The sequence below is a fragment of the Nuphar pumila genome, chromosome 1 (assembly GCF_984573655.1).
Source record: "Nuphar pumila chromosome 1, dmNupPumi1.hap1.1, whole genome shotgun sequence".
NCBI classification, from domain to species: Eukaryota; Viridiplantae; Streptophyta; class Magnoliopsida; order Nymphaeales; family Nymphaeaceae; genus Nuphar; species Nuphar pumila.
This window is the reverse complement of record NC_143249.1, coordinates 129,102,763-129,174,851: the sequence shown is the minus strand read 5'-3', so window position 1 is coordinate 129,174,851 and position 72,089 is coordinate 129,102,763. Positions and strand designations below refer to the sequence as shown.

The 72,089-nt window shown below is 34.7% G+C and overlaps 1 protein-coding gene across 1 annotated transcript; it reads right to left on the bottom strand.

The window, feature by feature from the left end:
* Positions 1–34,793: 34,793 nt before the first annotated feature.
* Positions 34,794–36,854, bottom strand: LOC149849157 (Transmembrane amino acid transporter family protein). The gene has a single exon (XM_090013463.1). The coding sequence runs from the start codon at positions 36,822–36,824 to the stop codon at positions 35,355–35,357; it is 1,470 nt and encodes a 489-aa protein (XP_089869589.1). The 5' UTR covers positions 36,825–36,854; the 3' UTR covers positions 34,794–35,354.
* Positions 36,855–72,089: the final 35,235 nt, after the last annotated feature.

Here is a 72,089-nt window from a genome sequence, read left to right as displayed (position 1 = left end):
ATATCAAAACTTTATTGCACAAAGAATTACCTCAAATTACCTTTAGTATTCCCTCTAAAAGGACAAGACTTTTGTGAATAAAAAAGAAAGTTCAAGCTTTGTCTGTTGGTCAACCAAAAGGATGAAGACAAATTCTCGATATGATCAACAAAGAAAAAATTCAATGATGTTGAAAAACCATAAGTGAATCAATATTGATCATAGCTATGACACATGTTTAAAGGCTATTCTTCTGATAATAAGGCAGTGAAAATATCCTGGGCGATATAAAAGAATTCACTCAATCTCAATTTCAATATCTCCAATCAATCAAGCTATAATCAACTATCTGCAAAAGTGATCTCTCAATCATCGTCAAGTTGAAGACTAATGGATGAGTTAGATCCCCGGGGCCAAAGAAGACTCATATCATCTCTAAGTTGAAGATGTGATGTGTCCTTGGGAAAGTTTAAATCATTGTCAAGTTGAAGGCTGATGCGATAAATCTCTCGACAATCCCTGAAAGATATTTGATCACTGTTATCATAAAGAGATTTTCAATCCAATGAGACAATTCTATCAATATAATTTTTGGGACTAAGGAAGATGTGAATCATCTCCAAGTTGAAGGAGCATGTGACGTATCCTTCCAGGGAAAATCAGAACATCGTCAAGTTGAAGGTTGATGTGATGAAACTCTCGCCAAATCTCAAGAAAGTTCAATCTCTATGTCTTCAAAAGGTGCAAAAAGATCATCATGGATAAACTCCAGATATCAAACTGCCAAACTACCAAGAATTATCTTTATTTATGTGAAATCCTTTTATCAATATACTTTTATCAATTGCTTTTATGATACTGAGAACAAATTTCTTTCTTTTCATATCAAAGAAATAAATAACTTTCTTGAAGAAACTCAACAACAATAAATTTGATTTTGATTCAGGATTCTACGGGGTTAGCCCAGTTGAAGGTAATACTCTAGGTAGAAGAGGAAATATATTTCAAACAAATGTGCTTATTTTCAACTATCTTGAATCAACTACAATTTTCATCTTATTGACAATCTTTTTAAGTTATCCCGACATGAAGTGAGAACTTGATGTCCATTTTGGGATATCCTGGCATTGTTTTTATCCTCTTTAGGACTTGATAACGAGAGTTTTCAAGATCCTTCCCTTCTTGTTTTGATCTGAGCGTCTAGGCTCTCAGATTCACACACTTCCCTGTGTTCTCCACTCTCCCACCATAGACAGTTCCCGTTCAGGGTAAGGGTTAAACCTAAATTGTTTTTGCAAAAAGGTCATTTGTTTTAAAAGCCATTTAGTCTCAGCAATGAGATGTCCAGGATCAATCTATTTTTAAGCTTTAGGGATCCTCCTTTCTTCCTTTTGCAAACCCCTCTTGGATTTATTGTGCAAAATTCGAAGGACCAATCATGGTTTCTTCTTTTAAAGATTTCGTCGCCCCCTTCAGGTTAAGGGCTAAGCCTGAACCTCATTTTTCTATGAGGTATCGTCTTCTTCAGGTTAAGGGTTAAACCTGAACCTCATTTTTTCATGAGGTATCGTCCCTTTCAGGTTAAGGGTTAAGCCTGAACCTCATTTTTTTATGAGACATTTTTCGTTTCCTTCAGGTTAAGGGTTAAGCCTGAGCCTCATTCTTCCATGAGGTATTTTTTGACCCATCCAGGTTAAGGGCTAAGCCTGAGCCTCATTTCGATGAGGTGAATTTTCTTCCTTTATTCTCCATTCTATACCTATCATGATCACTAGAGCTAATTCTTTTATACCCAGTTAGATTCTTCTAACTAGGGCATTTTTATAGTCCAAATTTGGTGTGTTTTTCTTTGCCACTAAGCTTAGCTTTCAACCGGCTTAATAGCAAAGAGGGACATCTGTAAACACCCAAAATTTTCACCCTCATTAACAAACACCCGCCTTCTGCCACTGGGACCCACTCTCTGCAGTCTTCAGGAAGCCAGCTGGTCGAAATCTGAGTCAGGGCTGTTCACAACCCAAATTTTACAAAAATTTTGAGTACTCAATCGTACAATCAAGATTCAATCCTTATTTTGGCCCAATTTCAATTAACAGTTCTCATCCTCAGATGAGAATCTCCAAATTCTTTGTCTCTACCAAAGGTCTAGGATTCCAAATCTTTCACCCAGAGTTTACATTTCATGTGTCATTACATGTCATTGCGTGCATTTGGCATATCATTTTATGTCATTACATCTCATTATTGAGATCCAACACTTCTGTTTTCAATTATTGAATCCAGATTCGAGTTTTAAAGCTTTTCTTTCGAAATCAAAGACAAAATCTAGGTTTTAAATCAACATTTTGCCATTTGCCAACCCTCAGGATCTTACATTTCAAAATGTTTTCTCAGAAAATGATCTGGATTCATTTTAAACTCAATTTTAATTGATTTCAATTCACAGATGAAACCCATCTGGGTGGTGTCGCTTCTAGATTTCTTCATTTATCAAATTTCTCAAAAATTTCAAAGTCTTAGTTGAATCAGGACTCTGTCTTGTCATCTTTTTAAACCTTTTCAAAACTCCATTTTGATTTTAAACCAGATGTAGTCATATCCCTTGCCCATTCTTTTCATTTTGTCCAAAATCTCAGAGTCCTAGTTGGATCAGGACTCTACCTTTTACTATCATTTTTACCTGTTTTTGAGAAAAACCTTTCATTTTAGCCAAAATTCTAGAGTTCTAGCTGGATCAGGACTCTTCTTCAGAGTTGCAGTCGGACTAGGAATTTGTCTTGATTTCATCCTTTACTTTTGTCCTTCACTTGTTTTTGAAAACCTTCTCATTTGATTTTCAAAAGAGCCAAAATCATAGAGTTTTAGTTGGATTAGGACTCTATCACGAAGTTTCGGTCAGACTAGGACTCTGCTTTTTATCTTTATTTTCACTTATTTTTAACAAAATTGATCAAAGTCCTTCATTTTGGCCCAAAATTTCAGAGTTTGAGTCAGATTAGGACTCTATCTTTCATTGATATTTTATTTATTTTCAACCAAATCTTTTAAAATCTTTCGAAAAGAGTAAAACACTTAAAGTTTTAGTTGAACCAGGACTCTATTCAAAGAGTCCTAGTTGGATTAGAACTCTGACCCTGATTTCAATTTTGAGAGAATCTTTCAAAAATCTCTTCATTTATCTCTTCAGAAACCAAAATTGTTACACTTCTATCACATAGTTTCAAAATTCTAGGACTCTATCTCAGAGTCCTGATCGAATCAGGACTCTATTCTGAGTTCATTTTCACTTGTTTTCAAAAGCTCTTTTTAAGATCTCATCATTTGCTTTCTAGATTACCAAAAATTTTCAGAGTTCTAGTCGAATTAGGACTCTTCTTTAGAGTCCTAGTCAGATCAGGACTCTGAACCAGACTTCATTTTTTTTATCTCATTTCACATGTTTTCCAAAATTCTCTCGTTTATTTTATCAGAAAATCCAAAATTTTAAGTCCTAGTCAAATTAGGACTCTATCCCCAGAGTCCCACTTGGGTCAGAACTCTGTTTGGATTTCACTGTTTGTTGTTATTTTCACAGGTTTTCAAAAATTCTTTCATCTGTTTTTCAGAAAATACCAAAAATCTAGAGTTTCATCTATCCCAGAGTCCTAATCCAGTTAAGACTCTATTCTGAATCTTGTTTTTACTTTCATTTTCATTTTCTCCACTTGTTTTTTCAAAATCAATCTATTTTGTAGAGTTCTGGTTGATTCAGGACTCTATTTCAGAGTTTCGGTTGATTTAAGACTCTAACCCTGATTGCATTTTTCAACTAATTTTCATCGGTTTTGAGAAAATTCTTCAAAAACCTCTTCGTTTGTCTTTCAAAAACCTAAAACTCAGAGTTTTAGTTGGTTCGGGACTCCGGTCCAGAATTTCAATTCGCTTAGAACTCTATTTTTAAAACCTCTGAATTTCATCTGGTGATTTTAACCTCATTTTAAAACCATTTTTAGTCTTTATTTCAACTTTTTTAAAACTCTAATGTGGGGCCCACTTAGTTGGCGCCATATCTGGAGGAGTTTTGATCTAAACTTTCAATTCTCATTTTAACTTTCAATTCTCATTTTAATTTCAAACCTCTTTTGAAATCTCTCATTTTCAAGTTTTAAAATCATTTTTGAAAAAAATCAAATGGGGCCCACTCTGGGTGGCGCCATATTTGAGAGAGTCAGGGTTAGCTTAGGGTTAGTCCATGTCCTAGTTAGATTAGGGGTTTAGAAGAGTCAAAACCAATTTTGAAAATTCATTTTATTTAGGTTTTTAACCATTGGTTTTTAAAAGTTTTAAATTGGAGTTTTAAAAATCCAATGTGGGCCCACACTAGGTGGCGCAACATTTGGACCTTTTAGGGTTTTATAGGACTCATATTAAGTAGTTAGGGCTAGGGGTAGTTTAGTAATCATTCCAAAAAACCGCCCCCTAAACAAATCCAATTAGGAAAAAGAGTTTGGATTTTTTCAAACTCTTTAAACCTAAAAAAAATTCTATAAAAGGAGGCCCAAGGGGAGTCAACGCCTATTCCTTTTTCTCTCACTTTCTTGGAGCTTCTCTCTCCTCCCAGCATCATCCCCTTCTTCCCTTGCAGCTGCAGCCATCCAAGGTAAAATCCTAACCCTTCTTTCATAATTTATTACTTCTTTTGTGATTTTAACATGGATTCCACTATGGGCACCACTTTGTTCACGAGCTTTAAGCATGGTTCATCCTCAAAAACCCTAAAATGAAATCAAGAATATGATCTTAGGCTGTTTTGTAGCTTATTTTTTGTTTTTGATCCGTTAGAATGCTTTAGAATATGGTTTTTTATGTTCTTGCCCAATAAAAGAGGAGATTCACCCGTTAAATGGGTCAAATCTCTCTTTTCAAAGAGAAAATCAAATCCAACCGTGGATTCCCTGGAATTTTTTTATTTTCTTATCATATTAGTATTTATTTAACATGTTCCAGCATCAAATCAAATTTCATTATACTATTTACATATTTTTTCATTATTTTTCATATTTAAATCATAGTTTTTTAGTGTTTTAATGGATATTCATGTGTTTTGATCTTAGAGCCGTAAAGATCATGTTATTTCATGCTTAAATATTCGTTGGAAAATTCTAATTTTTTAGGGTAGGTTCACGGATCTGTTTATAATTCCCTGTAAAAAATTCAGATGGTTTTGAGTTCGGGAACCCTGTCAAAAAATAGAAAACTAAATCGTGATTCATGTTCCTTAAAATTGCTATTGAGATTCATGTATAACTTTCATATGCGATATTTCTGTCATCCAATATCTGATTCATGATTCGTAAACTGAAGTAGCTTTGTATTGGTGTCTATTATTTTTTGTAATTTTTTCATATTTTTATGTATTTGTCTGTTATTTTTTCTTTATCATAAAGTAGGACCAATTTTTCGAAACTCGTTATGCTTCATTTAAACCTTAAGTCAGCTTGTGTCAATTGTATCTCCCTAACCGAAGATCCGATTGACAATCTGTAAAAGGAATTTTTTTTATCTGTATATCTGCTATTTACTGCTAAAATTTTAGAATTTTTGAATGAAGTTTGCTATTTTTCTTTGTACCCAAAACTAGAAGCATCTGTTTTAATATATTTTATATTCGTTAAATTAAAGCATAGATTGCCGGAACGATATCTCCCTAACCGGAGATGATTTTTTCAATCTGTAAAAGAGAAAATCTTTACTTTATGTATAGTATTCCTATGTAAAATTTTATGAATTTCTATGGTGATTTGATTCCTGATTCGGGTCTAACACTATAATAGGTACGTGCTTGCAGGTAAAAATCACATATTTTAGGGTTTTGTGCAATTTTTGTATTGAAATAATGTTAAAAATAGATTTTTATGATTCCAATTTAATTTTAGGGTTATTAGAAGTACATGTGTTGATTTTTATTAATTTTGAAATTTGTTTGATGCTTAGATTGATTAAATTGCAAAATAGGGTGCCCGCAGAGTCTCGAAACACTGGCAAAATCATGCTTTTTGTGATATTTTTGATTTTTTATGAAAGTTTATGTTTTTAGGGTTTTTTCATGTTTAGAATCATGCTAGGAAACTTCATATTCAATTTGGTTTTGATTTGAGTCTTTTTAAGCCCTAAATCTAAAGTTTTACTAAATGATTTTCTGAAAACCCTGATTTCAAGGCTATAGTCTTGTTTTCAGAGGTATTTTTGTCAATTTTCTCTAAATTCTGAATTTCAAAGTTATTTATTTTTATTATTTTTTTTCAATTTTATATTATTTTTTATTATATTTATATAAGTAAAAGCATGAAAAAAGGCTTATATCTGGATGCATTCAGTAATTTCCAGATATTACTGGATAAATCTAGAAAAACCAACATATCTTCACTAATAAGTTTTCTAGTTTTGCAGGAACATTCAAGGCTATATTTTTCCTTTTATTTATCTTTATTTAAATTCAATTAGTGATGTAAATTGTAAATAAATTTGGAATAAGAGTTTAAATTCCTGCTTAGAATTAGGGTTTGCATTACATATAATTTAAACTTTGATATATAACTGTTATGTTTGTCATTCATGTACATATTTCAATTTCACCATGATCTACACGAATGGCACGTGCACTAGCCTCTAGGGAGTTGGTAAACTCAATTGAGTTCGTATTTATGGCTATAGTCAGAATATGAACGAAATCCAAATTTATCATCTTCTTTTAAGCCACAATCAACCTATACTCTTAGGCTATCTTCAAAAACCATTGCATATTTTAATTTTTTATAAATGCTTTTATTCTTTTAGAATCAAATGGATTATATTCAATCCATATATGTGGCCATAGTCAAGGATATGTAGAGAATTTGATTCATGGAAATTCTATAAGGCAAAAAAATTTCTTTTCAAATAAGTTTTTCAAGATTTTTCAGAAAAGTATTTTCTCAGAATCATATTCATGCATCATCTAGGTTTAGAAAGCATCATGAACATATTGCATAGGGCCACACACCCTTTCGTTAGATTTATTTCTCAGTTTTATTTCAGAAAATCGATTTTCTTCAAATTTGTCCTAATTTTCCTCAAAATCGATTCTCTTAAAACCTTTGGTTCTTTCAAGGATTTCTCAAGTATTTTCCAAGCTCAATTCACAATTTTTCAAGTTATATTCTCATTTTTAAAGTTCAAATTCAGAGAAATCAATTTTCTCTAAGTCATTTTGAGTTTTATCAGAAATCAATTTCCTCAAAACTTCAAGGTTTCTTCAAAAATTGATTTTTCTTTTCTTCAGAAACGTTCTCTCAACAAGGCTCATAATTTTCAAAGTATCATCTTTTTCAAGTATTTCAAATCTCTAAAGCATTCAACATGTTTTCAAATCTGCATTTTCTGAAATTTATAATACATGCCTGATTCTTTATGTATTTAGGAATAAAACATCGATTTAGACAAGTTGAGCAAAACAAAGCATATGGTTGACCCTTGGTTCAATTATCCCTGGTAAAGGTGCCAGGAACAGTTGAACCTAGTACCGACAGATGAGTCCTATTCTTCGGAATTATCCTGCATTTTAAAACGGAGACGAGTTATTTTCAAAAACTTTTTCAAAGGTCAGTTTTACTTGCAAAAGTAAAATTTTGCAATGATAACAGGTGAGCCCTCATTGGGTGTATGGGGCGACAACCCCATGATACATTTTAAATTTTTTTAGACCTTTCAAATTCTAAGATAACGAGTGGTGGAGTTGAGCCATGCATGGTTATTACAAGCTTGCCATGACATGGAGGGTTGTGAAGCAACCCTAGTCCTCCATCTTTCCAAGGTTAAATCTGAGCCACCCATTGATTTAACACTAGCATATTTAAACCTTCAAGAAAGAGAGAGAGAGAGCCACTAGTTGGAGTTTTTTTCTCTCTCTCTCTCTCATTCTGCTTCTTCTTTTCTTCTTCTCCCAAAACCGTGTAAGGGTGTGAGTGTTTAGGGGTGTTGTGTACCCCATTCGTGAAAACTCTTAGGCATTACAACTGAATCTTCTCCTCCATCTCCATCCGAAAACCCAAGGTGAAGCCTTCAACTTCGTATTTGTGTTTTTCTTGAGAAAATTGTGTGTAGTGTGAAGGATGAAGCCAAGAGTGCCAGTTGCATCTATGGTATGCATGGCTCTTGGCGGATTAGAAGTTATTTTTGGTGTTTTGAGCATGCTTGAGCATCTCTCTATTTTGGTACATGAAAAAAAAGAGGGGACTCTAAGCAACTGAATTCTCATTTGGTTTTTCCCATGTTCGTTTTGTTTCATGTTAGTTCTTAATCAAAATCCTTGATGCTCTTGCATTTCCTTTGTAGATTTTTCCTTCAGCCAATGTATGCATACTAGTCTTTATTTTTTCTTATGTGCTTGCATGTAACCAAAAATGTAATTTTGGTTTTTCATTAGCCTTGCATGTGTAAGCCTTTGTAGATTTCTGCTCGCTGGGTTGTTCGGTTGGTCTGTACCCATCTGGGTCAGATCCAGCCAGGAGCACCCTGGTCCGAGCTGGGGCTCGACCAGGCGCTCTCTGCTAGCCCCTTTGGCGCGACAACATTGCCGCCGGGTGCTAGCCGCACCCAGATAGCCCTGCCGGCCTGGGTGCCTTGCTGTGGCCTGCTACTTTCTAGCTGCACCTAGTCTGAACTCTGGGTTCAGACCAGGGTCAGTTCTAGCCTGTGGTCTGATCCGAATAACCAGACCCCATACCCTCCTTTTAGTTTTGCTTTGGTGCGGCAATAGGCATCGGGTGATAGTGCACCCGGGTGGCCTAGCCGGCCATGTTTTTAACCTGGACCGGGCTGCACACCGGGTGCATCACCTGGTCTGAACCCCAGGGTCTTGTGTGACCCATGTGGTCTGGTCTGACGGACCAGGCCCTGTGGTCTGGTCGGTTACTTTACTGGAACGCCGAACGCTTCGAGTCCAGTGCAGTTCCAGCAAGGTTTTTCCCTTGGTAGGACTACCTGGTTTGAACCACCTCGGTTCAGATCAGAAGGCGGGTGAGCCCACCTGGGCCTGGTTCCATCTAGGCTAGGCCAGGGTGAGCTCCCCTAGGTGTTCAGCCACTTGGCCCGCTTTGCCTCTTCCCTTGCCGCAACCTGTACTTCCCTTGCTTGGTTCCTAATTCTAGTTCTAGCCATTGGGGAGTACTCTCTCGCTCATGAACCTGTTAAGAAATAAAAAGAGAAAAGAGTTAGAAAAAAAGAAAAAAGAAAAGAAGAAGAAATTTTTTCATAAGAGCATAGAACTAGTGATCTAGATGTTCGTGTTCGCCGTCCAGCAGACCTAGTTTGGACACTTGGCACAGACGGTGCATTGTCCAGACCCATGGCCGGTAGCCTTCCGGGTCACAGTTTGTGTTTTGGGTTTGTCGGCACTTCATGCCTTGTGCCTATCACGTTCGGTTGGCCGAATGCATGGGCAGACCAGAGCATACTCGTGGCCCCTTGCTGTGCCGTCATGGCAGCAAGGCAGTGAGCGAAGTGGTGAGCAGTACGCTGCCACTTCGTATGTTTCATTCCACCATTATAGATTCGTGACCACTTTCATCAAAAAACCATAATTTTTGCATAATTACTTCCCGCAAGTGCGGTGACTCACCTTGGAAATGCTAATGTAATTCCCATAAGTATGAGAATATTCTAATTTGCCTACCTCGATACTTGTGTGTGTTTTCGTCATGAGTTATTTATGCAAATGATCGTGCTACACAAAATTTGCCTAGGTACGACATTTTGAATACGTTTACTTAGAAAATTGTTATTATGGCTCGCGCTTAATTTATTCGATAACGGTCGTGTCTTGACATACATGCAATCATGTCTAAGTTACACATGTGTGATTATTGTATCACTTATGAATGTCAAATGATACACTCACTTGCACATTGTTCACATGCTGTAAGTGTTTACATAAACATGTGTAGTGCCATCACTGTTGTTTTCGAGACTTGTGCAAAAAGAATGAAATTCTGTGTAATATAGCTTCGCACGTACGCATTGGCACAACTTGACACCTGTACTGTTTAGTACGTACCTTGAGTGATACACATTAGTCTCATGCTCGAGACATCGAAAAGTGCACCACATGCATATTACACAGTTGATATATTGAATGATTAAGACTTGAACACCATAGGGTATTTGCACAAACCCCTTTTGAGGTTGTGCGACTCTACTTGAGTCTTTAAGCAGTGGTCTCATGTTTGTGAATGAGCTCACATATTGTGAAACCCTAGAAATGAAAATGACACATGGTGTTATGATTGCCTTCACAAGCAATGTGCTTTTTGTTGACCGTGTGAGGCCGAGCACGTGAATGGGCAGGCTAAGACCTCATTTGCGTACCCCGCGGTGACCACAAGGCATATACACCTCGGAAGGAGGTATGATGTCAAACCAAGCCTAAGAAAGATAAACCGTTGCGCCCCATTCACAAAATGGTTCACCTTACAGAGGGTGGATGGTACAACCCTGAGTGACTAGTCGTTACTACGACACGTGTTTTTATAGGAGCTGAGACGTCCTTTGACCTCCAGTCACTCGGAGTTAGGGAGGTCGAGGTTACCTGTTAAGATACCTCCGCTACTGTAGTAGTGTGGATTGCAATTCATTACCTATGCAAGGGTTTCTCTCAGCTGCGTGCTACTCGCATGAGGTTACTCGATATGTAGCATCTCTGGTTACTACATTAGAATTTGAATAACAGACACCAGGTGTATGGCTCACAGAATGCGAGGTTCCTTCGCGTACCTGAAGGAGTAATCAGAAGAACCTAATTACTAACCAATCACAACTAACTTACGGTGTTAGTTACTTTACTTGTTTGTGTTAGTATTGTTCCCGTACTTGTCTTGCTTGTGTTCCTTAGATACTTGTTGTTTAGTAGTTACGTAGTTTTCCTTGTTTTGTTGTTATAGTTTGTTGCACTTGTTACTTCGTTGTTGCTTAGACTTGTAGCACGTGCACTTACCTGACACACACACACATACTTGTTAATATACCAGTCAGCATGCTATACGTTTTTTCTTGAAAAATGGTAATATTTTGTTGTTTTCTTCACCAACTCGCAAGAATTCTAACCCCGTTTTATGGGGATGCAGGTGATGAATAGGTTCAGCGGCGATGCGACGATATACAACTGGAGGCTTGGGACCCACACTTAGACTGCAGATCCTGGCTTTTCCTTTTGGGGTTTTGAGGAGATTTTTCCCTCCTTTTGAGAGACTGTTGAGATGTTGTATATTGTCTCATTTTGTATTTTGAAACTATCTGGCATTGTCTATATTTTGAACTTGATTTTGATATGTATCACTTACTGTGGACCGCTCAGACTTGCAGCCATGCTTACCCCTTTCCTTTTGTATTTTCATTGTTCACTTTAAAACTATCAATTTTTTTTTCTTAAAAACCAAAGTTTTTCCAAGGTCAGGGTTTGGGGCGCCACACGGTAGTTGTGTCTTGGCCAAGATACTGGTATCGTGATGGTACAATACGTGAAACGTTAACTTGGGTTACCTTGACAATGAAAATACAAGGCAGTGTGGCATGTTGTAATGATGTAAAAATTGATTTACATCATTAGATAGAATGAACCCTTATAGATTTATTTTATCTTGAATTGAGATAAATTCTACTCACCTTTATGATCTGAATTCAAATTGAGACTATCTTGGAGTTAGCAGAATCAAAGTGGCGTAGTGAAAGTGTGATTATTGTTCTGAAAATTTTTGGCACCATGATGAGAATTTGAGGTCTCCTCTAATTATAAGATCTCCTCTGATTATAAGAATTCTAAATTTGTATTTTTCTCAAAAAGAATTAAAATTGAGACAAAAAAGGATAGTGATAATTTTTGCAGGATTATGACACTAGTGATACAGGAAAAATACCCCTATCTATGTAGTTACGTATATAGTTAAATTTTGAAGACGAAATTTTCTTTAAGGAGAGTAGAATGAAACTTTAAAAAAAATTTAACTTTTAATAAATTTTGAAAATCAAGTTTTGATGAATTTTGAACCAATTTGGATGTTATTTAAAGTTTAAAAATTCCGATTTAGATGATTATTAGATCCAAACACTGATCTGAACTCATATTTGGACTTTAAACAGATCCAGAATGTAATATGTGAAAATTTCAAAAGATTCACATTTTTTATTCTAATCTATTCTAGATATAAGTTATAGCCTTAAAACATAGTTTTTTAGGTAATTATTGATCAAAATGAAGACTTGAACTTATATTTAAAATATTGATAAAATCAAGTAGAGAATTGCACAAAATCTAGAATTCAAAGACATTTTTGTAATTAATTAAGTTGTCATAAAAAAATAGTAATTTGTCAATCCAGTGGCATCCTTCATTAAAATCCCCAATTATATAGGGGTAAAATGATAATTTTTCTTTTGGGGACATTTTTAAGGAATTAATAAATTTGTTAGGGGAAAAATGATAATTTATCACCCCCAATGGTAGGCCCAACAATTTTCTGAACTGCAGAAAGGTAATAGGGTAACTTCCAAATTCTCATATGGTATTTCTGAAAGATAGGATTTGATTAGGGGTAGAACATGTATAAAAAATAGAGATTAAACTATAATATAATATAATATAAAAATTAATATTTTATTCAAAGACCATGGTTTTGGAAAACCACAAGCCCAAAACCATGGGCAGCCATGGTTTCACAAAACCATGGGCTGCCATGTGTCACCTCACAGTGAGGAGGAGACACCCAGCCCCCTTCCTTTTCTGACAAATGTCAAAAGAAAATAATATTTTAATTAAAAAGTGACAAGTGTCAAAGAAATTCATTTTTTTATTCAGAATAGTGGGGCACACAAGAGGGGGGGGGGGGGGACCTCCTCTCCCTCTATAAATAGCCCTCAGCCCCTCTCTCTCTCTCTCCAATTTTGAATCCTCTTTTTCTCTATAAGCTCTCTCTCTCTCTAGATTTTAAGCCTAAACCTCGATTAAACCTTAATTTTTTTTTATAAACCCCTTTTAGTCCCTTCCATCTCTTCCTAGGTGAGATTTGTTTTCTTGTGGAAGCTCCGACGAGTTTGAATTAGCCTCGAGAGTGCTGCCTACAAGAGTTCTATAAAATTTAGCAAAAAAATCAAATTTGGGTCGCAGAAGCACTGCCCAAAATTTTTTAATCAGAATAAATCGAGGCACCAGTGATTTATTCTATTCTACCTTAAAATTTAAGGTAAGCTATTATGACAAAAACTTATGATTTAAAATGTTAAATATATTATGGATACTTGTATTAGAATTATGTCAACATTTGCATACTCTGATCCATGTTATGCTTTGAATTATGTTCATATACATTAAATCCTATTTGCATGCATGATTTGAATGCTTGTTATAAAGATTTTATTTTCAATAACGAGATTAGGGTTTAATGAAACCTTGCATGCTTTGAATTAAAATGCCTGAAGTTATTGTTTATGAAATGAATTATTCTGGCCAAGCTATGGCCAAGGTTCGAATAACATTTGCTGCTATGAAACATGTTGATGAAAGTATGACATGTGATTATTATTGAAAAGTATCATTGCACTGATAATATTATTATGTACAAGTTGTTAAATGAATCATGCTTATACATAAACTTAAAGTGATTTTCTACCTTCATAGACGAAATACTTGGATATACATAGTAACATTGAATGAATTGAAAACTTAATGAAAAAACATGGCATAATACAACTAAGGCTTACCTTGGAGAGGGTAGGTGGTAGAAGCCTTGAGTGACATGTGAAATTATTTTTTTTGGGAGCGATAGATTCCTGTGGGTCTCCTGTCACTCATAGGTTTTGGAGACCGGGGTAAGTGATTTCCCTACTTCTGTAGAAGTTCATGATGCATCCGTACCAACGTGTTCAGTGGCCCTGGAGAAAATTCTCCCGGTTGCAAACCGTTCTTCATGGGAATCCATACACAAGTCATTTGGGGTAATTAAAATACACATTGGCATAATAAACCCCCAGATGGTTTTGATTATACGACGATATAGTGGCCTGTGCGTACCCTCAGGATTAATAAATATCAAAACAAATTTTTTAATAATGAATACCAACTTGCAAAACTATAGACAATGTCATTATTTGTATTTAATACATGAATTGTTATTTGTTTTTAAATGCATGAGTGAATACTTGCATAATAGTGAATATATCTGTGCTTATTTTATAATCTGAATCTGAATTGCACAAGTAGAGATAAATTATGATTCTTGAATATGATTTGATATTTTAAAATTACCTGTAATCAGTGCTTACCAGACTGTCATAAGTCTGACCCTATTTTATGGGGATTAGAGGTTCAGTTATGTAATAGATTATAAAGCAGTAGATGTTGGACAAAAACGACATCGAAGAACCCAAAATCTTGGGATTAATTTAAGATTTAATCCTAAATGTTTTATTATCCAAACCATGTGTAAAGAATTGTGTGTATAATATTTATTGAAAAATTTAATTATATCTTTAAATTATATAGTGGTTTGTGAAATGTAACCCACCCAAAGTTTTAAACCGAAAGCCAAAAATTGTTTCCACTGTTTATCTTAAAAGAAAAAGAAAAATTTAAAATTTTATGCATTTTTAAATGTTTTAAAATCTCGGGGCGTTACACCGACAACTTGGTATCACATGCTCGATGGTCCAGCCCTACCTGGTCAGTCCGACCAGAACGGCCTAAGGTTTGTCGACCTTACACAGGGTGTGTGATGCAATGCATGTGGTGCATAGCCACTGTAAGGTAATATGTGTGACTGGGATGCAGACCCAAACAACATAGTCTGTTGTTGCAGTGGGGTCTGTCGCAACCCCAACTTGACGTTACCAAAAAAAAGTACATATTGGATGAGCACTACAAATCCGAGCAACATGTTGTTCCTGTTTCAGTGGGTGCTGCCATAAACCCCAACTTTCCTTTTTAAACAAAAAAAATATATTATGTTGCTCGGCGCTGCAAACTCGAACAACAGAGTTCTGTCGCAACCCAACTTGCCTTTAAAAAAAAATAGATAGTGTTGTGCTGGGCACTGCAGACCCGAGCAGCACGTTGTTGTTGTCTCAATGGGTTCTGCCGGAATCCCCAGCTTGCCTTTAAAAAAAAACTATATAATGTGTTGGGCACTGCAGATCCGAACAACAGAGTTCTCCCACAACCCTAGCTTGCTTTTCAAAAAAAAAAAAATAGATAGTATGTTGGTTGGGTGCTACAGACTGAACAACAATACATGTCTCAATGGGGTCTGCCGTAACCCCCAGCTTGAATTTCAAAATAAAAGAAAAAAAAATACATGGCTAATAGATGGTTGCCATTGCCACTATCAATATAGTAACACCCCAATTTTTATAACCCCCAAAATGGTGATTTTTTTTGAAATACTTTTAAAAATTTTAACAAATAACAACAAAAAACTCATCAGATCTAAAATTTGGCATGCTACTTTACATGATCACTTGCAATTATACAATTATAGAATAAAAAATTAATGAATAATTAACCATCAATAAAATAAATCAAAGTCCATAATGTCTATAATTAATTACAATCATCCTTGAATAAAAATTTAAATAATAATAATCAGAGTCAAAAATTCCATGAGGGCAAAGAAAAGGTAGGATCAGTTCCCATCACAACCTCCCGCCTTCACATGTAAGCACCTACTCAGTACCTAAAAAACTTTAAAATACATAGGGTCAGACATAACATGTGTAACGCCCCAAATATTTAGCTTGAAAATTTCAGAATAAATTTTTTTTCTTCTAAACAACAGTGGAAAAGATTTAATAAATCCAAAGTCAAATTATTTGGACGGGTTACAAGCAATAGCACATACGCAAGGTACTAAGTAAAACAAACTCTTGCATTGAATTACTACAAGTTTTCAAATTACAACTTAATGATTTTTTTTTTCAAGTCAGAGTTCCTCAGGACATCAAAAGAAGATATGGTCACATGACACTGTCGCAGCGACGACCGCAATTGCTCGCAATTTAGTTTCCTGAAAAACATTAATTCAGAAAGGGTCAGACTACCACGTCTAAGTAAGAAGCATAATATCCATATGAATGTGCACAGTGTCATGTGTACAAGTATATGTGCAACATGTTTAGATAGAACTAATAACCATTTAACAAGTGATAAATGTACATGTCACTAAAGTCAAGTATTTCATGATATATTCCATCAACGTCAACGCACGATATAACATATGCATGAACCATATTTATATAAGTAATAACAACTTTGAAACTAATGTGTATGTACACCTGTCTTAACTAAAGTATTTCATGTAAAGAGTATATAAAGCACAAACATCAGCGTTCAACACATCATTCATAAGTTATCACAATTTCCATGTAAAGGAAAACCGATTTGGATCATGCGCTACAGAAGTCACAGCTTACTCCAACAATTTCATCATCAAGCAATATGCAACTACTTGAAGATTTTTCTTAATGTACTAACTTTATGTTTTATCTTGTTAATTACCCTGTGGGTACGCACATGCATTCGACATCGTAGCAGACCGAGACCACAATGACAATGGCTAGAACTTTTTATTTTATAACCCATATGACTAGACGTACGTATATCCAAAGGGGACAGTTCATGAGCGAGAGAGTACTCCCCAATGGCAATGGCTAGAACTTATTATTTTATAACCCGTATGACTAGACGTACGTATATCCAAAGGGGACCGTTCATGAGCGAGAGAGTACTCTCCAATGGCTAGAACTAGAATTAGGATGCACCTTGTACTTCTGCAGAATACTTGGATCTACCACCTAGGACACATTGGTAGTCCTGACCCGCTAACTCCGAGGACTGGAGACCGGGTGAGACGCCTCACTCTCACCAAAACAAAAATTGTCTCACGGAGCTTGTACCATCTACCCTTTCCAAGGTAGACCATGGGTCCGGTAACATACACCATCTTTCAGGTGTACCCAGAGCCCTGAGAAACCAATAACATATACCGTTTTCAGGTATACCCAGTATTCCGAGAAACCAGTAACATATACCGTCTTTCAGGTATACACAGATTCCCTTTCATTATTTTTATGTGCGTATTTTTTTATTCTTGTTTTGTTTGGATCTACTAACATACACCATCTTTCAGGTGTACCCAAAACTTTAGAGAAAATCCAGTAACATATACCCTCTTTCAGGTATACCCAGAATCCCAAAAAGAATCTGGTAACATATACCGTCTTTCAGGTATAACCAGAGTCTGGAGTTTCCATTTATATTACCGTGTATTAATTTAACTATGTTTTTGGTGCTAGGGTATACATATCGTACATCACTGGTTGTGCCACAACATGGCATAACCCAATTTTAACAATTCATAAGTGCTCGTATGGCATTATCAGCTTGTTGCGAAGTTGCAAACTCGATTTTAAGCTTTCACATGATCATGGCATGAAAATATCCTCATGTATACAAACTTTTGTAGAACACATAGATCTGCTAGCACGTAAACATGTCCTAACATGAAATCATGATTTAATTATATGCAATTCTCATAGCATCATAAGTGCCCATAAGGCATCACAAGGATTTAACATACTCAGTTTCAATTTGTACCGTCATGCCCCTGTAGTTTTTCTTAACTGTACTATTATAACAAAAATAAGCGTTTAACAATAGGCGGTTTACATAATGAACATGGGTCACAACATTCATACATCAACCACATACAAAATCATGTACCACATGAATACATCATTGATAAATGATATTCATCAACACGTAACACTCTCTTTATAAGCAGATAATAAAAATCATTATGCTATTTAAACATGTGTTCTGCAGTGAGTTTTTGCCAAAACCAATGTATGTACATAATAGAAAATTCCAGGCCCACTCTGAGTATGTGCATAATAGTGAGCCTCAAATGTAACACATATTTCATAAGAAAATCTTATGGCAGCTTCAGGTTCATAGTAGATTTGCAATATGACCGTCATAATTTAGATAGTAGATTTGTCTTAATTGTATCTCTCCATAGGCTTTAGTGTGACTGTCACGATTTCCAGGGCAGATTCATGTCTGTAACAGATTTGCATATGTTGCCACAATGACAATTATGTATATTCAATGACAGCCGCATGGTCATAGTGGATTCACTTGTGCTGCAATGTAACTATCATGAATTTCATGACAGGTTTGAGTTCATAGTGGAGTCACCCTTGCTGTAACTTGACTACCATAAATTTGATTGCAAGCTTGTATTCACAGTAGCGTCGCATGTGCGAAAATATGACATTCGTATTTTGGGGACATGATCCTAGCAGACTTTTCATACAGTGCTACAACCCCCACACGTTATAAGCTATAGATCCACACACGTGGCCATTCACAATAAGAGTTTGGGATACTTTAAACAAAATCACTAAAACACTTGCATGAATTAGGGGTTTGTGGAATCAATATTTTTAATTATAAGTAAATTTGGTGTGTATGGATCACAACACAATCATATGTTACCTTACATAAAGAAACAGAATACAAGAATTATGTTCTTGTATCTATATGCTGGATATATTATTTTGACAGGTTCGAAGATGTATGTGAAAGTTGTGTATTCAGGTCTGCATCTTCTCAAATTTGCTATTTTTACACATCCTGTAAGCAAACTATTTACGGTTATGAAAGTATATATATATATATATATATATATATATATATATATATATATATATATATATATATATATATATATATATATATATATATATATATATTGTATTCAGCGATATGTAGCCAGATCGCGTAAGCACCAAAGGCACTTGTTGTCCAACCTACCCAACTGATTCTATTTGATCTCATATGTCACACCTAAACATGAGTAGTAGCCACTGTATGGGACATTAGCCACACATGACATTACATCTAGCCTAACCAGACTGCCTTCCTTCTCCTTGTTTGACCCCAGAGTATGCAGATCATGTAAGCAAGAACAGTCCTCGTTGTCCGCTCTGCCATGCATGTCATGTTGGATTCATGACATCCGATATTAGGTTGAACCAGATCAGCCCAAACTGGTCGGGTTTGATCGCCCAAATCGCAGTCAGGTAAATGAATGGGTTTAATGACCCATCCCGCAGCCCGCTTTTCACACTGGCCATGATCGTAATAGCCTGGTTCACACAGATTTTAGCCTTCAGCTGCAACTTGACAGACCCATCTTCCCTAGCAGTCACGCTTGGGTAGTTGTAACAGGACTACGATGAACCCTTTTTCAGCCAATGAGTAAAAATTTACAGATTTGTTTCTGTCTCTACTGTGACCCACATGTCACAAATTTGGCTGCAGATCGTGCTCTTAGGGGATTTACCAATTCTGTCCAGACGCTAATGACATATTTATATGCTCACGGTTAGGCACAGGTTGCCATGAATTTCCTGGTAGATTCCCCATCCGTAACTAATTCGTAAATGCTCCCAAGAAATTAATAGGAGGTTACATATAGCCTACCGCAGGGAAAATCTTCCAAGTTTTCATGTGTACAGTCAAAAGACCAAACTGATAAAAATAACATGCACATAGATCACAGATGTACTGTCAACATTACTACAAATCCGATAACATGGTTTATTTTGCATTGTGATCAAAATTATTCTAGTAAGTTCGCATGTAGAAATCCATAATCTTCTAGAGAATATCCAGAGATGGATAAAATCCCCCGTGGAGAGGTCAATAACTCCAATGGATCCCATTGACAATACTGAAGGATCAGTGAAATTCCAAGATTAAGTCCAACCGGGCTGGGCAAGTTCTTACATAAGTCTGGTGGGCTGATTAATACTCCAAGATCGATGGTGTGATAATCCTTGATGAGGTTGTTTGAGGGTCAATATACCATCTGGCTGGTGGTCCACTTGCATTTTATTCTCTAAAGATTTTACAAACAGAAGCATAGGTATATATTATAAATTCATTTAGCAAGTTAGAATAAATTGAAATAAACAATTTGAAGATTAGAATTGTTTGAAAAACTAAGCTGATGAAAAGGAAATATAGCATTATGTTGGATAATTTCTTATTGATTTTTCATTGATGATAATCTAAAACTAGTGAAATATGAAATGTTTGATCTTGTGGGATCTATGAGAAATCCGGGCCAACTGGGGGAATATCAGAGTTCATTAATATAGTAAACCGTTACATGCAGTTTTGATGAGCCATAATTTTTTTTCCACCAATGTTGGAATTCCATCATTTTAGTAAGCATTAAAACTTATTTCAAGAGCTACCTGTAGCACACTAAAGGGTTGTTCACCATTAGCTTGAAGGCCATCCAATCTTGTTTATGGGGTCAAACATCCAAAACCAACTGAACAAAATGTTATGTACATCTGTAAATGAAACAAAAACTCAATATATCATGATTCATGCTAATACATAGATCCAACCGAGAATGTGGATTTCCTTTTTTTTTTGTGGTTGCCTAGGCAAAGTGTATGCATTGAAATACATATGCTCGTATAGCCATACCCAGTTTCATACCCCATGGCATTGTGCACAAACATAGGAGATGATACCCTTACCTCGTGAGAGCATGAACCCGACGGTAAGATCTTCTCTCTGGTGGACCTCCAATCCTTCCGCACTAATACCTCACCGGAAGCAATGGTGGAAAGCTCGACCCAAGTGGCTCATACGGCTGGCTTGAGAGGGTAGGCAAGAGAGAAAAAATGGTGGAAGCAAACAGGTAGGTCTCATGGCTGGGCTGAGAGAGGGTGGGCGTGAGAGAGAGAAGGGGCAAATTCCAAGGGTTCCACTTTGTAAAACCCCCTCCCAAGACTTTCGTTTTTTTTTTCTTTGTTTTCATTACAGCCTGCCCAAAACGGCATGCCATCTTCCCTTCTTGATGCCGCCTCTTTACCTTCCTCATTAAGGGATTTTCCAGACGTTCCTTCCCTCTCCCAAGTTCAATATTGAGTAATTTTTTTTATTATTATTCTATTTGGTTGGGGCTTTTCCCTTTGGAAAAAATGCCCACTCCACTTCGTGTGCCACCCCATTCTATATTTAAAACCTCTTAAATGGGAATGGGTAACATGCTCTCTAAATTCAAATTCCAAAAATATAAAAATATATTTTATTTTTATAAAAATAACCCTCTTTGTTGGCGCACAAGGGGAATCAAACTCAGGTCTCTACCATAAGGGGAAACATTTCCCACCAGTGCACCATGATGTGTTTCGTTGCAATACCTTGCAACATTAATGTATTTAATCTCGTTGTGGCTGAACGATGTTACCAACAAAAAACGTTTTACACATAAAAAGCATTATGTTACCTGGGGGATTTGAACCTGTGACCTCCACTCTGTAAGTCCATTGTCTTGACCAATGCGCCAACTCCTCTTTAGTTGCTCTTTCTTGCAACTTAATTTCTCTTATCCACTTATGACGCTTCGTCTAAATCATAAACGTTTTTCTTAGGCTTTTACCGCGAACAGGGGTCTCGAACCTAAGATGTCCCTTCATGTCTTGCCTCTTGACTCATTAACCTTTAAGTATGTTTTTTTTTCATGGTCCTCTCATTCGATTACGACATTGTTCTCCTGGGAGTTCCAAATTCGTACTTACTGCATTTTCGAAACTGATTGCGATTTAACCATTTTTGGATCTTGATTGCAATTTGACCAAATTTGAATCCATTACGATTCAATTGGATTCTAATTGGGTTTCAGATCCATCCAGGATCCGAATCCATACGTCGTATCCAAATCCAAATACTTTGTCCATTTGATCCAGTTTGGATTTCAAGATCTATTTGGATCGACTCTATATCATTTTATCGTATTTATTTCAAAGGATTTTATCCTTTACTTAGTTTGATAAGTATCAAAATTTTGCGGGTTTTACATCCTTTCTCTCTAAAAAGAATTTCGTCCGCGAAATTCGTTACAAGGATTAAGCAATTGGATTGAGATATCTTACTATATGTGTTATACTTAATGAAAACTTTCAAAATCAATTGAAATTTAAACCTTGTGTCTTATTTAGAGTCTTATTCAGGGTATGCACAATCCCTACATGGATCCCTATTCCAGTGACTATTACATGTGTTATTCCAAATGAAAACTTCAAAACGAATTTAAAATTTAAACCTCGTGTCTTATTTAGAGTCTATAGAGTCCTATTTAAGATATATATATATATATATATATATATATATATATATATATATATATATATATATATATATATATATATATATATATATATATATATATATATATATATAAAATCCCTTTTTGGATCTATAGTGTCAAAAAAATCTATTTAGTAGGAACTGATATATGACCTAAGATCCCAATTAACTCAGATAATTCAGTGGTTTAAAAGGGTCTTCATGCCTAGCTTCCCACGTCATCTACTCGAGCAACAAAATATATTGTGAGTTTCTCTATTTATCTGAACCAAAGTTGTAAGTCTGGTAGTGTCTCTAGCAATATATCAAGGTTCTCGAGAAATTATGTGGTAATATTTTTTTTCTACAACTAGAAAACAAACTAAATACTTACAGAGTTTTTGCAAGGTCGCTGGAAGGGCCATGAACCATATATTCTCGTCCTGCTCTGATACCATAATTGTAACGCCCCAAATATTTAGCTTGAAAATTTTAGAATAAATTTTTTTTCTTCTTCTAAACAACAACGGAAAAGATTTATTAAATCCTTAGTCAAATTATTTGGGCGGGTTACAAGCAATAGCACAGACGCAAGGTATTAAGTAAAACAAACTCTTGCATTGAATTACTACAAGTTTTCAAATTACAACTTAATGATTTTTTTCAAGTTAGAGTTTCTCAGGACATCCAAAAAAGATATGGTCACATGACACTGTCGCAACGACGACCGCAATTGCTCATCATTCAGTTTCCTGGAAAACATTAATTCAGAAAATGTCAGACTACCATGTCTAAGTAAGAAGCATAATATCCATATGAATGTGCACAATGTCATGTGTACAAGTATATGTGCAACATGTTTAGATAGAACTAATAACCATTTAACAAGTGATAAATGTACAGGTCACTAAAGTCAAGTATTTCATGATATATTCCATCAACGTCAACGCACGATATAACATATGCATGAACCATATTTATATAAGTAATAACAACTTTGGAACTAATGTGGATGTACACCTGTCTTAACTAAAGTATTTCATGTAAAGAGTGTATAAAGTACAAATATCAACGTTCAACACATCATTCATAAGTTATCACAATTTCCATGTAAAGGAAAACTGATTTGGATCATGCGCTACAGGAGTCACAACTTACTCCAACAATTTCAACATCAAGCAGTATGCAACTACTTGAATATTTTTTCTAATGTACTAACTTTATGTTTTATCTTGTTAATTACCCTGTGGGTACGCACATGCATTCGACATCGTAGCAGACCAAGACCACACGGGGGTTTATTATTTTATAACCCGTATGACTAGCCGTACGAATATCCAAAGGGGACGGTTCATGACCGAGAGAGTACTCCCTAATGGCTAGAACTAGAATTAGGATGCACCCTGTACTTCTGCAGAAAACTTGGATCTACCTAAGACACATTGGTAGTCCTGGCCCCCTAACTCCGAGGACTGGGGACCGGGTGAGACGCCTCACTCTCACCAAAACAAAAACTGTCCCACGAAGCTTGTACCATCTACCCTCTCCAAGGTAGACCATGGGTCCGGTAACATACACCGTCTTTCAAGTGTACTCAGAGCCCTGAAAACTTTTCAGGTATACCCAGTATCTCGGGAAACCAGTAACATATACCGTCTTTCAGGTATACCCAGAATCCCTTTCATTATTTTTATGTGCATATTTTTTATTCTTGTTTTGTTTGGATCTACTAACATACACCATCTTTCAAGTGTACCCAAAACTTTGGAGAAAATCCAGTAACATATACCCTCTTTCAGGTATACCCAGAATCCCAAATAGAAATTGGTAACATATACCGTCTTTCAGGTATACCCAGAGTCTGGAGTTTCCATTTATGTCACCGTGTATTAATTTAGTTGTGTTTTTGGTGCTAGGGTATACATATTGTACCTCACTGGTTGTGCCACAACATGGCATAACCCAATTTTAACAATTCATAAGTGCTCGTATGACACTATTTGCTTGTTGCGAAGTTGCAAGCTCGATTTTAAGCTTTCACATGATCATGGTGTGAAAATGTCCTCATGTATGCAAACTTTTGCAGAACACATAGATCTGCTAGCACGTAAACATGTCCTAACATGAAATCATGATTCAATTATATGCAATTCTCATAGCATCATAAGTGCTCATAAGGCATCACAAGGATTTAACATACTCAGTTTCAATTTGTACCGTCATGCCCATGTAATTTTTCTTAACTGTACTATTATAACAAAAATAAGCGTTTAACAATAGGCGGTTTACATAATGAACATGGGTCACAACATTCATACATCAACCACATACAAAATCATGTACCACATGAATACATCATTGATATCTGATATTCATCAACACGTAACATTCTCTTTATAAGCAGATAATAAAAATCATTATGCTATTTAAACATGTGTACTGCAGTGAGTTTTTGCCAAAACCAATGTATGTACATAATAGAAAATATCAGGCCCACTCTGAGTATGTGCATAATAGTGAGCCTCAAATGTAACACATATTTCATAAGAAAATCTTATGGCAGCTTCAGGTTCATAGTAGATTTGCAATATGACCGTCATAATTTAGATAGTAGATTTGTCTTAATTGTATATCTCCATAAGCATTAGTGTGACTGTCACGATTTCCAGGGCAGATTCATGTCTGTAACAGATTTGCATATGTTGCCACATGACAGTTATGTATATTCAATGACAGCCGCATGGTCATAGTGGATTCGCTTGTGCTGCAATGTAACTATCATTAATTCCATGACATGTTTGAGTTCATAGTGGAGTCACCCTTGCTGTAACTTGACTACCCTAAATTTGATTGCAAGCTTGTGTTCACAGTCGCGTCGCATGTGCGAAAATATGACATTCGCGTTTTGGGGACATGATCCTAGCAGACTTTTCATACAATGCTACAACCCCCACACGTTATAAGCTATAGATCCACACGCGTGGCCATTCACAATAAGAGTTTGGGATACTTTAAACAAAATCACTAAAACACATGCATGAATAGGGGTTTGTGGAATCAATTTTTTTAATTATAAGTAAATTTGGTGTGTATGGATCACGACACAATCATATATTACCTTACATAAAGAAACGTAATACAAGAATTATGTTCTTGTATCTATATGCTGGATATATTATTTTGACAGGTTCGAAGATGTATGTGCAAGTTGTGTATTCAGGTCTGCATCTTCTCAAATTCGCTATTTTTACACATCCTGTAAGCAAACTATTTACAGTTATCAAAGTATATATATATCTATATATATTATTACTATATATATATTTTGTATTCAGTGATATGTAGCCAGATCGCGTAAGCTCCAAAGGCACTTGTTGTCCAACCTACCCAACTGATTCTATTTGACCTCATATGTCACACCTAAACATGAGTAGTAGCCGCTGTATGGGACATTAGACGCACATGACATTACATCTAGCCTAACCGGACTGCCTTCCTTCTCCTTGTTTGACCCCAGAGTATGCAGATCATGTAAGCAAGAGCTGCCATGCATGTCATGTTTTATTCATGACATCCGATATTAGGTTGAACCAGATCAGCCCAAACTGGTCGGGTTTGATCGCCTAAATCACAGTCAGGTAAATGAATGGGTTTAATGACCCATCCCGCAGCCTGCTTTTCACACTGGCCATGATCATAATAGCCTGGTTCGCACAGATTTTAGCCTTCAGTTGCAACTTGACAGACCCATCTTCCCTAGCAGTCACGCTTGGGTAGTTGTTTAACACTCACTGTAACAGGACTACGATGAACCCTTTTTCAGCCGATGAGTAAAAATTTACAGATTTGTTTCTGTTTCTACTGTGACCCACATGTCACAAATTTGGCTGCAGATCGTGCTCTTAGGGGATTTACCGAATCTGTCCAGACGCTTATGACATATTTATATGCTCACGGTTAGGCACAGGTTGCCATGAATTTCCTGGTAGATTCCCTATCCGTAACTAATTCGTAAATGCTCCCAAGAAATTAATAGGAGGTTACATATAGCCTACCGCAGGGAAAATCTTCCAAGTTTTCATGTGTACAGTCAAAGACCAAACTGATAAAAATAACATGCACACAGATCACAGATGTACTGTCAACATTACTACAAATCCGATAACATGGTTTATTTTGCATTGTGATCAAAATTATTCTAGTAAGTTTGCATGTAGAAATCCATAATCTTCTAGAGAATATCCAGAGATGGATAAAATCCCTCGTGGAGAGGTCAATAACTCCAATGGATTCCATTGACAATACCGAAGGATCAGTGAAATTCCAAGTTTAAGTCCAACCGGGCTGGGCAAGTTCTTACATAAGTCTGGTGGGTTGATTAATACTCCAAGATCGATGGTGTGATAATCCTTGATGAGGTTGTTTGAGGGTCAACATACCATCTGGCTGGTGGTCCACTTGCATTTTATTCTCTAAGGATTTTACAAACAGAAGCTTAGGTATATATTATAAATTCATTTGGCAAGTTAGAATAAATTGAAATAAACAATTTGAAGATTAGAATTGTTTGAAAAACTAAGCTTATGAAAAGGAAATATAACATTATGTTGGATAATTGCTTACTGATTTTTCATTGATGATGATCTAAAACTAGTGAAATATGAAATGTTTGATCTTGTGGGATCTATGAGAAATTCGGGCCAACTGGGGGAATATCAGGGTTCATTAAGAAAGTAAACTGTTACTTGCAGTTTTGATGAGCCATAATTTTTTTTCCACCAATGTTGGAATTCTATCATTTTAGTAGCATTAAAACTTATTTCTAGAGCTACCTGTAGCACACTAAAGAGTTGTTCACCATTAGCTTGAAGGCCATCCAGGCTTGTTTATGGGGTCAAACATCCAAAACCAACTGAAAAAAACATTATATACATCTCTAAATGAAACAAAAACTCAATATATCATGATTCATGCTAATACATAGATCCAACCGAGAATGTGGATTTCCTTTTTTCTTTGTGGTTGTCTGGGCAAAGTGTATGCATTGAAATACATATGCTCGTATAGCCATACCCAGTTTCATACCCCATGGCGCTGTGCACAGACATAGGAGATGATACCCTTACCTCGTGAGAGCATGAACCCGACGGTAAAATCTTCTCCCTGGTGGATGTCCATTCCTTCCGCACTAATACCTCATCGGAATAAATGGTTGAAAGCTCGACCCAAGTGGCTCATACGGCTGGCTTGAGAGGGTAGGCAAGAGAGAGGAAAAATGGTGGAAGCAAACTGGTAGGTCTCATGGCTGAGCTGAGAGAGGGTGGTCGTGAGAGAGAGAAGGGGCGAATTCCAAGGGTTCCACTTTGTAAAACCCCGTCCCAAGACTTCTATTTTTTTTTCTTTGTTTTCATTACAGTTTGCCCAAAACGGCAGGCCATCTTCCCTTCTTGATGCCGCCTCTTCACCTTCCTCATTAAGGGATTTTCCAAACGTTCCTTCCCTCTCCCAAGTTCAGTATTGATTGAATTTTTTTTTATTATTGTATTTGGTTGGGGCTTTCCCCTTTGAGAAAAAACGCCCAGTCCACTTTGTGTGCCACCCCATTCCACATTTAAAACCGTCTTAAATGGGAATGGGTAACGTCCTCTCTAAATTCAAATTCCAAAAATATAAAAATATATTTTATTTTTATAAAAATAACCCTCTTTGTTGTCGCATAGGGGGAATCAAACTCAGGTCTCTACTATAAGGGGAAACGTTTCCCACCAGTGCGCCATGATGTGTTTCATTACAATACCTTGCAACATTAATGTATTTAATCTCGTTGTGGCTGAATGATATTACCAACCAAAAACGTTTTCTACATAAAAAGAGTTATGTTACCTAGGGGATTTGAACCTGTGACCTCCACTCTGTAAGGCCATTGTCCTGACCAATGCGCCAACTCCTCTTTAGCTGCTCTTTCTTGCAACTTAATTTTTCTTATCCACTTATGACGCTCCGTCTAAATCGTAAATATTTTTCTTAGGCTTTTACCGCAGACAGGGGTCTCGAACCTAAGACGTCCCTTCATGTCTTGCCTCTTGACTCATTAACCTTTAATTATGGTTGTTTTTTTTTCATGGTCCTCTCGTTCGATTACGACATCGTTCTCCTGGGAGTTCCAAATTCGTACTTACTGTATTTTCGAAACTGATTGCGATTTAACCATTTTTGGATCTTGATTGCAATTCGACCAAATTTGGATCCATTATGATTCAATTGGATTCTAATTGGGTTTCGGATCTATCCAGGATCCGAATCCATACATCGTATCCAAATCCAAATACTGGGTCCATTTGATCCAGTTTGGATTTCAAGATCCATTTGGATTTCAAGATCCATTTGGATTTCAAGATCCATTTGGATTTCAAGATCCATTTGGATTTTAAGATCCATTTGGATCGACTCTATATCATTTTATCGTATTTATTTCAAAGGATTTTATCATTTACTTAGTTTGATAATTATCAAAATTTTGCGGGTTTTACAACATGTCTCAATAAGATAAATTATACTAAACTTAAAAAAAAATTATGAAACAAGAATCTCATCTAATTTTTCATAAGATAATTAAGCATACATTGAAATTAAATAAATAAGCATGCTAACATCAAATGAAACAAATATGTTTGAACAATTAAAATGCATGTACTTACCATATGCAGAACGATCAACCATTTATGCATGAGTGACTTTATCATTTTTAATTAGATTTTTATTTTTAATGATGCATGCCATGCCTAACTAATGCACATACATGTTAGGTTTTATTTCTTAGCCCCGTGCGTATGACACAAGCTTGAACCTAGATCAGGGCTATGGTGTAGGGGTATTTTCATACAAAAAGGTGCCTTTGACCTGACCAAACACCTTTCACTAAGGATATGGTGATGGACGATAATTCGAGAGAGATTCCCAACACCTTTAATCTCGATGCATCAGATTTCTACTTGTGAGTATCTTCCTCCTACACTGCAGTCTAATGCAGAGGGTTCTAAAATCGTGGGAGGGGAGGAGCAATCCTCCGTGCTCGAAACTTACTTACCCCACAACTTGCCACTCTTCCAACAAATATCTTTTATTTATGATGTTGCATTGTTTTACATCATTATTTAATGTCTTACATGAAATCATAATTGAATCTGTCCAAAAACCCCCGCCTCTTATAGGGCAATGGATGCACTTATAAAGCATTGACATTAAAACATTCATTCATTCATGCTTTTAAACATAAACATGTGAACGGTGAATATCGAAACAATGCATTAGTTATAGGTTCAACGATAATTAAACAAATGTGCATTGCTATTATGACTCATGCATAACCTTATGAAAGGTGTTGATATTGATACACTGCTTGACCGATAGAGCAAAGGACCCAAGTTGTATCTACACAGCTAAGCTCGAGGAGCTCTGGTTTGGATTTGTGGGATACTTGTAACACCCCAAATTTTTTATCTCAGAAAATCATGTATTTTTTTTTGAAATGGTTTTATAAATTGCAGCAAAATCTGAACCAGATAAAATCTTTGGCGTATTACATATCGATTACATCATTTTCAAATAAACATCGAATTTAAAATTTAACATCTATAAATAATTAAATGTCCATTACACTTTGAATGAAATAATAACATAGTCCTTTCAAATTAAATAAATATCAGAGTCTTAAGCACTTGTAAATGCTTGCGATCCAAAACAAGTCCAAAAATGAGAAATGCCTAGCTTAGTCCCCATTGCAACCTCTCACCATCGCATGGTTGTCTATTCACTATCTGAAAACATTAAATAATAATAGGCTCAAACAATTAAGTCATCAGTAGGATAGAGTTATTCAATACACATAAACTAAAATAAACTAAAACAAGCATGCAAGGGTATATTCCAACACTCACACACGTTGATATCAAACAACACATTAAGCTCAAGTATCACAAAATGCTCACACGGTTTCCAATCAATGGCATTTGCATATTTTTTTTAATCAGAAAAAGGTATATATTCTGAAAACATTTAAATATGCGTAAACATTTAATAACGCATGCACTTACCATTGCCAAATTCGAATTATATGCATGAGTGACTTTAACATCTTGAATTAAAGTTTCTTTTTAAATGATGCATGCTATGCCTAACTAAATGCATATTCACTTTACATTTTAGTTCTTTATCCTTGTAAGTACAAACACAGGTAGGAACCTTGATCAAGGCTATGGCACGACGCAGGCAGTGTTTTCAAACAATTGTGGCTTTGGCTTGACTAAAAACCATTCACCAATGCCGAGTGAGGGATGACTAGAGCGAAAGAAGCTCCCAACACCATCATTCTGATGCATTAGACTTTACTCATAAGATTCTGTTCTTCTACGTTGCAGTCTAATGTGGAAGGTTCCCCTGTCTTCGTGGTTGGGGAGGCACAACCTTCCATACTCGAATACGGTATCCACAAATCCAAACTAGTATCACTTATCCTCTCCTTATAAGCATTAATATTTAGTATTACATGTTTAATTCTTTAGTCCATTGATTCCATGCAACACTCTATTCAATCACATTTACACAATTCAACCCTCTTCAGGGCTCATGGATGCACATGCCTTAAATGCGAGACAACACTTATGTGTCAATGCATTTCTTTAACTTTATATTCATTTATGAATATGCACCAGTCATACCAAGTTAAGCATCCACATTCATTTACAATATATGTTTATTTTGTGAAATTTAAAAGTGGCGATAAAGCCTAATTCATGTATAACCATAACCATAACCATTCCATTCCATTCAATCGATACATACTCATTTCATTCAACAATGCATAATCATTTCATTCAATTTGTGTTCCATGTTGAGTACTCAATCCCTGCATAACAATTATTTTAAAGTAGATATATAAAATGGTACGATTTGCAAAAATATATTTGATAGCTGAATAGGAATCACATGTATTGGCTAACTGGGCCTTGAGCCAGTTCAAAATCCTTCAGACCTCAATTTTATCTAACTGTTATAACTATCACAGAGAAGCGTACATTTGTCAAATAGAGCTAAAATTTTGATAGATTGTAGACAATGTTGTCAGCTTTTCGATGCCACAAATTGTTCGTAAAAATTCCTCTGAATGAGGGAGATACGATCAGTTTAGTGTATGCTTGTACTTTTCTGTTCTAACTGTTACGGTTCATTGATCAGTCTGAGAACAAAATTTTACAAAGTAAAATTCTATTGGCTTTCTAATGCAAGAAACTGTTCATAAAAACTCCTCTGGATGAGGAAGATACGAACGTCGATTGGGTGTCAGGCCGAAAATACTTATTAGCGGGCAATATACATTCGGGTGAGCAGAAATAGGCCACCCAAATTCATATTTCTATTTTTTTTCACATGAACTCATTGAATAAAGTCTTAAAAATACAAGCATATGATTTTTATATAATCTATGATAAACAAATCCCATTTTTGCAGTTGTTAGTCTAGAAAATCGATCCATCTTTCCGAACCTTATTTCCACATAAATAATTTTGGTATTTTCACAATTTCAAACATAGAGATGCCTATTTTTCCATGACAAAAATAATAATAACATGAAAAACAACATACCACATGCATAAGAACATTATATCATAAATTCTAACTAAGGTTTATGCAAGAAAATAATAGATTTTTACCCTATTTTAATTCAAATATGATTTTTGTTTATGAAAGCTCATAACACATGGCATACACAATTTTATTCATTTCTTTTTCAAGTAGATCATTCTTTCTAGGGGATGAACCGATTTGTCCCTAAGAAAGTCAGATTAAACCCCCTCTTCACTGATCCGAATCAGTTTTTTTGAAAGCTTTTCTTTTTGATAAATTGATAATTCGAATCCATGAAAAAAATGACTTAACAAAAAACATTTTTTTAGAGGGGTTTTCATCCGAAAACCCTCTCTATTTTAATTTCGACAAATCCAACACCAATCCTATGCATGGGGGGGTTTGGTATAGGATTTTTTTATTATAAATCAAAATAAACTTGTGCCTACGAGTTTCGATTTATGTGTAGAGAATAGAACCCCCTATCTTTTCTGTGAAAATACTCCTTTCAATAAAAAGAAGCGATCCCTCCAAGCGAACCAGCTGTCCACTTCATATGGTGGATACGTCTAGATGATCAGCCCACTCCACCAACGTAAGTAGGTTCACCTCTTGGTTTGCACAAGAGAAAAACCTCAAGAAAGATAAAGAAAATAGAAGGAAGAACGAGCAAGAGGGAGAAGGAGAGGATAGAGAGAAAACACAAACCGATTAGAAAAGGGGCAAATAAGAGGGGGTGTGATCCCCTCCTTCCTTTTTATAACCCAAGAGGATTAAGTCAAGGGCTGGGATAATTTCAAACCTTGATCAAATCTCAAATCCGCTTTCCTTTCTTTTCATTTTATAGTTTCCTTTTCTCCTTTACTAATTTTCTTCTTCTTTTTCTTTTTTCTATATACTAGACTTAGGTTAATTTTATTTCATGTATAATATATAATGTACATTATATTGTAAACTACATAAAATACGCTAATATAGGCTGGTCGACACCCCCATAGTGGGTTTCAACCTTTTCATATTGCTTAGGATCAAGCTTGCTTGCTTAGCAAGCAAGTTTGGCCTTGTCAAGCCTTTTTTTTTTCTTTTCTTTTCCCAATTACACATTCCTTCCTTTTAAATGTCCAACCCTCCCATTCTAAAAAGGTCTAGGTTGGGATGACCCCCCTCTTAGGAGGCCTTTCTTAGCAATTAAGCAAGTTTTGACTTTGAGTTACAAATTTTGGTTTTTGGTAACTTTTAAAAAACCCTTGATTTTAAAGTTTTAACTTTTTTTTTTATTTAAGTCGACAAAACGTTGGGCCTTTAATGCTGAGATCATTCTCCCTTTACCCTCTTTCTTACTAGCCTTGTACTCAAGTACAGGTTATCGAGACAATTAAATTTTATTCAACGCTCATGACATATCATACAAGCATAGTGCTCGTACATCCAATCCATACCGAGAATCACATCAAACCCAACCATATCCAGTACGATGAGGTTGGCAAAGAGGGTTTGCCCTGAGATAATCACCTCTACATTTGGTAAGTGTGAGCGATGGGCCTACCGCTCGAGGGTGTGTTAATTTCCAAAATGATGCATGGTTAGGATAAAGTTATAAATTATTTGAATATACCCTGAATCATGCCTTGATTAAGGATATAGATTTGTGTTAATACCCATAAATTATAGATATCAAAACAATTATTGATTATGCATTTAGTTAGGTATTGCATGCATCACTTAAGCAAGAAAACCTAAATAAAATATGTCTAATTCATAACGGTAAGTACATGCATTATTTAATTGTTCATGCATGATTATAACATTTGCACCTGAATTGACTTGCGACATGTAATTGTATCTTATTTTATGTTTTGAATGAGACAACTGCTTATTTATTTCGTATGTGTGAATGGATGCATATTCTATATATAATTGGTTCTATTCATGCACATTGTGTTATTATATTATCCCACTGAAACTTGACGAGTCTGACCCCACTTATGAACATGTAGGTACTGATTGAGAAGCCTTGTGATGATGGAATGATGCGGCGGTGTTGAGAGCCAATTATTTTCCTTTTTCGAGATTGCATTTTGAAAAGACATTTATTATTTATTTTGGACTTAAATTACCTTGATGTGTATGGAAGGCTAAAATAATTTAAAGAATAAATGTTATTATTTGATTTTGATTCAGTCTTATGGGAATTGAATTACCTGAACTCGCCTAAGGTTTTAACCAAAAGCAAAACAATGTTTTCGTTATTTTAAAAAAAAAAAAAAAATCATGCAATTTTGAGTTAAAATTTTGGGGCATTACATACAGGTGCATCCCACACAACAAATTACAATGCATCATTGTGGGATGGTATTTGTGTTGTCTGAAACAGCTACGTTGCTGTCTATCAAACGCGGGATAGTACTCGGTCTGTCCCCACTCACATCCAGCAAGTCTAACACCCTATGAATTTCACCAAGTTGATAGGACATCACAAGTTCAAGACCCATGGGTGGCATCCCTTGCTACAAGGTACACACTTTTCGACAGGCATGGGGACCTCAAGGGTTTTTACCAACCAAAGGCCAGCTAATGTGGGTCGGTAAAGAGGGGCTTTTCCCTTAGAGTCTTGGACTATCCAAAAAGATAAAGGAAAGGAGCCACTGATATCAAACAAAACCAGTAACAGACTTTAACATTTACGAGCCAGCTACTTTCGGGTTCAAAGTTGAAAGTAATGTTGAAGAAAGAGGAATGAATCAGATTGAAGAAGTTGATATTGAACACAAACAATTTTGGAAGCTGGCTTACATGCCATAAGATTTTAGTGTAAACTATTATATTTCATTCTCTGTTTTTGGAGTTCTCTATCATATTTCAGGGGTAAAGGTTGTGTAGCAATGGAAAAATGGATTTTCCTTCAGTAACACGAGGAAAAATGAGGGTAGACAAGATGGCACCTCACAGGAAAAGAGAAATCTATACGACTCCAAGATAAAGCTATAAATCGTAGTGATTAGCATTTGATTCAAAAAGCCCAAGGGTAAATTAACTTGCATACAGTTGTAATCTAAAACCAGATACAAATTACAAGCACCTACAAATAGGGCGCTTAATAGCAAATCCATCATGCTACTTGTGGATTGAGAATGAACTGTCAATTAACTAAATGATTCTACTCCCAACTCCAACAGCTTCAAATCCTCACGTCGGGCAAGATCAGAACTACGAGCATCAGCTAACCTTCTAAATGCCTGCAGTAATAATCAATGACACCATAGAATCTTCAACAGAGTTCCTTTAAGATGTTTTTATCTCCTAAACTTCGTGTTAAAACTTGATTCGTGCATCATGTGGGCAACCATATCTTGATCTGCTTTATCTGGAAATGTCAGTCACCATTATCCATAATCACTGTTGAAGATCAGCATTTTGCTTTTGAACATCTTAAAGCGGCAGCACGCAGTGCAGGGATCAACAATGAAGCTCCAAGATTAAACCGATGAAACATCCACAGAAAAACCAATCGGTTTCCTGTAAAGAACTTTGAGGTACATCATTTACTTTGCTCATTGATGCTATAAACGTTTCCAACAACTCCCACTACGCTTACTAACAATGCTAACACAAGCATCAACCATGAAAGCAGCTTCTCACCATAGCTCAACATCTCTCCCTGCTTGTTTAACCTTAATGCTATAAGTGATGGAAAAATAAACCCCAAAGAGAGGCCTGTAGTAGCGCCTGTAAACTTAAAAGCAACCCAAATGTTGGGGATCATCGTAGATCCCAAGTAGATCAGTGCCAACAAAACACAAGTCAAGATCAAAGACCTCTTTCTGCTCTCTACCAGAGGAGCAGAACCGTTGAAAACTAAAGAATCTACTGTCTGCCGAAGAGAAAAATGTATCACAGGGAAAACAAGCACCAGGTGGAGGACGTACCCGATTCGAACAATGTAGTTGAGAATTGAACTGTAAGGAACACCAAGATCTTTGTCAAAATTAGTCAGCACATCCGAATCGGTTGCCTGGCCAAACAAAAGATAACCAGAAATTGCGGTCGAAGCATACACTGCAACACACAATACAGTAGTAATCCTCCCAACCTTATTCATCTTCCGAACAGATCTTCCTTCTAACTCGTTGTATATAGGCTGAACGTTGAAATGGCAAACATAGGCGTTCGTCATGATGGGGATAACAACAAGCAAATCAAGAGCAGCTCTCTTAGAGCCGACATCAGGGAACATTCTGGGAGTCTCTGTTCTTCCTTGTAAGATCTTAACAAGGGCGATGACACAAGAAACCACCACGAAAACCACCGCTAAAGCGACGGAGGCCGCCGAACTCAAGCTCAGAGAATCAATCCTTTGCAGAGCACAGAGGGGGGCTAGCACCAAAATCAACACAATGAAGACGATCAGCCTCCTATCATCCCACCACCCCTGCCTTCCCAACAACTGCTCGAAGATCCCTTCGTGCTCAGGAGAACCAGACATCACATCCCCCATGATGATCAAATAAACGATCAAAATGCCCGCATTGTTGATGATTATACAGATCTCAGAGATCACCCTTGCCGAATATCCGCAGGCGAATTGAACGATCTCCCCATAAGAAGACGCCTTCCGAAGAACGGAGAACTTAACCAGAATCTCAATGCTGATCTCAGACAGAGTACCCATCAGAATTATGGACAAGAAACCCAGCACCACCCCCAAAACACTCATCGTCGCCGGAAGTGCCATGATTCCAGCGCCGATGATGGACGTCGCCAAGTTAAAAACGGCACCAAGGACGCCGGATCCGTCCTTGGCTTCGGACGAAATGAGGGGCAAAATATCCAAATCATCATCGCCATCGTCATCATCTTCTTCTTGCAGGAAATTGGATGGTTTGTGGGCATCCAGGAATCTAGAGTTTTCAGGAATCCAAGGCTTCCCGGACGGGTCTTGAGGGGTTAGATCCTGTGATTGGAGTTCTATGGAGACATCTCTGGCCAAAGCAGAATACATGCTTTCCATATTCTGCCTCCCAAAGGGATGGAAATCCTTGCAGATATCTGTCTATGTCTATGAATGATAAAAATGAAATGAAACGAGAAAAGCAACACCGATTGTGTCAGAGGACGACCACACGTTTTGGATTGGGAGAGACAAGAGTGGCCGTTGATTCGCTGCCCCGTTTTCTACGCGTTTCCTAACAAAGTCAACACCCAATCCAGAGAAAGCACGCCACCGTTTTCTATTGTAACGGAAAACAGAAGGGTGTGTTTGATTGACTTGTTCAATATTGGAAGAAACAGTAGAACAGAACCCTCAGAACACATATTCTATGTGTTACGTTTGTTTTGACTGGACAAGAAGTGTTCCTTGTGTCCGGCGTTTGATTTACACTTTTCTGACAATTTGAACACATGGATAATGCATCGGATAACTTTGTTTTGGATCATACAACTCGATTTGCCACACCCTCAATGTTTTAATATGTTAATTAAGGATTTTAACCCCGAATATGGATTTTGGATTGGACCCAAATATCCTAAAAGTTTAAAAATGAGGTAATTTGAGAAAAAATAAGAATTCATATTTTTTATATATAAATACTTTAATCATTATCATATTAGATCTAATTATAAAAGTTTATCAAAAATTATGGATTTTAACCTCGAATATAGATCTCAAACTGGATTAAAGTATAAAAATATTGAAATTTTGGGTAATTTGAGAAAAAAATAAGAATTTATATTTTTTATATACAACTACAAAAACCATAAATAAATCATAAAACCCTAAATTACAAGAAAATAAATCATAAAAAGCCCTAATTAAAACCCTAATCAAAGAAAACCAATCCTAATTAAATAAAAAAACTCTAATAAATTCAATATAAACAACCAAAATTAAAGATATTTGATTCAAAGCCCTAATCAAATTAAATATCAAAAACCCTAATTAAATATATTTCATTCAAAGCACTAATAAAAAAAATCAAAGGAAAAAAACCCTAATCAAACTAAATACAAAAAACCCTAATTAAAAAAAATTGATTCAAAACTTGCTACGATCTAGAGTATAGTAGAAGATCTAGATTCAGTGCTCAAGATCCAAACATCACTTTGAGAATCCTCTAGGGGTCGGCAACACAACGTGAGTCCCAAGTTGGTGATTTGGTAGCAAACATGGCTTCTCTAATTGTTAACAAGTCAAACAGCTAGAGTCAAATTGAAGAGAAGGAGAAGTATGACATGTGTCAAGCCCATAAAACATGACAATTAAGGAGTGGGGTCCACCTAGGAGGTGTGTAATGCTAGAGAGTCCTAGGGGATGTCCCCTAGTTCTAAAAATTAATTAATATTAATTAAGTTGGTTAATTATTAAGGATAAGTCTTTTAGTTGGGTTGTTCTTATAAGAAGTCCTTAGCTAAGAAAGAGTCCTAGTTTAATAGGTTTTTTTATATAATTAAGATTCAACCCAAGCTCTCCTTATATAAGGAGGCCTTGGGGAGTCATATAGAGAATTGATTATTGAATTAAAGTTTCCTCCAAGGCCTAGCCATCCTTCTCTCTCTTTGATCTCACCTGTCATTACGTGTGTGGTGGTGGATCCAGCTTGAGAAAAAGCGCCCAAGCCCTTTACATTTTTCTTTCATAGATTTCAAAAGGCTACACTGCCTAGAAAAGTCATTCAGAAGCTTCTATAGTTGTGGTTCTGTTGTATTGCCCTCTTTGAAGCCTAACTCAAATAACCAGCCCTTTAAACCTCTGATATTAATACCCTAGACTTATAACTAGACCTTAGGTTGCATTATCTTGCTTTTCATAGCCTTAAAACTAAATATGCATTTACCCGATCAACCTGAAAAACCTTGTTTTTACTATTTGAGCATCCCAACCACCGAACGACCTATTTTAGTAACCTCTAACCTCCAAGAGTATAACCTAACCTTGATTGTAAGACTCGTAATTTTTCAATAAAAAATCTGAATAAAACTAAGAGGTATTTTATGTAAAATTATCGTATTAACTCGAAATGTGAAATGTATAAATTTCGCAAAGCCAATTATACTTAGGACGTATATATCCTTAGGGATATATGCTCAAACAATCAAGGAGTCATGACTCACTCAGACAAAATTAGAAAATTTTGCAGAGCCAATCCGCTTCGCCTCGTTGAGATGAAGAAAATGATATATTCATATTTTTTGGCAAAAAATATCGGTGAAACCCCAAAAATTTGCAGGCCCCACAAAAATATCTAGCAAGCCCCACATAAATATCTCATAAAAATATTTGGGGGGGCCCATATAAATATCTCACAAAAATATCTTTTGGGCCCCACAAAAATATCTTATAGAAATATTAAATGGACCCTACAGGGACATTGATGTCATTATGTTACTTTGCCCTTAAGTTTGGATCTTGGATTAGGTGGACTAACTGGATTGAAACCAGACCATATATGGATCCAATATCCATAAAAAATTCCATAAATAGGAGGAGATCCCTCCTTAGAAATCATCCTGCCCTCTCTCTCTACATTTTTTCTCTCTAGCCTGTAACATCTGCGATTTCCTTGATTTTCTTAAATTTTTTTTATTTTTTTGATATTCTTGATTTTCTTGATTTTGAGTTATTGTAAAATTAAGACTTAAGTTATGAAGAATATTACAAGAATAATTATAAAATTTAAAAATATGTGGCTTAAACAAGTGAAAAATGATTTTGCATATACGATTGTATTATGGATCTTAGATTGAATTAGGTTCGGATTCAAACCTGAGTTGGATGTAGTGTTGTTTTGGATTTGGTGTTTGAATATGATTCTTTTTGGTGTTATTTATGTGTTAATCCATATTAAGTCAGAATAAATTAAAAATAATGAAATTCTAAAGGTTTTATAATCTTAAAAAGGGGTTTTACAAAATTGTTTTCTGAGAAACCTAAAGCTGTGATGTTTGATATATTTTTTCCGACCAGTTTCAGAAATAAATCGATAACTCTATGAATATCAGTCCAAAAAATCTAAATAAAATCACTACGATCATCTACACATCTTGATCTTGAATTTAAAATCTTGTTTCACTTATTTTGGATCTGTATTGATATAGATATACCTGTTTTAATAGAGCCCCAATTTCTAGCCCCATTTACAACATGATTTCGACCCATATTTGATAATCGTTGTAAACTCTTATAAAAAATGACTCCAAATATTTTATAAATTTTTTTAAAAAAATTGGGTGAATCTTAATACCTAACATTAGACTGTGTAAAAATGGTTTTGTCAAAAACATTTTACAAAACCTCCAGGAAATACTTTAGTCGGATTAAAATCTTGTAGATTACAAATTCTAGATCAAAACTCTATCAGGATAGGGTTTTGTAAAAGATTTTTAATTATTTTTATATTCATTATTTTTACAAATGGTCTATTTGATAATATTTTTGACAGTTACAGATAACCACAATTAAAATCTCATGATTTTATAAGCATTCTACTATTCTTGACAGATTTTATAAAATAGGATCACCAGAAATTTGAATTTATCTTATAAACTTATACTTATTTTTAATTGCTTAATTAATTAAGAAAATTAGCTAGAATAAACTTGGATTATAACTCATAGGGATCAGCCCTAGAAAGTTTCAGCTGGGATGGAACTCCAAGGAGGGGGAAGCCCCCCTTTGGTGGATTTTTATTATATATAAAAAGAGAGAGTTCTTTCTTATTCTTATTTTAACTCTTTTTTTCTTCTTCTTCTTTATTGGACCTTTTTCAACAGCCATTAGAGCTCTAGAAAGGTTCTAAGATGGGAGAAAAAGGCCGATCTATGGTTAAAAATTCGATTAAGGTAGGTATATCAATCACATAGACACCATTTTTTTTTAAATGCATGAAATATGCGTGGGACGATTTTCAGATCTAAACCAATGGTGGATCAAACCTTGAAACACCTCTCTAAGGTTGATTTTCAATCTAGAGAATATGTTTTTATGGATCTATGTTATTAAAGAATAAAAAAAAGCAAATTTTGAAACAGGACGATTTACGGGCTTGTAAAGAAAAAAATTGATTTGAGGATAGGTTTTTTAATGTTTTTAGTAGATCTTATTGTTCTAGCATGATTAATATATTAATCTTAGTTCATATTGATAAAATATAGGTTATATATTGTTATCATTGCAAAATTTTACTTTTGCAAGTCAAACTGACCTTTAAAAAAGTTTTTGAAAATAACTTGTCTCCATTTTAAAATATGGGAAAATTCCGTAGGATGGGACTCGCCTATCGGTATGAGGTTCAATCATTCCTGGCGCCATAACCAGGGGTAATTGAACCAAGGATCCATCATATGCTTTTCTTTGCTTTGCTCAACTATCTAAATCGGTATTCTATTTCTAAATGCATAAAGAATCAAACATGTGCTATAAACTTTGATTTTTTTTTTACTGAAAACATGATGTATGCTTAGAATATTTTAAAAATTCTTGGAAAATAGGACACTTTGAAAATCGTGAGCCACATTTGGGAAACACTTTTTAAGAAAGAAAACTATTTTAAGAAAATCGATTCTTGAAGAAGGGAAATCCCGATGCTCATGAGAAAATTGATTTCTGAAGAAAACTTAGGTAACTTTGAGAAAATCATGTTTTCTGAGATTGAACTTTGAAATAGATCAAAAGGGATGGGCGTGTGGCCTTGTGAGTTCTTTTCATGATGCAATCTAAACCTAGATGATTCATGAATGTAATTTGTGAAAATATCTTCTGAAGAATTTGAGAGAATCATTTGTAAAAGAATTTTTTGTGCCTTATAGAATGTAAATAAGATAAATTTGCCATATATTCCTGACTATGGTCATGAATATATCTCATTTGATTTTAAAAGAAAAAATATTTGGAAAAACTTTAGAAAATATGCAATGATTTCTGAAGATAGCCTAAGAGTGTAGGTTGTTTGTTGATGATGCATGAAATACATATCATGTTCATACAAAATTCATATATTTTCACACGTTTTAAAGGTTTAGAACCCATGAATGGATGTATTTAGATGCAAAGAGGTCTCGATTCAAATTTCACTCGAATTAGAATTAAAACGAGAAAAATATCGCATTTTTAGGGTTTTGGATTGGATTTTGAGGTAGACTGGATCCAATTCCAACCCAAGAGCTTCAATTTGGATATTGGACTGGACCCAAACCCTAAATATTCATAAACCCATGTACCCAAAGTATTTTTCAATGATATTTTCTGAAAACTCCCTCTTTCTAACTCATTTTGATAGTTAGATGCAAATAAGACATAGTTTAAGCATTTAGTTAAAATTAACTTTCTACTTAGGTGGTTAATAGAATTAAGATAGACTAGAGAGGTATAAAAAGTTAGAAAAAAATAGAATCACACATTTTTGGAGTTTGGAATTGACGTCCCCCCCTCTTTCTCTCTCTTCTCTCTTCCCTCTCCCTCTATCTCTCACACCCCCCCCCTACAAGCGTGTGTTTGTCTCTTCTTCTTCTTCTAAACTCATTTCTTGTATTAGTATTCTTTGATGTACTACTCTTTTACAGGTGTTGCAGACTATGTGGAAGTCTGCCCTAGTGGTGTGTTGTCTACACCAACGTGAGTTGTCGTGCCTCCCCTCTATGCGGCATTCTTCATCTTCTTCTTCAACCTTCTCTTGATCTGGCTTCCATGTGGGTGTAGCAGCAAAAAGAAGGGAACCACAACCATTAAAGAACGTGCTGGGCACGATTTCAAGCTTCATCAACCACTCTATCTCACCCCCTCCCTTGTCGGACGACCCTAGAGACTAGTCTTCATCTTCTTCTTCTCTTCTAGTTAGATTGAGTCAACCCTAGTCGAGTTTATACCCAAATCCAATTTTGTTTTTTTTGTTTTTCTTTACAGTCATGTTCATGTCTGAAAACCATCATTTTCTACATTTTAAGATCGAGCTTTAATCTAAATTAGTGTGTTAATCAATTAGATTTTTTTTAGTTTAGTAAATTATCAAAATCAACTAGATGTGATCTAGCCGGATTTGATGATTTTTAAAGTCTAGTGTTCTGATTTTTAGCTAACAACAGTAAGTTAAAATTGTCATTTTAGTAGTCTTAGGTCGAGTCTTAACCTAGTTTAGTGTGTCAAATCATTTGGTGTATTATGTTTAGGCTAATTGTGAAAATCGGCTAAGGATACCTTAGCCGATTGTATAGTCTTGATAGTTTTTCTTTATTGTGTCGAGTTCTGTTTTTTTTAGTCAGTAGTAGGTTACATAGGTTAACTTAACAGTTTAGAAGCATGTTTAGTCATGGGATTAGTTTAGATTAAATTAGATTTTTATTGGCTTTGTTTTGGTTAGTTAAAAATTAATTTTTCTTATTAATTGTAAAAATTGGTTTTGTATGTTTTAATGGCTATCGTCTTCCTCACAGAGGAAGGCAGCTATTGCTGCAATTCAGAGCTTAGGTTGTTTTTAAAAAGTCATTAGGTTTAGGAAGGTTCATTTGAGTTGTCTAGGTTCAATGCATTTCGAGTTAAGTAAGTTGTATGCTATAATTAGTTCATTTGATTTTCTAATTTCAACTTTTAGCAAGGGTTTACGATTTTTTATGCATCTCCATTTTAATCCTGCATAAATGTTAGTCATTAGTTAGGTTAGACATTATATAGATTAGTTTTAATTAGCTTAGGTTAGTTAAAATTACCATTTCGAATTTTAAATAAGGGGCATTTTTGTTTTTTTTATGCAAATAGCGAGTTTGGCAATTTGTGGGTTGTCTAAATTGTGTGGAATCCAATTGAAGAAAGTCTTTGGCCTGATTCCCAAGTCCAACCAAGAGGATCTTTTCACCTTTTTTAATTTAGGCAACAAGACTCAATTTTCAAATGCTTACCTAAAAACCTTCTTGAACGATTTTAGAAAGAACATCTTATTTCTTTTTCAATTGAAAAACTGTGTGGGCCCATATGAGTTAGCGTTTTTTATTTTGCAAAAGTCAAAGAGATGTTTTAGGTAAGATGGTATATGGGCCCCACCTTAATTCGAGCTGGCTTAATCATGTTTTAACTCCCCTTTTGTTTAACGCTTTTTAGTTAACATAATATTACATAGTGCATTGACAACTTAGGAAAGGGTTGACTTAGGATGTATTGTATTTTATTTTGTTCTTAGCCTTGCATGTTAGTTAGATTAGTGATTAATTGTATTTCATTGCATTTTGAGAATTATTTAGTAAGTAGTAGATTCCACTTAAAGTACGACTCCTATGACATTGCATTTCGATTAACGTAATAAAATAAGTGAATGTGATTTGTTATTCTTTTTGTTATATAGTTGTTTTTATTAATGTGTAGGCTGTTTTAACAGTGGGTTAAGTCGATTGTGATCACATTAGAAAGCATGATCATTAGCTTAGTTTGTCATATCATCTCATAGAGGATCTACTTATTGTTTAGAAAGGTCTTTCATGATAATTTAGTTTTTATTTTCTTGTAGAGTTAATGTAACGTTTAACATAGTTAATTCTATTTTGCTGATATTTAGTTTTATTTAATGTCATTAGATCTGTAAAAATCTGTTTTTGCATGTGTTTTAAGTAGATAGTGCAACATTGAATTCTCTTACGTGAATAGTGCATTGAATTTCAAAACCGTATTTTGCTGCATTTTACACTCATCATTTTATGTGTATTTTTTCTGGGTTTTTTCTGAAAATGTTATTCTATTCTTTTCATTGGTGTGTTAACTATCAACTGACCAAAAATCAGCTCAATTGGAGTTGATTTGGTTTGATTTTTAAGCATTTTTTGAAAACAAGTTTTTAGGGTTTTTTAAATTTTGGGACAAACAATTTTCAAAATTTTAATCAGATTTGAAACGCTTATATTCAGAGCTTACGGATGAATTTTTCAACTCTGTAAAATCTTACAGATTCTTGAATCTGTCAGAAATAGAACAAAAGAAATTTCAGTAAAATCATACTTCATTTTTTCCTCTAAATAGTATATTTTCAAAAATCTGTCAGAATTCAATTTTGTACTATATCAAGAGCAAAATAGTTATTTTGTTAATTATTTAGTTTTTGATAGTTTTTCTTATTTTTATGCATATTAGTGAGTGTATTGCAGTAGTTAACTTAGTTAGAATTAATCTAATTAGTTAGTTTAATTAGATATTATCTTTTTAGTTTATTTTCAGTTTAATTGATATTTACATTTGATAATTAATTTTAGAATTAGTGTTAGTGTAATTTTTAGAATTAATTATTGAATTGTTTACTGACTTTTTATTTTCTGTTTGTTTAGGTTGATAAGTTCAATATAGGTCAAAAGGTGTATTCTTATTAAGAGCGTGAATGCAGCTGTAGTGAAAAGACAAAAATGCCCCTAGAGATATGTAGAAGACTTAGCAACCTGTTTAAGAGTTAATTTTTATTTTTAGTTTGTAACTTAATTAGATTTGTATATAATCATGTTATTGCATATTTGAGATTCCAAGTTATGATCATGTTATTGCATAATTGAGATTCTAAATTATGTTCATGTTATTCATATTGTTTACCTTAGATTTCAAGATATGATATTAAAGCTACATGATGATTTATAAGAAGCTTATGACTGCCCTGTAGCATGTTATGATAGATGTTTTGATTATTTATCATAATGCATATTATGTAATTTCACATACTAGCTCACAAAAGTTTTAACCCTGTTTCATGGGGCACATATGACGAATGATGATGCGATGCGAGAACGCAATGTGCGGCGAAGCCATGATCTATCCTTCCCTAACTAAGTTGTCAATCTTGGAACCAACTATTCGATGTCTAATGAGATGTTTTATTAATATTTGGGGATGTATAACATTTCAAATTATATGTGACTCATGGAATGAAAATTATTTCCTTTGGTTTGTGAGATGGATCTTTATTTCAAATACGTAACTCATTTCAGTAACCCGTTGAGATTGTCCAACTTTTAAAACACAAACTATTTCTGTTGTGCTATTTCAAAAACCAAATTTATGGTTAAAATTCTATATTTTTAAGTTAGAAATTTTGGGGTGTTACAACATTGGTATTAGAGCAAAGTTAGGAAAAATGGTTCAAGGCTCGTCAACATCGACAATCACACTATAAGTTTCACTAAGTTCTAAGTTATTGCTTTATTATATGCCAAACTGCTGTGATTTTATTGATAATGAACTCAATAGCTTACTTGTGTTTAGATGTCTTGGGAAGATAGATGTCACATAATGATAGGGGCATTGCAAGACTTGGCTCAAGGAGTTGATCATCTGAATCAAGTCATTTTAACAGTTCCCTACAACTTACAGACACTCTTACAGGAAGCATAGACCTGTAAGAGGTGCAACATGGACCACGCAAGTTAGATTTGTCTGCGCGAGTTATGTGATTGTATTTATTATGGGAGGAGGAGACATATCATAGACGAATGCCAGTTGAAGAAGAAACATGAGAAGTGGCAAGACAATGCTGAAATGCAAGTGGATGTAATCTCTCAGAATAGCCCAATAGTAATACCACTGATAGTGGAGGATCCAAACCCTATTGTAAGGCCCCAAAATTTCCAACTTAAAAACTTAGAATTTTAACCTTTTTTTTTTTTTGAAATAGCATAGCGGAAATGGTTTGGGTTTTGAAAGAGTGGGACAATTTTGATAGTATTACAAAGATGAGAAATATGTTTGAAACAGAGTTGCATAATCATGAAAACCATTAAATGCATTGTAAATAAAATATGTTATCAAAGTTTATACATCATCAAGGTTTAATCACAATATCCCATAAGAATGAGATAAACAAAAGTTGGTTTCAAGATCAAAACTTAGTTAGGGGGGTTTGGTTAAGGGTCCTGCTGCGCATCCAACTCTTGCACTGCCTCATTCTTCATTACCTGTGCTCCATAACAAACGGGGTCAAACTCTTGCGAGCAGAAAAATAAAATTAAATATCATGCATTATGATAAGGCATCAATATCCACTATGCAGTATGTAACATGCTAGAGTCATATGAAATATAATGATCATGAATTGACAAAAGTAGCAAGATGATAATAAGACAATAATAAGAACATCATGATTTCAACATTATAATCAAATAAATTGCAGCTAGCTATGTCAGTATGTGAGCAATGTTAGTATTAAGTTTCGATAGTCTTACTCCTCTGGGTATGCAGAGGTGGTCATCGCGACAACGAGAGTTACTATGATGTTTATTATGCAAGGGGTGAATTTGTCATAGCTTCTGTTGTCCGGATTCATGTTCCCATGCTGCAACCTCCTAGGATCGAGAGAGATAACCGATTCATGGGCAAATTGGATTGCAATCCCTACTGCTGCAGCATCTAAGGTACACCCTCTGGTGACCGGACCTCCATGCCTCGAGTAACGAAGGTCTGAGGACGCTTTGCTCCTCATTTTTTAAGTCGGTATGACATGTAGTTATAAAACTCTACATGTGACATTTGTCACTCAAGGTGTACCATCTACCCTCTCTTGGTGAACCTATTTGTGAATGGATGACTTGGGCGGTTCAATCTTTATTGTAGGTATTAGTAGTCATGCTCTCGTGTCATACGAGGTTTAAAGGCTCAACAACCCCATACTCCCCACACGGTAGTATGTCATGACAAGGTCTATGCCCAACCCAAATCACGTGACCCCTTGTAAAAGGTACCTTACCAGTGATAGCGAAAACTTCAGATTTAATGTGCGGGAGTTAGTAATAATAGTGAGACTTCATCTCACGGGGTGCAGTTACCCAGATCTCAACAGAGCACTATTGCCATTTGAAATTCATTCTACACACATATGAGATGTTCATCATGCCTCAATGCAACAATAATTAGCATGCTATGTTAAGTGCAACAATATTTCATCTTATAAAGGCATCATGTATGAAAGTATGAATATCAATATCACTGACCTATATACAACATATGCTACTTGTGCATTTCATTTGTTATGTGCACCTTTGCTTGCCTAACCCCTCTTATGTTTGTAGGCATCATACACTATCATATGATATTTGACTTTAATGTATAGACAAACATTTAATTCAAGTATAAGTTGTATGTCTAAGTCAATGCACCTTCGTTATATTTATAAGCACAAGTATGTATGTTTTACATGTAACCCTGTTGTATTGGCCCTTAGGCTTGAGTTCATAGCGTATCTTTTCATACGTAAACTTCTTTCAACATTTGGTTATAGTCTAAGTATAGACAAGACTTAACTTTCTCAAGGCAACGATATTCGTGAATCGTATGGTGATTGAAATCATAATAACTTCCATGTAGGCTTCTTGGTAGCCTCAGTTCTTTGAGTATTGCACCCTCAAGGTGCGTGGTATTGTATCAAATCATTTCTAAGGATTTGCACAAGACTCATATTACCTCAAGATTTCTTTGGTAGAATATTTTTGACATTTTTCCAAGGTGTGGTTGGGTGAATACGAACTTTTTGAAATTCATTAAGTAAATGTCAATTTACAAAGCTTTTATTGGATAAATCCAACTTCATCTGAGTTTATTCAAATACAAGATCCAGTTGAGAAGGATCCAGGATCTTATTTAGAAAATCTGAATCCAAATCAATTTGAGAAGGATCCAAGATCCAATTGAGAGAATCCAATTCCATTTAAGATGGATCAAAGATCCAAATTTTGAAATCCAAATCCAAATCCCTTTGATATGGATGCAAGATCCAATTTTAGAAATCCAAATCCATTTAAGATGGATCCAAGATCTAATTTTATAAATCTAAATCCATTTGAGATGGATCCAAGATCCAAATTTAGAAATCCAAATCCATTTGAGATGGATCTAAGATCCAAATTTAGAAGTTCAAATCCATTTGAGATGGATCTAAGATCTAAATTTAGAAATCCAAATCCATTTGAGATGGATCCAAGATCCAAATTTAGATATCCAAATCCATTTGAGATGGATCCAAGATCCAAATTTAGAAATCCAAATCCATTTGAGATGGATCCAAGATCCAAATTTAGAAATCTAAATCCATTTGAGATGGATCTAAGATCCAAATTTTGAAATCCAAATCCATTTGAGATGGTTCCAAGAACCAAATTTTGAAATCCAAATCCATTTTAGATGGATTCAAGATCCAATTTAGAAATCCAAATCCATTTGAGATGGATCCAAGATCCAAATTTTGAAATTCAAATCCAAATTCATTTGAGATGGATTCATGATCCAAATTTTGAAATCCAAATCCATTTAAGATGGATCCAAGATCCAATTTAGAAATCCAAATTCATTTGAGATGGATCTAAGATCCAAAATTTGAAATCCAAATCCAAATCTATTTGAGATGGATCCAAGATCCAATTTATGAAATTCAAATCCATTTAAGATGGATCCAAGATCCAAAATTTGAAATCCAAATCCATTTGAGATGGATCCAAGATCCAAATTTAGAAATCCAAATCCATTTGAGGTCCAAATCCAAATTTACTTGATATCCAAATCCAAATTTAGAGATCCAATTTTAGAAAATCCAAATCTACTTGATATGAATCCAAGATTCAAATTTTGAAATCCATAAATCAATTAGTTCAAAAAACAATAGTCATTCCAACAAAATCTGATTTTTATTGGATGAGATCAGAAATCTTGTTTTTAATTAGAATGAACCACAACTATCCAAATTGTTTTGATTGGGCATGACTCTAGAGATCATGGTTGTATGGATTTCTAAAAAAAAATCAAATTTTTATATCACACAAATTTTGAGCATTCATTCTCCCATATTCACATGAATCAAATTCAAAAATTAAATTAGGATTAAGGCATATCCTTTCATACAATTTTTTAAGAGTATAATTTTCCTCGTTATTAGCCCATAGATTTTTAAAAATCTTTTAAAAACTTGAATGAAACATAACTTGCAAAATTCTAAAATGCATGAATGCATATATCAAGAAATTGCTTCATAATACTAATTAAGCATCTCCTTGGTGATGGACTATCATTAGGATTTCTTTTCATAGAAGCATCATAAAGAAAATCATGCATCTTGAATAAGGATAATAACAAAGACAAAATCAAAAGCATAATAACAACTCATTTCATAACCCTACATGTGTTATGGAAACACTTGTCTGTATGGATGAAAATAGGAATTAGGGAAGAGAATAAAAATTGAATAATATCAAGATGCATAAGGGATAATTTCACTTACCTTGACTTGGGACCTAGGCTTGGACTTGCTTCTTCTTGCTTGGACTCTTTCAAGGCACTAAGAGAATAGGGAAGAGTTCCTAGAGAGGCACCCATCACTATTTTTAAGTGAAAAAAGAAGAGAACTCAAAAACTAAAAGCTAAAACTAAAAGGAGAGAAGAAAACAAGGGAGACAAGGAAGAGAGAAGCTCTTAGATGCTTGAAACTCTTCATTTAAGGGAGTATTTATAGGAGGAGTGTCACGATTACTTTTGAAATGGAGGGTTGAGATGAATTTCAAGGAATCAATGGTGGAGATTAACTAATCTTACTTTTCCAACATTTTTCTCCCAAGCATAACCCTTGTCCCTATTAAGAGATATTTTTAGATTTCATAGATATTTCATTGGATTTTAGAAAATCAATCTAGTCATTAGTGTACTTGCTTAGTTTGAATCTAATTGATAGTTTCTACCTAATGTATACTTCTTAGTTACTTTAATTTTTATATTATTTCTTATAGTTAGATTCTAACAATTTAGTTGCCTTTTCCATTTACTCTATGTACTTTTTATTCCTTGAAATATTCTTACTTACTTTATGAAAATCCCATATTGAATCTTATATTTTCTAAAATTTAATTACAATGCTATACTTTTGAAAATTCATTTGCAAAGTCATACTTTTCAAAATTCAAATACAAGGTTATATTTTTCTAAAATTCATATAAAAGGTTATATTTTTTCCAAAATTCAAGTACAAGGCTATATTTTCCAAAATTCATATCAAAGGTTATACTTTTCCAAAAATTCAAATACAAGGCTATATTTTTCTAAAATTCCTATACAAGGTTATATTTTTCTAAAATTCATATCAAAAGTTATATTTTTTTCAAAATCTAAATACAAGGTTATATTTTTTCAAAATTCAAATACAAGGTTGTATTTTAAAAAAAAATCAAATACAAGGCTATATTCTTTCTAAAATTCATTTCTGACTAATTATTCTAGGTTTAATTAGTCCTATTACTTTCTCATTCTAGATCTTAGAAACATGAATTATAAATAAGAGAAATATAAAAAAAATACCTGAAATTTCATGGGTCTTACATCCTATCCCTCTTAAAAAGGATTTCGTTTGCAAAATCTAATCTCGAACTATGTGGACAAGTCAGGATACTTTTCTTTCATGCTAGCCTCCGACTCCCATGTACATTCTTTGATGCCATGGTGCTGCCATCGTACCTTGACTAACAAAATAGTCTTTGATCGTAGAACTTGATTTCGGCTATCAACGATCTCAATTGGCTGCTCTGCCACAGTCAAATCTTCTTTTACTTCCATATCTTTAAAATTAATGATGTGGTATGTCTCATGAATTTACTTTTATAACATTGACACATGAAAAACATTATGAATCTGGGCATACTGTGGTGGTAATTCCAAACGATATGCTGCTTCGCCAATCTATTCTAAAATCTTGAATGATCCAATGTATCTTGGGCTTAGTTTTTCATTTTTTCTGAATTGAAATACGCTCTTGGTAGGAGATACTTTTATAAATACCATGTCTCCTTCCTTGAAAATGAGATCTAGACGTCGTTGGTTGGCGTAACTCTTTTGCCTGTCTTGGGCAACTTTCAATCTATCTCAAATTTTCTGGACTTGTTGAGTATAGTACTGTAAAACTATTGGTGATTCGTTTGATTTTTCACCAATGTCATTCCAGTAAGTTGGTGATCTGCATGGTCTTCTGTACAAAGCTTCGTACGGAGCCATATCAATGCTTGTATGATAGCTATTATTCTATGCAAATTTAACCAAACTTAGGTGAATATCCCAATCATTCTTTCAATCAAGCATACAAGCTCATAGCATGTCTTCTAAGGTTTGAATCATTCTTTCTGATTGACCATCAGTTTGTGGATAAAACACGGTACTGAACTTGAGTTTCATACCTAAGACTTGTTGTAGTTTACCCCAAAATCGTGATGTGAATCATGGATTGCAGTCTGAGATGATTGAGAGTGGTATTCTGTGTAATCTCATAATCTCCTTGATGTATAGGTCAACCAAGCTTTCTAATGGTTGATTGATTCTGATAGGTAAGAAGTGAGCAGACTTGTTATGTCTGTCAATTATAACCCAAATCGCATTGTGTTTTCGACGTGTCCTAGGTAGACTTACCACAAAGTTCATGATAATGTCTTCCCATTTCCATTAAGGAATCTCAATCCTCTACATCGTTCCTCCAGACTTTTGGTGCTCGATCTTGATTTGTTGACAGGTCAAGCATTTAGAGACATAGGTTTCTATATCTCGCTTCATGCCATTCCACCAATAACTTCTTTACAAATCCTTGAACATCTTAGTTCCTCCAAGATGTATGGTATACTTGGTTTTATGGGCTTCTGTATCCATGCAAAAATTTTCTCAATATTTTGCATTTTAACATTTTTGTATAAATTCTTTTTGAACAATGTTTTTTTAAAAATAACTCACCTCCATTTTTTAAAATGCAAGAAAATGGACTCCCTTATTGATACGAGGTTCAACCATTTCTGATGCCTTTACCAGGGGTAATTAAACCAAGGATTGAATTTATGCCTTTGATTTGCCCAAATTTGCCTAAGAAATTATCCTAAATCCTAAATGCACATAGAATCATGCGTGTGCTATGAATTTTCAAAAAATATAGATTTAAAAACATGATGCATGCTTTGGGAATCATTTTGTTTTGAAAGTACTTAGAAAATATTTTAAAATTGAATTCTAAGTGAATTTCAAATTTAATTAGGAAATATTTAGAAAATCCTTATGAAAATACTTTGAAATTGACTTAGAAATTTTCAAAATTATTTTGGAAAATCGCTTTGAAAAAATGAATTTGAAAGTCACTCTGAAATTACTTTGAAAATGTTTGGAAAATGAATTGGAAGTGACTTGGAAAAATTATTGAAAATAGTTGGAAATGAATTTGAAAATTGAATGAAATAATTATTGAAAATATTTCAAAATCGAATTAGAATTTATTTTTGAAAATAACTTGAAATTTCATTGAAATAACTTAGAAAATATTTTGCAAATGATTTAAATTTGAAAATAATTTCAAAAACAATTTGAATTTGCAAATGATTTAAAAAAATAACTTTGAAATTACAATTTATTTTCGAAAATAACTTTAAGTTCATTTTAAAAATTAGTTTTGAAAATGTATTGAAATAGATTTCGAAAATCACTTGAAAAATACTTTGGAATTGATAATATTTTGAATAATTTCAAGAATGGAAAATAATGAAATGATGCAATTCTATCCTAAGTGATGAATGCATTATTTTATAAAAAGGTTTTGAAGAAATTTTATTGAAAATTCCTTTATTTAAAATTTTATTTTTAAAAGAGAGTTTTTGTGCCTTTATAGAATTAAAACAAAGTTAATTTTTCACATATCCTTGACTATGGCCATAAATATACTTTAAATTAACTTTTATTTGAATTCTAAAAAAAGAAAAAAAGAAAATTAATTTTTGAAAATTGATGATTTTTGAAAATGACCTAAGAGTGTAGGTCAAATTTTCTTTAATAAAGAATAGTAATTCTAAGTATTATTCAGATTCTGACTATGGACACAAATATGAATTTTACTTAGTTTTATTATCCTCTATTAAAGTAGTGTACGTGTCATTCGTGTTTTACCATGGTATAATTGAAATAAAAATAAAAATAAAACAAATTAATCATGAAAATCAAAATTAAACTATATGCTCATTCATTCCTAAACTAAGCATAAAGTAAAATTCTCATTAATTAATTAATTACAACCCTTTGAATTAATACAATAATTGATAAAATAGCAAAATGAAAAATTCTTACAAAATTAGCAAACTTGTTAGAAATAAATGTAGGCTTTTATGAACTTTCCTTCAATTATTGAAAAATTGAAGAAAAACAGCCAAAACTAGCTTTTTATGCCCCAAAATGAAGAAAAACTAAACAAAATAAATGCATATGATGCATGACTTTATAAAATCATTTAAAAATGTGTTTCGAAGTTTCAATTTTAGAAATTAAGTTTGAAAATGCCAAAATTTACTTTAAATTTTGAATTTAAAGTTAATATAACTTTGAAATTCAAGATTTTATGAAAAAAATATTGATTTGTTTTTTAAATAAAGATCAAATGAACTCCAAAATTTGCTAAAATGAAGATAAGACATTCTAAGATGATAATAACCATTTTCAAACTATAAAATGATATGAATTATATTTGAAATTTGAGTTTTAAAATGCTAAAATGCTTAATTTATCTTTATTTTAACAGAAATATGCTTTTTATAAAACTGGTTTTGAAAAATGCAATGAATGAAGGGTCAAATGACCATAGAAATTTATGAAAATCAATATGAAGACCCCTAAAAACCCTAGAAACAATTTAGAATTGAAAAATTCAAGAAAACTTTGAAGAAAAACCCAGATTAGGGTTTTTTATCAAATTAAAACAGGAATTTGCAGAATCAAGATTTACAAGAAAATCTATCAGAGCATTTCTGATGAATGAAGGTCTAAAACAACTCAAATCAAGCTCAAAATGAATCCATGGATTTAGAACATATTAGAAAAACATTTCTTTTTTACAGAAGTTCAAAATAATTTTTGAATCTTAGGATATGAATGAAATATTGAAGAATTAATTTTAGAAGTAGGAGATTGAATTTTAACAGATAGACTTCTGTAATTTGGGTATTTTAGAGACTAAACTGACTTAATTTCTCCCAAATTTATGAGAGAAGCTGCTTAACATAATTAAAAAACTATTCCAATTTACAAAAATGGAAAATCAATTCTGGTTTGGAAATGGTGACTTTGGAAAGTCACTGTTCTATCTCAGGGAATGAACCTATTACAGAACATTCTGTAATCAGACGTAGTTTTTAACAAAATTGAAATAGTAAATGAACATGAAAATTTAAAAAATATGACAGGAATAAACTAAATATATAATGGATAAAAACCATTTTTACAAATCTTGAAAATGATCTCTCATTAGTGAGAGCTAATCTAAACAAGAGGAGATAAGATCTAAGCAATGCTTAATGATGCAAAATAACAGAGTTCTGATTTTTGATCGAAATCTAATATGAAATGTTCATGAAAATTGCTAAACATTTATAGAGGTAAACTATATATGCAAAGAAGAAAAACTCTTTTTACAAATCTTAAAATTGATCTCTCATTAGGGAGATCTAATTCATGCAAGTTGGCTCAAGATCTGAGCAAGACCTGACAATGCAAAATGACAGGGTTCTAATTTTTGGTCAAAATTAAATATTAAATGACAATAAAAATTTATGAAAATTAGCATGAAAAAACTAGACATTTCAAGAAAGAATTCCTTTTTACAGATCTAGAAAATTATCTCCCATTGGAGAGATATGACTGCAACAAGTCGATCCTGGGTCTGAGCAACGCCTGAGGTGGCAGACAGACATGGTTTTGGTTTTAAATACAAATGAAATAAAAATTGACTATAGAAATTTCTAAACAAAAACAGAAATGAACTAGACATGCAACTGAAAAAAACCCTTTTACAGATCTAGAAAATAATCTCCCATTAGGGCGATATGACTCTGGCAAAATGGACTAAAACCTAAGCAATAAATATAACATAAAGTATCAGGGTTGTGGTTTCTGATCAAAATCAGGTATACAATGACCATATAAATTGATAAAAAATGACATGAAGAAACTAGATTCAATCCTGGAGACACTACATTTTACGAATCATGGAGATCACCTTTGGTTAGGAAGAAATCACTCTAGCAAGTCGGTCCTGATTCTGCTAAAATCTTGACGGTGCAGAATGACAAGTTTCGAATCCCAATTTTTAAAGTGGAACAAAAAACTTCTAAATAAAATGAATTTTGGTGGAGATCCCAAGGATACATGCACAAAGTTGCAGTAAAAAATTCAGATAAAAATGACATCGAATTCTAGACAAATTAATGGACCTGAAATCAGAACAAAATTAAAAATATGATCTAAACATGATTAAATAAAATAACATCTGATTATTGCATGAATTAAATGATCAAGAATGAAATCTACTATTTTAGATCATGGATGATGATGAAAATGATGCAAAATCACAATTAAAACATCTAAAAACAAAATTAACGTGTTGGAACATAAATTGAAATTGATTTAGCCAATTGAAAGTGAGATTTGATCTATAGAAGATCAAATCTCTATAATCTAAATGGCTAGAATGAAAATGCATAGATCAATGATCAAAATACATGGATCAAATGATCAAATTAGAAACTCAAATGCTTATGCTTCATATCTACAATGTTATAAATTAAATTGCATTGAAATTAAAATGTAAATATAAGAAAGGGAGAGATAAAAAAAATCAAAAATTGCAAAAGGAAAAGAAATAAAAGAAGAAAAGAAAAAATTGAAATTAGGGAAGAGATGAGGCTTACTTTGGCTGAAAAGGAGGAGGAGTAAGGCTTCTTCTTCTCCCAAAGATGGCGTCAATCCAAGAGCTTCAAGTGATGTCGTGGACCCGCCCCCCATATGGGTATTTTTTTAAAATATTCAAATGGCTAAAATGGATACTTTAAGAAAAATTCGACACATGGCACCACTTTGCAAGTGTGTGCCCATGTGGGTTTTTAAAAGTAAAAGGGAAGGTTAAAAATAAGTGAAAAACAAAGTGTTTTAAACTAAAGAAAAGTTTAAAGTGAAAATCAATTTTAAAATTTAGAAAAAAATGCCAAGTGGAGCCCCCTTTTAGAAAAATATTTTTTTTCTTTTTGATTTAAAAAGCTAACAAAAGAGAGGATTTAAAAGAGAAAGTGAAAATGAAAGAAATAAAGAAAAGAATTTTGATTTTTGAATTCAATTTATCTTGACTGGATCTAAGATCCATTTTGACATGGGGTTAGTACTCCTACGAGTTGGTGAGATAATATCCACAACTATCCATTTACAGAAAACATAAACAGTAATAGCATGATGTGCAACAATAAACATAGCTAATCATTGTAATAATACAAGTAAATCTAACATGATAGAACAATTAGAAACATTTGCAATAATGAAACAAGTGTAACTTTAAGCAAGAAGCAGTAAACGACATTATAAGTAACTAGCATGCTTTAAACAATGAAATTAAGCAATTAAACAACTAAGGAATAAACTATGACATAAACATCAACTCATAAGTCAATAGTTAGCAAATTAGTTTAATTGTTCTATCTTGATTACTCCTTCGGGTACACGAAGAAACCTCGTATTCTATGAAAAATACTGTCAACATTTATTATTTTATGTTATGTGATAACTGAGGTACCTACAGACTGAGTAAACCTCATGTGGGTGGCCCGTGGCTAAGAGAAAACCTCGCATAGGTAACTGATTGTAATCCATACTACTGTAGTAGCTGAGGCACCTCAATAGGTAACCTCGACCTCCCTTACTCTGAGTGACTGGAGGTCAAATGACGCCTTTGCTCCTTAAAATATGTCATAAAATCGATTTCTAAGTAAGTCATGTTTGTTTTACGCGTGCCTCTATGGCCAATGTGTAATCACATCATGCTTGTGCGAGAAGTGCACGTGATAATAGTGTAATTCATAAGCCGTACTATGACAATTTATGAAACTTGAATCATCATGCTCATAAGGTAAAATTAGTAACCGTGCGAAGTAGTGTGCTTCATTAAGCATAATGTGAAACATCATAAGGCTTGAATATCATGCATATGATAGGAAATTCGTAGCTATGTCAAGTAGTGCACGTGTGATATGACAGTCAAGTGTATTACAAAAAAGTGTGCTAATCCATTTACACCATTTTCTGCCCTTGCATGAGCCATGTGCTTGTGTAAGTATTTCGATTCCATCAAACATACTTTCAACAATTTCTTAAACATACTAAAGTGTGAACTGTACCAACTAAGCATGTCACACATTTTTCACACAAAGATCGTGCCAATATGTGCAAGTGTGGAATGTACCCTAACAACCAACCTCGTTGCACACACGACCCTAAGTTTTTTTTTGCATGCGATCATTGAATCATACCACAACACACCATTTCATGTGCTATTGCGGATCAACAAGGTATGGCAGCAAGCATGGTGCTGCCACGGTGCCTGGGAGGAAGGCCAATCTAACTCTCGCATACGCAACTCGCAAGGAGACAAGAAGGTGTCGCACCACTCAGTGGCCCCACCAAGGTGGGGCAGCAGCCCAACTGCAAGATGGGACACCCTCTGGGGCACCCTAATGCAAACCAACGCCTGACACATACCATACTGCCAGCTGCAGCTAGAGGGAGTGACCAATAGGGCAGACATACGGCCAGCCTGCTGCACCGCATGCAGCTAGCATAAGGCTGCCAAGGCCAATCCCTGCCGGGTGCAAGGAAACAACAGGAAAAGCCCAGGTCTGATCTGTCAGGTCCAGACTTGGACTAGTTTGGTTCAGACCCCCAATAGGGGCAGAACAGAGGGAGCTGGACTCGGTGTGGCTCTGTCACACCCACCATGTAGCGCAGACCTATTGCACAAGTGCACAGTCTACTGCCGAACAACCCAAACGGGTAGAAAAAGAAGGTTCGGCCACCGTGGGTTGCAAGCCTCGTGGCTGGGCCGGGGAGTGCCAGGCTGCAACCACAGTGGGGACGACACCCAGTCTGGTCAACTTTCTAACCAGCTGGTCCGGGCTCACTCGCTCAATCCAAAAACAAGAACTAAGACCAATATAAAAAGGATAGGCCTATAAACTTTTTTTTTTTGAAAATCGGTTTAACATGGGCATGCTTACTCATCTTTTTTTATTTGTGTGCAGGCAGATTTAGGTATGAGCAAGCCCCAGGGTGCTGGGTTGCTCTAAGGCTTACTTGGGCTACACCCAACTTGGCCCAGCCGAGTGGGCGCACCCAACATGTGGCAACCGCCCAACGGCTAGGAGAGGAGCAGCTGAAAATAACTAACACCCAAGTCTGTTCCACATGGACTCAGACCAGGGGCCTACTAGTCTGGGCAGACTGACCAGGTCTGAATCACATGGTTCAGACCCTGGTCAGGGTCCCTCAGCAGAAATGCCAAAAACTGGAAGCAAAAGAGTGGCTGGCCGAATGCGGTCCATGCCATCTCTTCTATTTTTTACAAGGTCGGGGGTCGGAAGTGGCAACCCTAACACTCAAGCTGGGAGGGTGTATTCCAATCACCCTCCATGAGTTTTTCTCCATGGGTTTGGGGTCCACACAACCATAGAGGGGTTGTGGGACACCCAATTGAGGTGTGGGTCGACATAAGATAAAAACAAGCAACACAAAGTGTGGACTGTGTGTGAGCGACAATGCTTTGTGATAGCATACAACAAAATCTAAAAACTGCCATTAACATTCTAATCCACCAAATCCACCTTGCATTTCATAAAATGCATTGTAGGATTTAGTTTCATGCTTGGTCAAAAATAAAAAATACATGGTTCAAAAACGATGGAAATGGTAGATAAATTCTCACCTTGCTTCGGAGAGGAGGAGGAGAGCATGATTCTATTCTTGGCTTAGAGTGTAGAGAGGAGTCCCTCTTCGGTACCCAACCTTACACAAAAGCTCAAGGTAGGTCTCATGGAGGTACACAATTTTCGGTTGGTTGAGAGAGAGAGAGAGAGAGAGAGAGAGAGAGAGAGAGAGAGAGAGAGAGAGAGGAAATTGCCCTTTGGTTTCTCTCTCTTTCCTCTCAAATGCTTTTAAATGCTGGGATCTTTCAAATGTGTGGCTGAGATTAAATTCCTAAAAGGTTGGGAATGTGTTTCACACCCATCTAGGTAATGACATATTAGTGATTTTTCAATCTAACCTCTCACACACCCAATAGGTTTCTTTTGTTTAAAATCCTTTAAAAAAAATTCAAAAACGCCACAGAGCAGCCACCCCCTATAGCTAATGAGCATGCTCCCTTTTTGAAAACCCACAAAAATTTAAATTGGGCCACTGCCCAGCTGGTCAAACCCACCCAGCTAGTAAAAAATTGCCCAGCTGGGGTTTGAAAAAAATTCAAGGAAGCCACTAAGGCACCGCCCCTCCTTTGCGCGATTTTCAAGGCTTTTAATTTTTTTTTATAGTCTCTTCAAAGTGGCATGGGTTGCACTCTAGAATGTGCCCATGCCCCTTAGGCTGACGTTGGCCCTATGCCAAAGTCTCAAAAATTTAGAAAACCTCATTATTATTCATTAAATTCCATTTTAGCCTTGCTTTCCAAAAATCCATATTCTTTTAAGATTATACTTAGAGTTTGAAATTTATCTCTCTAAATTCCTATAATTCTCAAACATTTCCAAAAAGAAAAACTCCTTTAATGTAGCATTGTCGATAATCAAAAGTCCTAAAAAGATTTTGATGGTTCAAATCAAATGAATATATACATATATATATTCGCTCTAGGGTTTCATATATATATATATATATATATATATATATACGAATATGTATGCATACATACACCTATACATATATATACATATACATAGACTTAAATATATATTTTGAAATTCTACCATACATTGAATAATTTTCTCAGAAAATTTGTGCGTCTTACATCCTACCGTCCTTAAAAAGATTTCGTCCGTGAAATCATACACATCAATCAACAAAGAGATCAAGATATTTTTCCTCATGCTCGCTTCCGGCTCCCATGTGCATTCATTGAGGCCATGGTGTTGCCAATGCACCTTAACCAACGGAATGGTCTTGGTATGCAAAAATTGATCTTGATGATCAATGATCTCGACAGGCCGCTTGGCTATCATCAAATCTTCTTGCACTTCCACGTCTTTATATCAGATGATGTGTGATGGATTAGGAATGTACTTCCTTAACACCGACACATAAAAAATGTGATGAATCTGGGCATACTGCTAAGGTAGCTCAACCCGATAAGCTGATTCTTCGATTCTCTCAAGAATCTTAAACGGTCTGACGTATCTAGGACTCAATTTTTCTTTCTTTCCGAAACAAAAAATACTCTTGGTTGATGACACATTCACAAAAACCATATCAGTAACATCAAAATAAAGCTCTCGCTGTCTCTTATTGACGTAACTCTTCTGTCTATCTTGAGCTGCCTTCAAACGCTCTTAAATCTTCAATACTTGTTACGTGTAGTGCTGAAGGACAATCAGTGAATCACTGGATTTATCGCTGATATCATCCCAATAGGATGGTGATCGACAAGGTCTCCCATGCAAAGCTTTGTACGAAGCCATCCTGATACTAGCATGATAACTATTATTGTAGGCAAACTCGACTAAACACAAGTGTGTATCTTCTAACGTCTGAATCGTTCTTTCTGACTGTCCATCAGTCTATGGGTGAAAGGTCGTACTGAACTTCAACCTTATTCCCAATGCTGACTGCAACTGTCCCCACAGTCGTGACATGAATTGGGATCATAGTCCAAAATAATCGACATCGATACACCATATAACCGTACGATCTCTCAAATATACAAATCAACTAAGCTCTCAAGTGATTGACTGATTCAGATAGGTAAGAAATGAGTAGTCTTGGTGAGTCTGTCCACAACTACTTATATCATATCATGCTTTTGTCTGGTTTGCAGTAAACCTAACATAAAATTCATGGTAACATCTTTCCATTTCCATTGAGAAATCTCGATCCTCTGCATAGAACCTCTAGGATGTTGGTGCTTGATCTTGATTTGCTGACAAGTCAAACACCTTGATACGTAAGCTGCTACTTCTCGTTTCATTCCATTCCACCAATACTTTTGCTGAAGATCCTTAAACAACTTAGTACCACCAGGATGAACTGTGTACTTCAACCAATATGCTTCATCAAGAATCTCTTTCTTCAATTCGGGGTCATCTGGCACCCAAAGTTGATACTTCATACGGATACTACCATCATCATCAATGCAAAAAACTAAGCCATCTTCACGTGCTCGGTCTACAAACTTCTCGTAACGTGTGTCTTGCTTCTGTGCCTCGATAATCCTAGGAAAAAACTCTGATCGAATGGTCAAACCAGACAATCTGATGGTTTCACCTTCAATCAAAAATGGCTTCCAAGCCACAAAATCTTTGATCAACTTTTGGCTCCACACAAGACTAGCTAGAACACTGCTCGATTTGTGACTAAGCGCATCCGCCATGACGTTCGCCTTACCAGGGTGGTAAGATAATGTAAATTCATAATCCTTGATGAACTCGAGCCAACAATGTTGTCTCATGTTTAATTCCTTTTGAGAAAATAAATACTTGAGACTCTTATGGTAAAAAAAGACCTCGAACGTATCTCTATACAAATAATGCCGCCAAGACTTCAAGGTGAATTCTACTACAGCTAACTCCAAGTCATGAGTTGGATAGTTCTTTTCGTGAACTTTTAACTATTTCGATGCATATGCGATAACTCTACCGTGCTACATTAGCACACAACCCAAACCTGTTTCTGAAGCGTCTGTGTACACCACAAAATCACCTCTGTCAGAAGGTAAAGCTAAGACAAGAGATGTCGTTAGCTTCGTCTTCAGGATCTGGAAACTCACCTCATAACAGTCAGTCCACTCAAACTTGACTCCTTTATGCAAAAACTTTGTCATCAGTAGCACAATTCTAGAGAAATCCTGAATGAAATGCTGGTAATACCCAGCTAATCAAAGAAAACTTCGAATATCAAAAATATTCTGAGGTTGTTTCTAATCTAACACGACTTCGACTTTCGCTAGATCAACTGACACTCCATCACTGAATATCACGTGACCCAAAAACATAACTTGCCTGAGCCAAAACTCGCATTTGGAAAACTTGGCAAACAATCTGTGCTCCTGAAGTACTCCCAAGATTATATGCAAATGCTCTTGATGCTGTTCAGGACTCTCTAAGTAGATCATGATATCGTCGATGAACACGATCATGAATGTATACACGAACGAACGAAAGATCTGATTCATCAAATCCATGAACGCTGCCAGTGCATTAGTGAGCCCGAATGGCATCACTATGAACTCGTATAACTCGTATCTCATTCAAAATACTGTTCTCAAAACATTTTCCTTTTTGATTCAGAGTTGATGATAACCCGATCCGAGGTTGATCTTTGAGAATATCTTAGCTCTCTGCAACTAGTCAAAGAGATCTTTTATTCTCGGTAACATATATTTGTTCTTAATCGTCGCTTGGTTAAGCATCTTGTAGTCAATGCACAACCTCATAGATCCGTCTTTCTTCTTCACGAACAAAATAGGTGCACCCCATGGAGATGCACTACGTCTGATGAAACCTTATTCCATCAACTCTTCCAACTGATGCTTCAGTTCTTTGAGTTCCACTGGAGCCTTACAGTACGATGCCTTAGAAATTGAAGTAGTTCCAAGTAATAACTTAATACAAAACTCAATCTCACGCTTTAGAGATAATCCAGACAGTCCCTTGACATTGATCAGAAACTGCTGCTCTACTGGATCTTCTGGCTGACCAGTTGGCTCAGGTAGACCCATAATCTCTGAAAATTCATCTAGTAGTAGAGTCATCTCTCCCCATGAGAACCAGAAGGTATAGTTCAATCGCTTTGCCAATACTTGAATCAAATTGCCAGTGACGATCTGCTTGCCAACTGTCGTTGTCAGCTCTAATCCACAATTGTTCAGATGGTCCAGGAATATACGAGAGAAGTTTTTAAGACAAGAATAGTACCACCGGGGAAGAAAAGGTCCAGTGTTCAGAGTCTGATGTTCAGGGAGACCTTGCCGCACCTCATAAGAGATATGGCTTTCAAGAAAAATTGAATCAAGCTGACTAGATGCCATTATGATAGACTGAAAAATAAAGCAGAAATCAGGACAAGACTTGGAGAATACACATGATTTTTTTTTTTAAATTATAGGCACGATCAAAATAAGGATAGAAATTTGAGATCCAAAGGAATGAAAGGATTGAAGATCGCCTGGAGTTTTGAGAAAAAATAGAGGATTTGGAAAAATCATCCAGGGTTTTGTGAAATCCTTGTAAAGAGAATATAAGAAAATACTTGGAAAATAAGAGATTTTAAAAATCGTCTAGGTTTTTTTAGAAAAATTATGGAAAAATATAAGGAAATAAAAGGAATAAAGAGAAATAACTAAAATACATTCAATCATATTATGCACAGGCAAATATGCGCATACAATACTCCCTAAAAGGTTGACTCTAAATGCTTAAATTTTGAAATAGTTGCAGGACCCTAACCCTAACTCTAAGGCTCAGATCATTTGTGTCCAATCATGTTATGTCGATATACTTGAGCCAAGGCTCAATGTACATGGCATAAAAATAATTTCTCCGGTTCAAAGCTTGTGTTTTCCAACATTCTTGAGCGCTTGTCGATATACTTTGAACTATGGCTCTCGATACATGGCAGGGGGGGATCAACTTAAATAGGTGACCCACTTGTAAGGCTTTGTCTTGAACTATGGTTCTTGAAGAAAGCTTAGCAATGTAGTGGCCAGGTAAAAATAGCTGGGGTTGTTTTTGAAATATGATCAACATACAAGAAAACAGAAGGCTCTAATGACCTAAAGAAATAGAATTTTAAAAAACTATGAGAATCAAACATTATTTTCAATCAAATCCTAGATTGAGGAGGATTGTATTTGATCTAAGTCTATATGAGCATGAATAATGCCTCCTTAATTGGTCCTACCAAACCATGCCTAAGTCTACATGCAATCATGTCAACTAGGTTTGATTCTAGGCTCCTAGGTTCACATGAAATAGAGCTGACATTGTAGAACACGATTTTGACAAATTGAATAGAGCAATGCACTAGATTGATCTGGCGAAGATAGGTCCCATCATGGTCACCAAACGTGTTATCATCACAAAATTTTACTTTTGCAAGTCAAACTGCCCTTTGAAAAAGTTTTTGAAAAAAACTCACCTCCATTTTAAAATATAGAAAAATTCCGAAGAATGAGACTCGCCTGTCAGTACGAGGTTCAATCGTTCCTAGTGCCATAACCAGGGGTAATTGAACCAAGGATCAATCATGTGGTTTGCTTTGCTTAACTGTCTAAATCAATGTTATATTCCTAAATGCACAAAGAATCAGGCATATGTTATGAATTTCAAAGAATTTTGACTGAAAACATGATGTATGCTTCAAATATTGGAAAATACTTGGAAAAAGAACAATTTAAAAATAATGAATTATACTGGGAAAATGCTTTTAAATAAAAGGAAAATCGATTTCTGAAGAAATCCTGATGTTTTGAGAAAATCAATTTCTGAAGGAAACTCGAATAATTTTTTAAGAAGTTTGATTTCTTTGAATTGGAAATAAAAAATTGGGAAATATTGAAGCCGGGAAAATCATGAATTGGACTTAGGAAAATATTTTAAAAGGGAAGGAACCTTAAAAATTGATTTTGAGGGAAAAGGAGATCTTGAAGTTTTGAGAAAATCGATTTCTGAGGAAAACCAAGGTGACTTTAAGAAAATTGATTTTTTTGATATTGAACCCCTCAATTGATCAAAAGGATGGGCATGTAGCCCTGTGAAACTCTTTTTATGATGCAATCTAACCTATATGATATATGAATGCAGTTTGTGAAAATATTTTCTGAAGAATTTTGAGAAAACCTTTTGTAAAAGAATTTATGTGCCTTATAGAATTTAGATGAAATACAATCTCTACATATCCCTGACTATGGTCACGAATATATATTGAATATATCTCATTTATTTCTAAAAGGAAAAAATACTTAGAAACCTCTTAAAAATATGCCATGATTTCTGAAAATAGCCTAAGAGTGTAGGCCGTTTGCGGCTTAAAAGAAGATGATAAATCTGGATATTGTTCGTATTCTGACTATGGCTATAAATATGAACTCAATCAAGTTTATTAACTCCTTAGAAGCGAGTGCATGTGTTATTCATATAGACCATTATGGATTTGAATATGCATGAATCATCATCCATCACATGATTAATATTATTGAAAATAAACTATACACAATGCAACCCTAATCTAAGCAGAAAAGTAAATTCTTATTCTAAATTTACAATTTAATTTACATCATTAATTAAAATAAAATAAAGAAATGGAAAATGGAAAATCTAATCTTGCGTGTCCTTGAAAAATTAGCAAACTTGTTAGTGGACAAATGTCAGCTTTTCAGGATTTATCCAACAATATTGGAAATTAAGAGATTTATCCAGATATAAGCCTTTTTCCATACTTTCCTGAAATAAAGATAATAAAGGATGATGCATAAGTGAGTAAATAATAAAAATAAACAACTTTTAAATTCAAAATTTTGAGAAAAATAGCCAAAATACCCTTGAAAATTGACCTTCATTGCAAAACAAGGTTAAAAACAAGGTTTTTCAGAAAAGATTTTTGTAAAATGCTTAATTTGAGGATTAAACAAATTCAAAATAATGCAAAATTGGGTGTAGAATACCTTGATATGATTATGAACATGATCAAACTCTAAAAATATAAGACTTTTCATAAAAAAATCAAAATATTAGAAAAAAATCAATTTTGCCCGTGTTTCAGTTGAATCAGGACTCCACGGAAATCCTGTTTTTATGAAATAACTAAATAATGAATCAAATGAATTTCAAAATTCATAAAAATTGACATGGACACTTATAATAACCCTAAAATTAAAATGCAATTGGAAAATATAATTTTGAGATTTTTTTGACATAAAAATTAAATAAAAGATGAAAATATATGATTTTACCTACAGTCACGTATCTATCACAGTGTTAGGCTCAAATCAGATATCAAACAACCATAGAAATTTATCAAATTTAACAAATGGAAACTAGATAGATTAATGAATATATCTATTTTTACAGATCAAGAATATGATCTCCGATTAGAGAGATACGCCTTCGACAATACGTACCTGATTCTCGTCTATACGTAACGATGTAAAACATGCAGATTCGGTTTTGGGCTCAGGGAAACATAGAAAACTAGCATCAAAATTTATAAAATTTCATAGAGGCAAACTAGAAATTATAGAGAGAATAACCCTTTTTAAGGATCAGAAAAACAATCTTTGGTGAGGGAAAAATCGTTCTAGCAAGTTGAACCTTTATTCAAATCAAGATTTTCTCTCATGAAATATAGGCTATTATTGTGAGCCTCAAGAAAAAAGAAATTCATGATGAAAATTTATAAAATTTATACCATTGAAAGTAGACATGCAGATGAATCTGTGGCTTTTTATAGATCATCGATACAATCTCCGATTAGGGACAAATCATTCTGGTAAGTTGACCCAGGCCCTGAATCGGGTCTGTCAATTCAAGAAATATAGTTGTTGTTGGATCAAATAAATATAGAAATCCACTGTAGAAATTTATAATTTTTTTACAAATTACAGTAGACATCATGAGGAGCATGCAACGTTTTACGGATCATCGATTAAATCTCGAACGAGGGAGATATGACCTAGAAAAGATGCTCTTGAATTTCTATAGCATTTTCCCAACTCAAAAAATATGTTCCGAATTTGATTTTTGAACACAAGGTTACAGACCTCTAAAAACCCCAATTTTGTTTATTGAAAACCATAGGCATATGCATGATTTCACCATAAAAAAATTTAGATTTTATTAATGAATATAAACTGGCAAAATAATTACATTAACAGCTGACTAGATTTGCAAATGACGAATCTAAATCCCTAGAATGAAATAAAATTGATTATTCATGCTAAAAACATAAAAAATATGTAAATAATGTAATGAATCATGATTAGATGCTTGAACAACTAAAATAAACATAAGTATGATGAAATAAACAAAAAAAAATTAGGGAAGCATGATCGAAATTTTGATTTAGCCATTAAAAGAGGGATTCGGCCTATAGAAAGGTCAAATCTCGATCTTTTTTGGGCATTTAACATAATAATCAAACTACCAATGATTCCAATAGATAAAAAATATGAAGATAACCATGGATGATCAGTAGATCATCATCTTGAATCATTTTTTAGTGTTATTTGAATGAAAAAATGAAGAAAAGCAAATGCATAGGGGCGATAATACTGGAAATACGTAAAAAAATAAAAAAAGGGAAGAATAAGGAGACACTCACCTTGGCTGCACCAATAGAGGAGGAAGAAGGCTGAGAGATGTGAGAGAGAACTCAGATGAACGAGGGAGAGATGGGCTGGTCGAAATCCCTATGGCCCCCTTTTTATAGTTAAAAAAAAACATTAATTAGGGTTAATTAGAGAATTTTGTTTTTTTTGAAACTCTTCTTAATTAATTTAATTAAGGGGGGCGATTTCTACATGGACTTATAACCTAAACTAAACACTAATTAGCTAACCTAATTGATTTGAAAAAGCCTCAAATATGGTGCCACCTCTGTGGGTCCACATTTGCTTTTCAAAATGTTAATTAAAAGTTAAAAACAAAGTTTTAAAAATACTAAAATAAAGGTGGAGTTTTAAAATCAATTTTGACTTTTTCAAAATTCTAATCTAACTTGAATACCTACTAAACCTAAACTAACCTAAATGTCCTCAAATGTGGCACCACCTACTGTGGGCCCCATTTGATTTTTAAAAAATGATTTTAAATAAAAGGGAAAATAAAGAGGTTAAAAATGATTTTTTTCGAAAAACTTCAAAAGGACACCTAGACTCACTAATATTTTTGTATTTTTGAAATATGTAAGACATGAAAATGAAATAAAGTTGGATAAAAAATGAAAAATTAGGGTTTACACCCCTATAGGGTGGGCCCCACTTGAAGAAAGTTGTAAAAATTGGAAATTGAATTAAAAATCAGGTTTAAAATAAATCCATATTGTTTTTCTAAGGAAAATGTTTTTGAAATAAGGAATGTAAAGCCCTGGGGGTTAGCCAAATGGAAAATGTTGATTTAAAACCCAGTTTTTTTAAAATTGATTTCGAAATAAGGTTTTAAAACTTGAATCTGGATTTGAGATTTTGAAAAACCAGAGTGCTGGACCTCGAAGATGACATGCAATGACATGAAATGATACAAAATGATATGAAATGATGTGAAATGATTACAAAATGTAAACCCTGGGCGAGGGATTTGAAGTCCTGGACCCCTGGCAGAGACAAGGAATTAGAAATTCCTGTCCGAAGATGAAAATTGATAATTGATCATCAAATCCGATCCAAGTGTGAATTGGGTCTCGAATATAACTAAAATTTTCAGGAAGGGAACTGATCTGAGCTCCGATATGTGGTTGTACCAGCTGAGGGAATTATAAAATAAAGTTCTGGACAAGAATGATTAGAGAAATGATTTTACCCCTGTAGGGCATGGAGTGACACTGAAAACGAGGTTTGAACTGGTCTCAACTGGTTTACATTGAATCTTAGGGTTTCTAAACTCAGGTGAACTAAAATAACATTGACTCAAACAAACTCTCTGACTGAATGATTAAGAAATGGTACAATTCTTAGAGAAATGGTGAAAAATGACCACTAGAGTGAAGTGTGTGACAAGAATATGTTGAGTTTGAGCTAAAACAAAGGTAAAAAATATTGAGGTGAACTAATTTCAAAGCTCAAACACTAACTAAACTGTCTGGACTTAGCTCAATTTCAGTTAAAATAAGCTAAAATGGTTCCTAGATTATGGGAAATGGATTTGAATTGGAACTGAGCCAATTGAACTCCTGGTGAGCTCAAGTTAGACTCAGAAGAACAAGATTAATTGGAATTCGAGCTAGATTTGAGCTTATTTCTGAGGAAATGAACCAATTTTAGCTGAAATGGTCAGAAATGAATAGGATTTGCTTATCGTGAGCTCAGGTGAGCTAGAAATGACTGTCATTCTAACTTTTCTGAACTTAAAATGAGATTGACAGGGTCTAACTAGTAGGGATCTAGAGTGACCTAGGGGTAAAAATAGTAAATTTTATTGATAAAAGGAGAAAATGACACCTAAACAAGAACAAACCTAGGGTTAGACTCCTATACTGACCTACCGAGTTGGCATCTGTGAAAGGGAGGGGGAGTGTCTTAAAATAAATGAGGAAAATTTAGGGTGTTTACATATGCCCCTCTTTGCTACTAAGCCGGTTGGGAGTCGAGCTTAGTGGCAAAGAAAAATACACCTAATTTGGGCTATAAAAATGCCCCAATTAGAAGAATCTAACTGGGTATGAAAGAATTGATTCAGGTGATAGTGGTAGATATGACATGGAGAATGAAGAAGAAAGTTTACCTCATCGGAATGAGGCTCAGGCTTGACCCTTACCTGAATGGGAGGCTTGAGTGGAGTCCTCGAGAGAATAGATTGAGAAAACCATGAAAAAGACCTCATAAAATGAGGGCCTGCAAAGAAGGCAATGAAAATGGGGTTCCCTAAAAGCTTTAGAAAAGGGAGTGATCTTGGGCGTCTCATGACTAAGACTAAAAAACTTTTGAAAGATGACCTTTTGCAAAAGATGGTTCAGGCTTAACCCTTATTCTGAAAGAGGAAAAATACCTAATGGAAGGATGAGGTTCAGGCTTGACATTTAACCTTAATGGGGAAATACCTTGTGGAAGAACGAGGTTTAGGCTTGACCCTTAACCTTAATGGGGAGAATAAAATGGGATCCTAGAATGAAGAAACCATGATGGAACCTTTAGATTTTGCATAATAAATTCGAGAGGGGTTTGTAAAAGGAAGAAAATTGGGTTTTCTAAAGCTTTGAAAAGGGATTGATCTTGGGTGCCTCATTGTTGAGACTAAATAGCTTTTGAAATAACCTTTTGCTGAAAAAATAAATGTTGGCTCAACCTTGAACTGAAAACAAAAAAATGAACTGTCTATAGTGGGACAATGGAGAACACAGAGAAGTGTGCAAATCTGAGAGCTCGGGCACTCAGATTAAAAACAGAAGGGTAGGATCTTGAAAACTCGTGTTATCAAGTCCTAAAGAGGGATACCAACAATGTCAGAATATATAAAAAATAGACATCAAGCTCTCACTTCATGTCGGGATAGCTAGAAAAGATTGCCAATAAGATAAAAATTGCAGTTGATTCAAAATGATTAAAAATAAGCATATTTGTGTGAAAAATATATTCCCTCTTATACCTAGAATATTACCTCCAACTAGGTTAACTCCATAGAATCAAGAATCAAAATCAAATTTATGGCTCTTGAGTTTCTTCAAGGAAGCTATCTATTTCCTCGATATAAAAAGAAAGGAAACTTGTTCTCAGTATCATAAAAGTGATTTATGAAAATGATATTGATAAAAGAATTTCACATGAATAAAGATAATTTTTGGCAGATTGGCAGTTTGATATCTGGGGTTTACCCATGATGATCTTTTTTCACTCTTTGAGATATAGAAAATTGAACTCTCTTGAGATTTGGCAAGAATTTCATCACATCAGCCTTAAACTTGGTGATGTTCTGATTTTCTCTAGAAGGACACATCACAAGTGCCTTCACCTTGGAGATGATCTCAGTCTTCTTTGATCCTAGGAATTATATTGATAAGATTGTTTTTTTTTATTAAGGTCTTTGATCTTTTGCACTCTTTTGAGACATGAAAAGTGAGTTCTCTTGGGATTTGGCGAGAACTTCATCACATCAACCTTCAATTCGGTGATGTTTTGATTTCCCCTAGAAGGACATGTCACATGCTCCTTCAACTTGAAAGTGATCTGAGTCTTCTTTAGTCGCAAAAATTATATTGATAGTATAGTCTCTTTGGTTAGAAATCTCTTTACGGTAACGGTGATCAAATATCTTTTGGGGATTGGTGAGAGGTTTATCGCATTAGCCTTCAACTTGGCGATGATTTAAACTATCCTTGGAAGGACACATCACATGCTCCTTTAACTTAGAGATGTTTCAAGTCTCCTTTGGCCCTGGGGATCTGACTCGTCCATCAGTCTTCAACTCAATGATGATTGAAAGATCCCTTATGCAGATAGTTAATTGCGGCTTAAATGATTGGAGAGATATTGAGTTTGAGTGAATTCTTTTCATCACTCAAGATATTTCCACTACCTTATTACCAGAAGAAGAATCTTTAAAAATATGCCATAGT

Excerpts from the sequence above, each read along its gene's own strand:
- LOC149849157 (XM_090013463.1), bottom strand. The coding sequence starts at position 36,824 with ATGGAAAGCATGTATTCTGCTTTGGCCAGAGATGTCTCCATAGAACTC.